Source organism: Oncorhynchus mykiss, chromosome 31 (assembly GCF_013265735.2).
Source record: "Oncorhynchus mykiss isolate Arlee chromosome 31, USDA_OmykA_1.1, whole genome shotgun sequence".
Classification (NCBI taxonomy): domain Eukaryota; kingdom Metazoa; phylum Chordata; class Actinopteri; order Salmoniformes; family Salmonidae; genus Oncorhynchus; species Oncorhynchus mykiss.
Window position 1 is genome coordinate 40,915,570 of NC_050571.1, and position 65,815 is coordinate 40,981,384.

Genomic DNA, 65,815 nt, shown 5'->3' on the forward strand with positions numbered 1-65,815 from the left:
GTGTATAGTATGTGAGTGAAACTGACTAGGCAGCTGAGCGTCATTTGCACAACATACGCTTCCATTTTGACAATGGGGATATGGTCTGGATACCTTTGGTTATGAAGCAGGGACATTGGGATAGAAAAACGGATACAAACCAACCAACAGACAGACCAACAAACAGATCGGCCAACCTACTTGGCTAGCCCTGAGCACCTGATTCTTTTAAGACAGAATGGGAGGCCCAGAGGCCTGATGATACAGTGACCAGATTTACAGAATTAGACAATTAGCCATTGTAAGAGGGATCAATGGAACACGTGATTATCAAGGAGAATTTGCACTGTTGAAATACATTAGATTAGAAATAGATTACAAAGGGCACATAATGTGCTCCAATCGGATTAAAAGAGGAATCAGTCGTCTTGCACACAATGCATAGCCTCAGTTTATACACTTTGGCATAAGCACAATCCAGGACAAGGAAAAAGCACCTTAAAGATGCACCTTGCTGTGCACACTACTCAGTCGACACAGAAAAATAACATGCTATCATTACAGGGTACAATCATGGGGGGGGAAATTGCCAGAGGTGTTCTTGGCCTCTCTTGGAATAATTTTCCAGAACAGGAACATCCGTCTTGAGTCTCTGTACTCTCCCTGCTCGCCATGTTCAAAGAGCGCTTGTCAACAGCGGGACGGCATTTTAATATAGGCCTGCAAGCCACTCTGTACCCCCCACCAGCACCCCTAATCTGGTCGGGGAGGAGGGGATTTGATCTCAGTAGAAAAGCAGGGGCATCTTTAAATCGAAAAGTTTGGGAACATAAAGGAAAAGCCCTGTCGGTTTGACTTTGAGTTGTTCTGATGTTGGAGGGACACTCTCCTGAGGCTGAGATGGTCACAGCATTCTGTCAGACACCTGGGTACCGAGGATCTCTTGTGGCAGCTAGCAAACCCTCTCATCTCCCCCTTCTGAGTGATGCCTATCAGTGGCCATAGAAATGGTCGCCCAACAGGGCCATTTCTCTTGGAATAAAATAAATACAGTAAATGGATCACAATGTTAAAGACAGAATGCGAGGGCTGTTAAAGTATGGAATGTAAGAGGATTTAGAATGGGACACATTGTATTTACAGTGACACCAATGCAACTTCTGTTCGGAGAAGGTGGCTCTCTTTTCAACAGCAAAATCTCTACGAGGTACAGTATATGTTACGTTCATTTGAGAGGAATGCTGTGTATATCCCAATTGTGATTCAAAGGGGATTACCAAACTGTGCTAAGAACGTGTCTCAACCTTGAACTTCCAGGGAGAAAGAGCATACTCAGTGTGTCATTGGGTTCAGCACAGGTGACTAATATGCATATCTGTCTGATTCCGTATTTAGAAGGTGTTCGACCCTTTCCATGCAGGTTCCTATTGCACTCTGTTCAATGTCAGGGCACCTCATGCGCTCCCATGTGTCTTTTCTCTCCCAGACCCTGACTGCGGTCCCTGCGGTGTTTCCGTCATCCGCTCTGATTGTATTTGAAGTGTCGCCCCCATGGGTGTAGCTGCACCTCGCGCTCACCACCAGGGTTGCCCTTGGATGCCGTCTCAGGTTCCACTGCTCCTGAGACTGGGGGACACAAGGATCATGTTCATTAGGGCACATAATAAACATTTACAATTTACACATAAAAAACATTTACAATTATAAATCCAGTTAGTCCCTCCTTGTTTTAGACTGATTTCTCTAGTTTGATGCCTAATGGACACAGGGCTCCTCTGGAAACCAGGAAACACGTTCTCTCTGCTCTCTGGCAGGTGGCCAGGGCCCCCTTTTTCCACAGGCAGGCAAGCTTCACATCTGGAGGCTCCGGCTGCAGCTGGGATGGCCTGGATGGAAAGGGCAGATGGAAAGGGGCTTTGTGGCCTGGTGGAAGTCCTCATTGTCCTCTGTCCAGCCATTACTCAAAGGTTCTTATTGGAGGTCAATAATCCTCTGGCCATCTCCAGGGTTTCGTGTCACTTCTGGTCAGACGTGCTCACATGCGTGCATGCACATATGAAAGCACGCACAAAAGGTTATTATAGTTTTGTGTTTTTATATTGGTTTTTATTTCTATCCGTTTTAAGATTTTATTTGAAATGAAGTTCAGTTTCAGTTAGTTTTCAGATCCACTTTAAGTTTAAGTTTTCTAAACACATTTCTATTTTGATTTCATATTATAGATATTGAACAAAAACACAAAATGTAAGATCCCAGAAGTGTTCCAAATGCACAAAAGGCTTATTTCTCAAAAATGCTGTGGACACATTTGTTGACATCCCTGTTAGTGAGCATTTCTCCTTTGCCAAGATAACCCATCCACCTGACAGGTGTGGCATATCAAGAAGCTGATTAAACAGCATGATCATTGCACTGGTGCACTGTGTGCTGGGGACAATAAAAGGCCACTCTAAAATGTGCAGTTTTGTCACACAACACAATGCCCCAGATGTCTCAAGTTTTGAGGGAGCGTACAATTGGAATGCTGACTGCAGGAATGTCCAACAGAGCTGTTTCAAGAGAATTGAATGTTCATTTCTCTTCCATAAGCCGCCTCCAACGTCGGTTTAGAGAATTTGTTAGTACGTCCAGCCGGCCTCACAACCGCAGACCACGTGCCCAGGACCTCCACATCCAGCTTTTTCACCTGCAGGATTGTCTGATGGAGGGTGTATTTCTGTCTGCAATAAAGACCTTTTGTGAGGAAAAAGTCATTCTGATTGGCTGGGCCTGGCTCCCCAGTGGGTGGACTTCACTACCAAGTGGGTGGGCCCATACCCTCTCGTGGCTGCTCCCCTGCCCTGTCATGTGAAATCCATAGATTAGGACCTAATGAATGCATTTCAATTGATTGATTTCCTTATGAACTGTAACTCAGTACAATATTGAAATTGTTGCATGTTGCATTTCTATTTTTGATCAGTATGATTTCAGTTTTAGTGTTAGTGTTTAAGGACAGAACGTTGCCTATGGGAAGATCTCAATTGAATACTCCTTGTGTCCTCATCTTCTTCTCAAAACCCATTAGATGAGAAAACCAGAGGTCCCTCCACTTTGACCTCCTCCTTTAAGTTTTGAGAAGGCTACGGAGAGAGGACTGGAGAAGTATGCAGTTGAGATTTTCCCTTAGGCTACTTTCTGGCCATAACACAAACAATAAAACTGATGTCTGGGATACTAGGAGACATTTAGGTTTAGTTTTGATGTTTTTGGGGATGTTACTTCTTGCCACTGTGGGACAGTAATGCATAAGGTGTTGGGTCAGGTTATAGGTTAGGTTGGGTTTAAAGGTAGACTAAGTGAGATGACGGGAAATGTCGTAGATGCAAGAAGTAAACCGTGGTAGTGGGTCCATTTCCGTAATAACCAGCCGCGTTGAAGCGCAAGGCTAAACTTCTCTGCTGTTTTGGTCCTGTAGCTACCACGCTGTGGCAGCATGAGGCGCACCTGTGCACATGCACAGAGGCTCTGTGTGACTGTGGGCGCAGTCGACATTGCAGCTGACATTTAAAGGAAGGTTGAGACTGACTGATCGACAAGTCACCTTGCACCATTAAAGACTACTCAAGGTTATTTGCAGATCAGTCAGTCAAAATTGTATCATGGTTTTGATGCTATCGAACATGGCCTGCGTGAGAGCAAAATCTTGCATCGTGCTCATCTCAATGGGCGTGTTCGAGTAGATCACTCTTGTCAAGACGGTGACCGTTGTTGGTCATCGCCTTTCAAAGTGTGCCGCATTCTGGGGATAAAAATATCCTGACATGTCAACTGCATGAACTTCATTCGGTCATTAAGGTCATTAAGTTTTGACTGCAAGTTTCTGCGGTTGCTTTTCGCCAACTTCATCATACAGCCATCGCCTGCATTGTGGGAGGGTCTATTGTCATCCAATCATTAGGGTGTTTTTGTTTGCGAATATGAACAAAGACATGACTGAATCAGCAACCAATTTGCAGAGATGTATGTGTTCAATGGACATATATAAATAAATGTGATATTTGTGGCTCTCTCGCTAATTGATAGTACAATGTACACGTCATGGTTCCACCTATCACTAGAGGGTGGCAGAGACCGTCCTAGACACATTAACGACACTCAGGTGTGTCCAATTTACTCATTATGATGTCCCCGTTAAAAGAGGCATGTTTTCTGTTGTGCTTTGCAGAAGCTTGAATTGTTTACCGGGTGTGGTTGTTTCCTGAGTGAGTTGTTGAGACGACGACGACGACAGTAGTAGTTTCAAGTGTACTGTGATCCTGCGGCTTCTGGTTCTCAGTAAAGTAAAAGTATTATGTTTATCCTTAATCACGGATTCCTCGTCTGGTCTCTTCTCTGCACCTGGGTCCAACCTTACCACATAACAACAACACACAAGATTATATTAAGATTTTAGTTTGTGAGTGTGTGTGGGATATGGGCTTCAGATACATGTTTATTTTGATATTATAAGGAAAACCATTTATAAACAATGGCAACACTAGTATGTTGATCTGAGCCTATGTTGATCAGAACTTCCGGCTGTCACAGATGCACATCCCCCGACTTCACTCCTCGACTTTCTGTTAGTCTGTCGCGTTAGCCTTACCACTCAAATTATCTTGCTGAGTCTCCCTTTAAATGATAAAGTCAATCTCAATGTGACCTGACAGAATCAGAAGATTGAAAACCCATTTAAATCTCCCCCAAGATAAATAGTTTCAGTATAGTTTTTCAAACAGTTTTGTTGATTTTATTTCAGTTTACTAAATCCTTTTTCATTATTATTTTTAGTTTTATTTTCAGTTTTAGTTTACTATAATAACCTTGGCACGCACGTACGCGCACACACACACAATCTTTCTATCTCTGCTGGTTCTGTGGAGACAGAGAGGTGTTGTGGTGGGACAGAGGCAGCCATGCATCAGTGGTCCACTGGATGTTTTCACTACTGGCACCAAGAGAGTCAGTGAGTCAGTGAGTAGTAACCGCACCAGCTCAATCACACTGAATGACTAACACTGTGTCCGTGTAATTCATCTGTTATGTCTTCATCATGTACATGGGATGTTCTGTAATTTCTGCAAAAACATTTTTAAAGATAAAAAAAAGGCAGGATAACGTGAGAAACAATTTTATTTATGAGTAGGAAAAAAACAGATCTAGTTAGCTAACAGTACACTTGAAATGAAACCACTTTCTGTCAAAATTAGAAACGTGTAATATCTGAAAATGTAGACTATCTAGCTATGACGTTACTACCCTGCATGAAGAGCATACACATAATGTTAGCTAGCGAGTGAGCCAGCCAGCTAACATTACCTAGCTAACAGTACACTTTAACTTGACATTAGGTGTATGCAATTTTACTACGTGATACATTAAAAAAAGCAGCGTTTAACACAATTACCTACACATCCTAGGTAAATCAAATAAATAAACTTGCATATCTTTTACTCCAGTGTTAATGCTAAATTGTAATAATTTCGCCTTCATGGCCTATTTATTGACTTACCTCCAAACTCTTCTACATTTACACACTGTACATAGATTTTTCTATTGTGTTATTGACTATGTTTATTTGTGTAACTCTGTGTTGTTTTTTTGTTGCACTGCTTTGCTTTATCTTGGCCAGGTCGCAGTTGTAAATGAGAACTTGTCCTCAACTGGCCCATCTGGTTAAATAAAGGTGAAATAAAATTAAAATAAAAAAACTGACCAGCTCCAATAGACAGACAGCATGCTATATGGCAGACCAATCCAAATTCATCTATCGGCATATCCAACCCAGTCATTATCTCAGCCAATCATGGATAGCGGGAAGGTTGCTCACTAAACAATAATCGTAATTTAACAATTTTATTCGTATTTACAAGGCACATGAAATTTCACATGTTCGAGAAGTCATTGCTGCCCAAAAAATGCATTTTGATTAAAAAAAAACTATTTTTACATTCAAACAGCTCTCCTGTGAATTCGTGACTTGCGATACATGCCTAGTTTCCTGAATCGGGTCACATATTTGTATTGGCTGATATCTATTGTACGGTATTTGTATTCCCTAACACCTCATAAAAATAAATGCTAAATAGGAACTTTCTGGGAATGCAGGTTATCATGGTTACCCAGAGGTAGACCCAACTCTATCTAATGTACTCCTTTCCACAGTAGACAAACCAAAAATCTGTTAAAAAAAATCTATGTAGCCCTTTCCTGTAGTCAAATGATCAAATGAATAAATATTATATTTTTTTTAACACCGAAAATGTGTTGTTTCTATGTCAAACGATTTTGTTATATGTCAGTTTTCTGCGATGTATAAAGTGTATATAAAGTGTAATATTGGGATGCAACCTCAAAATTGAATACATTTCAAATCTATACAGTATATAATATGCTACTGGTGTCTTCTTTTATTTAAGGCCATAACCATGTGTGTGAGGCGTATACTTTTGTTTCAAAGTAGATTTGTTTAAGATTACCAAGAAACACTCTGTGTGATCCTGATTTAGCCCGCTGCAGTAAAAGAGCATAGCATAATACAGTAAGATGATGAAAGATTCATCAAAATGTCACTGAAACTACTGTATAGCTCTGGGATAAATGTGGAACAAGCTAAAATGAGGTACAGTATTCCGAGAATCCAGTCTGAACAAGAGCAACTATGTCATGCTGCTTCCCACAAATAGGTCTCTCTGTGTTTTAGCGGAGATAGTATTAGCCTAAGTGCTCTACTAAATACCAGCAATAAGAGCCGATCAGGTGGAATGGAAATTTAAAATCTGGAACTTTTGGCTAATGGCATATTGAACACATTTGTGATAATCCAAGCACTTTTTAGGATGACGCAGTTAAATCATTTCATTTTGCAATTGCGAGGCCTAATCAATATCCAACAACACAGGTGCCTGAATGAACGAACTGGCTTTTTAAATAGCATTTTATTTTCCATATTTTTACAGTGCATCAGGCCGAACAAATGGATTCCTCTGTAGTCCTCTGGTTCTACAGGAGATGCAGATACTCTCAAGGGAGCTTGGTCCTAGCCGCCGAAAAGTGATGACTCCAACAGCTGTCCTTCGTATGCTTCTAAAAACTATTCTAAAAACCCTCGTCCTGTATGAGTGCACACACGCACGACAGCCTCTCATCCTGCCTTCCTGCTCCCCGCTTGTTTTAGGTCTGTCTGCTTCAGGAAGAACACTGTAATCTTGCCTCAATGTCAAATGTGGCACATCCACTCTCCCTTGTCCCCCAGAGAACATGCTCCTTGTCTTTGGGAATCATGTATCAAGTCAAAACAGCGGGGGAACTCAAAATAACATATGGGTTGAAAGTGCCTGGGACCCTTTGAAAAAGCAGATTGACACACACAAAAAAGATGACGGCCGCCCCCTCTGGTCTACAAAAAACCATAGCCGCTCTGTGGCCCATGAACCCTGAGATAATTGGTCTGGTTTGCAGGGGCTAGAATCCTACTTTAATACCAAATGTTCATCATCACATGTGCGGGTAATGCCTCACTACCTCCTCACGTGTCAGTATTCAGAAGGGAAAACCTTATCTTAAACTAGTCTCCTCAATTGGCTCGACACTACACCATGCACATGACTGCACGTACTGTGTATTACTGTATTGCGTCAAAGCTTTATGGCCTGCTGACTTTACTATTACTTCTAACCAGAACTGCTGGTAGTTGATGGAATCGTACAGGTGTGTTAGCTCCTGTAGGGCACATTGCAGGCTTACTTAATGTTGACTCATGTGTGCCCTCCAACAAAGTCAGTGACAGTATATTATTGTCAGTTGTTATTCTCCCCCCCCCCCCCCCCCCCCCCCCCCCCCCCCTCTCTTTGGTTTGGTTGTAGGAACAGATTATGTTCAGGAAGTTTAGTCAACACTTTAATGCCAGCCATAAATCAGCCACTCGGTGGATTATTGAACAGAATCCTATGGCGCGGGCTGTTGGTGCTGTTCCAACTCCCACGAACAAAGGTGTTCCTCTCTTCTAGCTTCTGCCAAACGCGTCGCACTTGTTGATCTTGGCTTGAGGGTGGTCTTCTTTGGGTTTTCTGTGTTTAGAGCTGCAACTACACGTTTGGCTCTCTGCATTTTAAAAAATGATTTTCCTTCCTCTCGTCTCGCCTCTTATCCTCTTTTCTAATTTGTTGGTCCCCGTTAGAAATCATCCACCTGAGACTTGTCAGTAACTGAAGTCTCTGCCGTGCCTCCGCTGCACTGCAGCGCACAGAGCAACACTTGTTGACAGCCGGCCTGAAATAGACCCTGAAAAACACCTCCTCGCTCCCAAGAACAGGGAAATAATGAGACGAGTGTCCTTAGCATGTTAGATTTCAGTCTTGCCAAGGACGAGGACGAGATGAGAAGAGAAACTGGGAATGGGCTACTCGCTATAGACAAATTGCATCAGGGTGAGGGTGAATAAACTCACAGTCAGTCAAGTTGCCGGCTGACACCAATTTAAGTCCGGAATGTGGCCATAATCCAATTTGGAGCCATCAACATACTTCTCTGACATCCTCTGCTGTACTGAAATATTGACTGAGCTGCACTTGAGTAATAAAGGGCATTAAATGGTGATGCTCCTTCCCCTTTGAGGATTATGTGCTTACTTGATAGCCTACTGGGCACCAGAGTGAGTGCAGGAAAAAAAAGTGTTAATTGCAAAAATGTATTCTCTGCCAACTCAGCAGTGCAGCAAGTCCCCCCACTTCTCCACTAAGGTCTCGCCCCTCGGCTAACAAAGAAGCGAGCAGTCGGCAAGGTTTCGTGGGGAAGAAAGGATAAATAATAATAATTTCCCTCAAACAGCTTTTCCAACATATATATTGTTCCGCCTCCTAAGATTTGTCCCAATCTCTGGAAAGTGTAATGCGCTGCGTCGACTAGGCAAACGAAAACCAGATCCCACTAGTGCAGTTCCGTCTCTCTGGAGTGTGAGTATACATTCTGACCTGAAGCCGAGCTTCTGGAGCCGAGAGCGTATACATTATGATATCCAGACCCACACTGCTAAAGTGGATCAGAGCCAGTTGCGATCATTTCCTGATCGGGAGCCAAAAAACGCTGGCCCCCCTCTCACACCTGGCAATGCACGCTGGGATCCTGACGGGCAGGCGCACGGTGACAGTGATGAATGACTGGGTGATGGAACACAGAGGCTGGGTGACCTCCCCCCCCATCCACTCCAAACAGTACCGCCGACCCCTAAGAGGAGAGAATATATTACATTCAGAGCCTATGGCCTTGGAAAAATGTCAATATGATGAAGCAAGATTTGAGAGGGAGATGTTGGGCCTCACTCAGTTTGCCACAGTGGACAGATTTCCTCTCATTATCAAGGGAGCCTGAATATGATACTGTATCCCCTCAGCAAGCCAAACAAAAACTATACTTCTCGCAAAATTCTAGGCATATTAGGTCCCAGTGTGGCCCAAGCTGCAATGAACTCACACAGTTCCTTGTCTGTAATCATTGGTGGGGAAGGAAGCTGATGACGTGATTGTCCTGTCGAAAGGGCCAGCTCTTCCTAATTAAAACAGGAAGAGTGACGACTCGGTTCATCCTTGGTGAGTTATCGCTCTCCAGGCCTCTCCGCTGCTCGGTGACTCAGCTCTCTACATCTTCCTCCAAGATAGCAGAGCCAGGGCAGCAGGCTTCGTGACAAGTAGCAGTTTCACGGTGTCACACCACCCTATACGAACCACTGTCGACTACAGCTTGTTATGAAACAACCATTATCCAATGTTCAAAACCAAGGCAAACATAGGGGCTGGAACAAAAAACTCCCCTGTAGATAATAGATTTAGTCTTCAATCAAGGACTCGAAGCAGGCTGAGGGAGTGAGTGACACTGATTTTTGAGGTGCTTTGGGGAACGTGCCTTAAGAGCCCAAATGGCCATAATTCAGGGCTATTTAAGGGTTCCCCTTGGCCTAATCTTTAATGAGTCTGTGTATATTTAAACAAGAGGTTCAGCCAAGTCACTCAAATGCAAGTCCACTGCTGCAGCACTGACATTAATCCTGAGGGTAATGTGGCCCTTCCTGTGGCTATTGAAATCTAAAGCCTAATGACACTCCCTAACAGATTTTGAATTTTAAGCAACCATAGCCATTGGGAGCATATTCATATTTCACCCAAAGCTGTCTCCATTCATTCACTTCATTCTTCACCTGATCCCTTCTCATCGCATGTTTGGGTCTGATCATTTAGATTGCTGCTGCCTCCTGTTAGCCTGCTACTATGATGAATCCATAGGTGAGGACGTTTGCTAGCAAGCTATCAATTTGCATCATGTCTAAGAAGCGACCTGAGAGTAGGAAAAGAAGAAGAAAGACTAATGTGCATTCTGACTGACTGACAGTCAACTTATTTGCCCGCTGCAAGTTTTTAGAACAGGACACAGACACAGTCACACACACCTCCGTGCATTGCTCCGAACCTGATCTATAAACCTGCAGGGAGATAGGTACATTTCCAACATCTACTTAGGCATAATGAAACTGTCAATTTACGGATACATATAGAAGAATAGCCAGATTTACCTAGGTTGTCACACTCCTGATAACAACACAGTAGATGAATCTGATACGTTGGCTAAAGGGGACACCCAACAGCGTGTACTTTAGCACTTAGAGGTTCTAGTGTTAGTTGCCTAAATCTTGCACTATCCCTTTAAGGCTTCTTGTAGTCACTGACCGATGTAATGTAATAGATACCCCTAATTTAACATGAAACCAGCAAAAATGGGATTTGACAAGTTATCAAACAATGCACCATTACCAGATCCCACATTGGCCTACACTGTCTCCCACATAGGCCTACACTGTCTCCCACATAGGCCTACACTGTCTCCCACATAGGCCTACACTGTCTCCCACATAGGTCTTGCAATATTTCCAGCCTTTTATTTGTAATGATACAGGACATGACTGATTTCTCTACACCTGAAATGCATTGTCGTTCAATTATTCCATCCAAATGAGATATACCCAGATGTATTTATTAATGTTACCAATTCTTTTTTTTTTTTAAATAAGCAAGTCACTTAAGAACAAATTGTTATTTACAATGACGGCCTACACCGGCCAAACCTGGGCCAATTGTGCGCCGCCCTTACATTGTGTAATTTATTGAAGGCCACTAACTATCCCCGGAGATAGGCTATCCAAAGTCAAATTAATTGAAAAAAAAATTGGATCTCACACCAGCTGGCTGAATCTAACTGCCAAAATTATTTGGCCAACTCTTCCCACCTGCAAACACACACACGAGACATCCACATCAAAACACACCCCGAAACCAACTCACGTTTGAATTCAGTCACGGCCGCTAGCATTTCTAAATTAACCAAATCTAAGCGAGGCAAAATCAGAAGGTGCAGTCGTCCTTTAATGTTACATTTCCTGGCCTCACGAGTGGCGCGGTGGTCTAAGGCACTGTATCGCAGTGCTAGCTCTGCCACTAGAGATTCTCGGTTTGAGTCCAGGCTCTATCACAACCGGCCGTGACCAGGAGACCCATGGGGCGGTGCACAATTGGCCCAGCGTCGTCCGGGTTAGGGGAGGGTTTGGCCGGCAGGCATGTCCTTGACCCATCGTGCACTAGCGACTCCTGTGGCGGGCCCGGCACAGTGCACATTGACACGGTCGCCAGGTGTACAGTGTTTCCTCTGACACATTTGTGCGGCTGGCTTCCAGGTTAAGTGGGCATTGTGTCAAGAAGCAGTGCGGCTTGGTTGGGTTGTGTTTCAGAGGACGCACGGCTCTCAACCTTTGCCTCTCCTGAGTCTGTATGGGAGTTGCAGCGATGAGACAAGACTGTAACTACCAATTGGATACCATGAAAAATGTATACAAAAAAGTTTAATAAAAATGACATTTCCTGTTTGCAATTTGGCACCTTTTCTTCATCAACAAGTAGATGAAGGTACTACAGAATATGGGAAAGCTATGGAATACAGTTAATTATGTGCAAAACATAACCTTCATCAAGTATAAATTATGGTATTTTCTTATCTGGTCCCAACTTCCATTTCACTTTACATATAACACTAAAAGGGTACAATATACTACCTAGTATAAAATGAATATAAAGAATATACCATTCTTTAAAAACATCTTACATAAATCGCCTTGAGCATGATACAGGGGGAGAATCATGCCGTTTTAGAAGTCATACTGACAGAGCTAACTTGATAAGAAACCATGGCAACAAATAATGACAGGACCAGTCGTTTATGCAAGGGAAGCAATCATTGTTCTCCCCACATTTAACATCATTTTGACGATAACGGCGCTCTAACAGAAAGGCATGTTGCTTTGAGATTCAGGATATAAATCAGGATATTAAGATCAATGTTTAGTTTACGTGTAATCCGTTATGTTACCAGCAAGAGTATTGAAATCCGATTACAGATACTTTTTAAAAACTAGATGATTACTTCTATGATTACCTTAAAATTCAGAAAGTATGTTTGAAAAAAAATCTTTCTGTTTCCTCAATGACATTCAAATCAGCATTGAAAAAAGGCACAGGTTTAAAGGAAAACTACACCCAAAAACGATCTCAAGATATATACAGTGCCTTGCGAAAGTATTCGGCCCCCTTGAACTTTGCGACCTTTTGCCACATTTCAGGCTTCAAACATAAAGATATAAAACTGTATTTTTTTGTGAAGAATCAACAACAAGTGGGACACAATCATGAAGTGGAACGACATTTATTGGATATTTCAAACTTTTTTAACATATCAAAAACTGAAAAATTGGGCGTGCAAAATTATTCAGCCCCTTTACTTTCAGTGCAGCAAACTCTCTCCAGAAGTTCAGTGAGGATCTCTGAATGATCCAATGTTGACCAAAATGACTAATGATGATAAATACAATCCACCTGTGTGTAATCAAGTCTCTGTATAAATGCACCTGCACTGTGATAGTCTCAGAGGTCCGTTAAAAGCGCAGAGAGCATCATGAAGAACAAGGAACACACCAGGCAGGTCCGAGATACTGTTGTGAAGAAGTTTAAAGCCGGATTTGGATACAAAAAGATTTCCCAAGCTTTAAACATCCCAAGGAGCACTGTGCAAGCGATAATATTGAAATGGAAGGAGTATCAGACCACTGCAAATCTACCAAGACCTGGCCGTCCCTCTAAACTTTCAGCTCATACAAAGAGAAGACTGATCAGAGATGTAGCCAAGAGGCCTATGATCACTCTGGATGAACTGCAGAGATCTACAGCTGAGGTGGGAGACTCTGTCCATAGGACAACAATCAGTCGTATATTGCACAAATCTGGCCTTTATGGAAGAGTGGCAAGAAGACAGCCATTTCTTAAAGATATCCATAAAAAGTGTCGTTTAAAGTTTGCCACAAGCCACCTGGGAGACACACCAAACATGTGGAAGAAGGTGCTCTGGTCAGATGAAACCAAAATTGAACTTTTTGGCAACAATGCAAAACGTTATGTTTGGCGTAAAAGCAACACAGCTGAACACACCATCCCCACTGTCAAACATGGTGGTGGCAGCATCATGGTTTGGGCCTGCTTTTCTTCAGCAGGGACAGGGAAGATGGTTAAAATTGATGGGAAGATGGATGGAGCCAAATACAGGACCATTCTGGAAGAAAACCTGATGGAGTCTGCAAAAGACCTGAGACTGGGACGGAGATTTGTCTTCCAACAAGACAATGATACAAAACATAAAGCAAAATCTACAATGGAATGGTTCAAAAATAAACATATCCAGGTGTTAGAATGGCCAAGTCAAAGTCCAGACCTGAATCCAATCGAGAAACTGTGGAAAGAACTGAAAACTGCTGTTCACAAATGCTCTCCATCCAACCTCACTGAGCTCGAGCTGTTTTGCAAGGAGGAATGAGAAAAAATGTCAGTCTCTCGATGTGCAAAACTGATAGAGACATACCCCAAGCGACTTACAGCTGTAATCACAGCAAAAGGTGGCGCTACAAAGTATTAACTTAAGGGGGCTGAATAATTTTGCATGCCCAATTTTTCAGTTTTTGATTTGTTAAAAAAGTTTGAAATATCCAATAAATGTCGTTCCACTTCATGATTGTGTCCCACTTGTTGTTGATTCTTCACAAAAAAATACAGTTTTATATCTTTATGTTTGAAGCCTGAAATGTGGCAAAAGGTCGCAAAGTTCAAGGGGGCCGAATACTTTCGCAAGGCACTGTAACTTTCCCAATACAGAAATACAGCTGGTATGATGCATTTTGCGTCATATGTGTAAATGAAACCTTTAAGACAGTTAAACTTCTATTTGATATGCATCTACAGACAAGACCACCACCCCCCCAATATTAGAGAAAGGGCCATTTGACCTCCTCAATAATATACCATGATGAATTTGATAGATTCGAAATTATTTTCCCACTGTATCTTCTGGCACTGTGGCTTTACTGTACACAATACTACTCAATTCCTTATTTTACGATTGGATCTCCCGGCCGCGAATTATGCTTTGGTTTGGCCAGATCCTCAAAGGCCTGCACAAGACTTGTAAAGGAGAACAATGTAATAGCTCCTAAAAAAGTACAGTCACATTTGACATGGTATATTCATAAGAAAGAATAAGAATTATATAGGGTATTTTTCAAATGGAGAAAGTTTCTCGTGATGAGATCTTGCATGTGAGCGCTCCCACTGGGCAAAAATTGGTTGAATCAGCATTGTTGACATGACATGGTATGTTGTTAGGCTAGGGGACATAGTATTTTAATGATGTCACCATCATTTTATTTTCATACATTTTGGAGTATAAAAGTCACCAGGGCTGCATTCAATATGAAAAAAAACATAATGCAACATTCAATTAAACGGAAACGGTGCTGTTCTGAACGACCAGTTGAAAAACGGGCAGGGGTTGGGTTGTGGGTTGAAAACGCACCGCTGCCCTTCAAATATGTCACTCATTGCTTCAAGCCACACCCACCAAATGGAGAAAAGGTAGACTACCTCAAAGTCTGTTCAAGAACATTGAAGAACGTTTTGGGGAAACGTGTCGTTCAGTACAAGCCATTACACAAACGTAGCAAACGTTCATTTGAACTGAACCTTCACCAGAACTGACTTTCTCACATTTGATCGACAAAACAATTGCCAAGCATTGTTACTTTCTGAACTGTTTGAAGTTAGACCAACAGTTTAAAGTAATACAGAAATGATTGGTAATTTCAGGTGTGGTTGGGATACATTGACCAAACTATCAGGAAAGTGTGGGATGTAATTTTACCTTCGGAATTCAACAGAAACAACCATTTCACAGCTATATATATTTTTTTTTTAATTGCCCACCTAGAAGGGTGTTGACCCCTCCAATATGCAATATTATGGTGCATCCATTTAGTTATATTTTGCTACCTTTGAAAAAAAATATTGGTTGCACTGTGGCGAGCTGCACATTCTACCCGGACACCTCAATCAAAACGTCCTATTTGTTAGGCGGATAAAATCATGAAACAGGAAAGTGCATTATCCTCATGATCGCCGCTGTGCCTGCCTGTTTCGCTGAGGCCAGCTGCTGTAATGATAAGAGCCTCAGACAATCTCTCTCCACCCTCAACATTTCAAAATGTAATTGTGCGTAACAAACACAACTAGTTGTCCGTATTAAAAGAGAAGATGTTCTCAGCATTCTGCAGGTATAATTTTTGTTTCCCTCAACTGTCATTATTGCGCTTAGAGCACACGGTTTTACAATCAAGATATCTGATATGGCTTTAAAATACGAAGTGAGCAAAATACGCATCGGCCAATCTCGAGTGCACTAGGCTTCATTGCAAAGTTATTGGACTGGATATTACGTTCACTGTTAGATTAATACATGGCTACTAGCAGTTGTGGGTATATTTAGAGTTAGCAAACTAGCTAATGTGTTTTGAGTTTCCACTTCCTCAGGTGGTGAATGAGCACCAACTGAATTAGGCCTTTATATGTTATTAATGCACATAGAGATGAAGGCAAATTCATCTCTGTTGACCTAAAAAAAACTTCTGGAACTTCTGAAATTCTGGAGCTCTGTTTTCAAGGTAAAACTGAACAAAAATATCCCAAGTGTCAACCCAAAATTCATAACAATCACATTTTGAATCATGCATTCCCGCTTGGACTTGTTGGATGTAACAACATTGTAACAACGTATTGAATGCCATCTCAGTAGCCTATTACACTTCTTAGTTAAGCATTGTGAAAGACTTTATAAAGGACTTTATGAGATGATTACTCAAAATGCTTCTATTGCGTGACACTGCAAAGGTTTTTTGGGGGAGGTGCCGTGCCACCAAATCATGGGCTGGTGCCATCAACTGAAAAAGTTAGTGGCTCACCAGTGCTACCAGGGCAATGTGTTAGTCTGAAGCCCTGATCTGCAGTATGAATCTGTAGGCCTATATTTGTATATCTGTATCCTACATCACTGTAGTGTTGTACAGTACATCTGTAGGCCTATACCTGTAACCTACATCACTGTAGTGTTGTACAGTACATCTGTAGGCCTATACCTGTATCCTACATCACTGTAGTGTTGTACAGTGCATCTGTAGACCTAAATCTGTATCCTACATCACTGTAGTGTTGCACAGTACATCTGTAGGCCTATATCTGTATCCTACATCACTGTAGTGTTGTACAGTACATCTGTAGGCCTATACCTGTATCCTACATCACTGTAGTGTTGTACAGTACATCTGTAGGCCTATACCTGTATCCTACATCACTGTAGTGTTGTACAGTACATCTGTAGGCCTATATCTGTATCCTACATCACTGTAGTGTTGTACAGTACAGGCATTGGATTCAACGAATACGATCACAGTACAGTGGCTAAAAGTGTTACAGTGCCTAGTAAAAGTCTACACACTCCTTGCACAGTTGTCCAATTCGGCTGCCTTAACTCGGGTTTGAAGACATACACAATGAAGACATTGTGTTTTTATTTTTTACTTTATATTAATTTAGAAAATGGTCAATTGCTTTTCTTTCACTTTGAAAGTCTGGAGCAGGTTGCCTCGATCAGTAGGAAAAACATGTAACGGAATCCCTTTTTTAGGCACTGTAAATAGTCATACAACACAATGGCTGTTCCAAGTTTGGACTTGTGTAATATCTAACTATAGGCAAATTCTAGAAATTCTACACCAACAAGAAAGACATTCTCTGTCACAGTTAGGTTGTCTGAGCTCGGCATTATCAGCGGCAAATGTAGCATTGCTAATTTGTCATGCTACTACAAATGCCCGGGATTCAGAGAGCTAATAGTGACAGAGAATTTTGACTTGCGCACCTGATGGTTAGGATGTCTGACAGCCCCCTCTTTGCTGTGTTAACTATCGCGGTAATAAAGAGACGTTGACTCATCAATTCTCAAACGATAATAAGGACATATGGCAAAGGATACATGTGGGGAGATTGATCTTATTGTAATGTAAACATACAGTACATGCCTGTAATTCAATACATACCAAATTACAACTCCAGCTATGTTGTTGACATATTCTACATTGACGCCTCCTTGTTCTTCCCATGTGTATACATTCTTTCCTCTAGTTAGAGGCCTCCAGAAAAAGGGGTAAAACATATTTTCTCCTCAAATTGCCAAAGATGTCATATTTCACACCAAGAGAAATTATGATGAGAATACCAGAGACCAATAAATGAGCAGCCTGCTGAAATATACACCCAAAAGCGTCACCAAATGCATACAGAAGCACATTCATAGCAGATTTTTGGTTTTCTTTACAGTATAATTATCTTGTATTGTCTTGCCTGTTTTCGAGTTGTCAAGCATACAGCTATTTACAACTGTGGTGCAACCAGCCAAACTTCTCCTGAAGATAGTCAAGCTTGTCATAGCTGGGTATAAACATGAAATTTGAACCCACATCATTGCAGATACGCAGTAGTTTATCCAAGTATGTAATGTTGTGTGCAATCTTCCACGGCCAAGTAAATCAGTCCATTTACCAACAGCAAAACCACAGAAGGAGGTTTCTCTCTGAGATTTCCTACGCTGTGCCATGGTGAATAAACATCTGTTGAGGAGCACTCAAGCCTATTTCTTTCATCTACAACAAACAAACCATTCCAGCAAACCACCGAGGCACAGGCTGCAGCTGTCAGCCGAGGGAGATTAAGTGTGAAAATGGACAAGACAAGCAAAGCAACAGCATCAGAAAAAAAAGAGAAAGAAGATAATACAGTTTTTTCACATACACTCCGGGAAAGAATATCTGAAGGGAGCGCTTTCGAGAAAACTGTGAGTGATGGTCGAGGAAGAGAGCCTCCCTTTTTGATGGGAAAGGGTACTTCTCAATACGAACAAAATCTGTGCGTATTTTAAAGTAACACTTATGGAAAGCATTCAAGGCTTATCTGAACTACACCCTCCCACAGTACGAAGTAGTGTCCTGACAGTGAACAAGCCTTGCAGGGCCAGATACTTCACTACCTAAACCTGCTCACTCAACTATGTTGACAGTAGTCAGAGTGATGACCCACTACCTAAACCTGCTCACTCAACTATGTCGGCAGTAGCTAGACTGATGACCCACTACCTATACCTGCTCACTCAACTACTGTATGTTGGAGATAGCCAGAGTGAGGGATAAGGAATGTGCTACCATGCTGGAGCCCTTGCCAGGCACACACAGGGCTGCATTCCCAGCAAATACAGCTGTTTCCGTGGATAGACTTCAACACAGTTTGCATCCTGGGGGATAACGTCATCCTCCCACCCTCTTCGACACCCTTCTGGAACAGGCAAGGGCTGTCAGGAGGCTGGGGTGGTGAGACAGATCTGGAACACTCTTCTCAGTGAGAGACCCCAGGGCCAAGGGATCCACACCCAATGACACAGAATACAGTATGAGCCACATGACCATGGGGGAACACGTCCACCCATGGGGCTGCCGTCTCACCCAATCATGCGCCGTTCTGCAGCCCCAGCCCTTGAGTTACAGTCAAGAGTCAGTTACATTTTTCTTGACCTAGGCTACATAATGACTGTCCATGTATTTTCTCAATTCATCAGTTGTAAACTGTAATTCAAGGTATAGTGAATTTGGGGGACACACCCTACACACTCCAGCCATGTTCCTCTTCAATGGTTTGTAACCAGCGGCTTATGCCACATGGGCAGGGTAAGGTTCTGAGCCACAGAACATCCCGAATGCCACTGCCTCATGTTACAGCTATCGGGTTCATGTTTCATTTCAGTTTTGGGTGGTGAGAGGTTGTGCGTTGTGTTGGCACGAGTGAAATTAAACATGAAACCGATAGCTGTAACATGAGGCAGTGGCATTCGGGATGCGCTGTGAGCCCAGATCCAAAACACCCTGGGCTTTAAGTGACAGCCTTGTCATTAGTTTCACTCTCACAACAACTGAGTGGTCCTCTAACGTCAGTGGTTAAGGAGATAGGCTGCCGTCTCATGTGTGTCAACATGGTCTTGGATTGTAAGTGTCTCGGAATGTCGCCCTCTCAAGGAATTGACTTATCAACATTAGTTTTCAGTTCCCCATAGTTTTCCGGATCGGCCTCATACTCTGATGAAATTGCTGAAATTGAAATTGCTAGCCTCCAGTTTGTGCTCATTCGATTTTAGATCCTTGTACTTTTTCTCCTCCAAGGATGAGTTTTTGGCTTTCTGTCAAAAAAACGTAGGACATTTAGCGAGCAGGCATTTCCGCATACCTCACAGCAAAACGACTCCACACAGAGTCTCTCAAGCTGGAAGTCGGTGATTGCATAATCTATTGGGAGGCTGGAATTCCCAGTACAGTAACCATAAATGTTTTTCTCATAATTGCTTTGGATGGTGGCCTGGAGCCTTTGAATTGAAGTATATTTTATAATAACATTTATGCACTTCAAATCAGATTTTGGGTGGTTGATTTCACTAAACATCAACAAATATCTGAATAATTGACCACTGTTCAATGTCCCAAATGTGTTAATATTGTCCACTTTTATCATGAGATCAGAACAGTCAAGTCTGAGGGGTCGGTGGGAAACGTTGTGTTATTAGATATTGCTACTAGTGCTGACATGGGGTTCAAGAAACTGTGAACACATGCCCACTTAGATTTATGATATGTGTTCGCTAATAGACAAAAATGATGTGAAACACAATTCCTGCCGAAAGTCTAGTTGCCACGTAACTGAGAAGGGTCATACACGCTGTTCTTTCACCAGAGAAGTCCATTTATCAAGTGCCACCGACGTGCCGAGCACACAAAGGACAACACATCCTTCGCTGGCTACGTTTCCCTGTTTCTGTCTCCTTCTCTGCTATTTAAAACTCTTTTGAACTCCACCGCAAAGGTTTCTATAAAACCTTAACAACTACTCACAAAAACAAAGAAACAACCCTATTCCTTCTTTGTGAGAAGGACGTGGACTTTATTAGAGAACTGATATGCGTCTTTAACTCTGAGGGAATAAGTCATTTAGGTCTAGTGTTTTCCTTTCTCTAGGGGCCCTTATCCTCCCTTTTCGACCAAACCCGAACACGCTTTTTCAACTGCTAGACTACAGTTCTTCAACAAATGCAGCTGCTTTATTTTTTATATTGAATTTAACTGCCATGCGGAAAATGCTCAGGTTTTTCCATCTGTGTTTCGTTGAGGTACAAAGTCAACTTTTCTTAATGGGTCCATGAGCCCGTGTTGAGAAATGCCTTGAAACTATGCTGCCCGGAGGCAGGTGAAGACCAGAGTGGCACAACGGCAAAAAATAAATGATTCATGATTGGGATATCTGAAGTCCCATGTTGGCCATGAAACATAGGTCATCAATGGAGTTGCCTTTATCATGCCCGTTTCTCTTTCAGTTGATAACAATACACAGCTGGGGGGGGGGGGGGGGGAGTGTCACAAGACCTCTTGGCTTTGACTTTATATGTGACAGAATATAAATGACTTTTATTGCACGCCATTATAGCAGAGAAAATGGTTCATTATGAATTGTGACTTGGGATATTATTCTTCCCAAATGTGAGCAAAGATCCTTATTTGAAGAAAAAGTGATAGCACATCAAGGACACATTTCACAAAGGCAATGAGAGGCAGAAAACGTTGGGTTCAAAACACTGCCCGGTCTGCTGTGGCAGAGACTTTTTTTATGTAGAGCCTGTTTATTTTCCACTGACTCAAGTCGAAGAGGAAAAGTTTCCCATTTCATCCTACTGCTCCTTCTACCTCACGCCAAACTCAGACGAGAATCTCTGACCATGACACAGGGGGCACTCAAAGAAGCACAATGGCAAACCATCAACAAGCGTCCAAGAGGAGGGCGGTTTCAGCAGAAAGGAGGTAGGAGGAAAAAAAGGGGACCTCTTTTTAAGTCGGCATGCCCCGTAAACAGCAGTCGCTAAACCCTTCTCTTTATTGACATTTCTCCCTCTCTCGGCTTTTGTTCACCTTGGCCTGATTGCATCAGCACCAGAATAACCTCTGAGGGAATGGCTGCAGTTTTCCCATGAAAGTCTCTCTGCATTTGCAAAGCATAGAAAAGAGAACTAATGATGAAATTTACAACACGACTCATTACAGCGGTAATGAGGACAGGAAAAGGATCATTTAAAAAAAAAGGGCCAAATCAGCTCACAATAACATGCTGGTTTTTAGAATTACTTTTTGAGTGATTTTAAGGCTGCCCACTGAGCGTAAACTGGTTGAATCCACGTTGTTTCCATGCCATTTCAACAACAATAATGTACTGTGATGACGAATCAACATGGAAATGGATTGGATTTACAAAAAGTCATAAAGCCATTCGGGAATTGTTGTCTTTTTTTCACTCAACTTTTAATCTAAATTTACATTTACATCTAATTTTTTTTGCTGATTTCCCCTTCGAATTGACGTTAGTTGACAACTCAGGGTTGAACTGAAATCTGTGCCCAGTGGGTGCTGTTCAACAGGTAATTCTGCCAGCCTTAGATTACCATCTTCTGGGACATGCTAGCCGAGTTTTATGCTCAGAACTGCGTTTATCCTTGAACTTCTCCGAACTTGTATCAGAAAGGAAGAAAAAAATGTAAACAGGAAAAACTTCCAATGAAAGGTTGAGTGTGTCGAGAGCGTAGAGAGACAGCAATCTTCAAGCTCTTATTAACTGATGGAGGCTTTGTGCACTTTCAAAAACCCATTCAGCAACACCTTACGCCTGTCTGCCTAGTCTTTCCTCCCCCATTCCTCTTATCTCTCATCTGTCAAGTCGCATCTCTCTGTCTCTCAATGTGTCAGAGAGACCAAGCCAGAGCACGCTCGGTCCCCCTCCCTCCAAACCCCCAGCACTTTAAATCCCGGGATCCATAAGAAACAAGCAGTCCGTTTCCAAACTGCGTGCCACTGCGCTCAACTGATAGAAATCCCGATAAGCACAACAATATTGGAGGGGGAAGAGAGCACTATCCGCTTTGGCTACTTCACACCAACCGTTTAATTTGTTTTGACTCCATTTGATCTCCTGCTACAATAAAGGAACTGTGGATGATCAACATATCTTCTCTCCAGAAAGAGACAGAAAATCCTCTAAGCATGAAGTGCACTTGAAGTGCATGGAGGCAGGTGAAAAGCTGGCAGCCTTTCACACTCCACGAGGACATACACCCATACCCACAAGTACAGCAAAGTCAGGAGTGAGGATCAAACTCTAAGCTTCCTGGCACCCTGATTTCTCTGGCACCCTGATCACTTCCACAGGGCATTGAACACTGCCACTGAGACACACAGTGCCGTAGGTGACGTCAGGAGCAGTGCTCCTCTTACCTGTAACCTGCAGAGAGAAGAAAACTCAGAAGATCTAAGGTTTGATTAGAGGCAATGCGAAATCATTCAAAAGCCAGCCTTTGTTTGTTCTTTTAAGATATCTACAGAGAATCTCCATCTGACAGGCTCATGAGGGCGTGGAGCAGTTCATATACATTCCCTTAGGGTTTGATCATGCCCCAGCTGCAGGATAGAGCAACACACGCACAGTACACGCATGCTCGTCGTCCAATGCTTACAGTATGCTTCTATGGTGTAAGTGCATAGGTAAAAGAGACTATTCCTGCAGGTGCAACATCACAGGAGACGAACTCTGGTCCCTTTACCAGAAATCAGCAGAGGCGGAAGTCACCGAGCATAAATATTATGATTTATTAAACTACCTGAACGGCTCATAGCGGTGCATTGCGGTGCACAGTTTCCCAGTGATCATTTCCGTTCCCTCTGTCGACGCGGCCCTAAACTGTCAATTCCCATATCGGACACTCAATTACTGCTCTGGGACTGGATAGCCTAGATTATGGAGACAGCAGCTGTGGAGTCACGCAACACTGGAGCAAATGGTCATAGGGGATAATTGTCCCAGGGCGGCTGAAAGTGTGTGTTCGAAATTGGGTAGTGAGGGGATATGTGAAACAAGCCCCATGTTACACCTCATGCGTGATGGGATGATTGGCAAATATTCCCATCTGTCAGTAGAAAAGCAAGAGTGTCCATTCATTATTTGGATGTTGGAAAAGAAGGCCATTATCTTGTGACATTTGCACCCGTCTGCTTCCTACGTCAACACTACTGAGGATGTTGTATGAATTTGTTACAATGGGAAGGGGAAGAGGAGGAAAAGGAAGACGAAAAAGATACGGATGGAGAGATGATATGTATTGTTGGGATTGCGGAATTGGTGGGAATACAGAAACGTTTGGGGACACGTTGAGTAACTGTGTGCGTGAAGTGTCTGTGATTACTCTTAAGGGCTTTGTATGTATTTGTTCATGACCCCCCCAGACTTACAAGATAAAACCCAGACATCTTGCCATATAGAGACAAAAACAGAGCATCTCACCCATTTTTCATTCAGTTCGCACAGCAGACTTAACCATTTCAAGACACCTCTGCCTGTTGCCTGTTGTTCCAAGAAACCCTTCATACTACTGCAGCAGTGCTACTGTATACTGAGGGTGACCTTATGGAAGAAATGGTACTGGGATTGTTCAGAGGCGAGGTGACTGAGTGAGAATCAAAGACAGGGCAGCAATTTTCTGCCAATCTTCCATCCAGGGCCTCGGGGAGCAGAGCACATTTCTCAGTTGAATTTCAGAGCCACCGATAATGTTACGATTAAAGGCAGAGAAGTTAATCCACCGGCCCTGTGATTCTTGACATTTGCGATATGAAGCACTGGGCCTGCCTGAGGGGAGTATCGCGCTTGTTTAAAGCATCTGTGAAGAAGTGGAGAGCGCTGGCTCGTCTCCCTCAGATCCCTTTCGTACGACACAGACTTAAACAAGTCTTAATGAAGATGTCACAGTTCCCCCTTCTCATTACTGATCACAAGAGAACCACATCTTACTTACTGTCTTACTAACAACTTTCATACAGTAGCAGGCTTTGTGCCTATGGTTGGTGAATGAGGCTCCACCTTACTCCGTCTCGATCTGTTCTCCATTTTACAGTAGGCTGATTATGACAGAGGCCTGGGGAGTAGTGCCGGATGGTCAGGTATTCTCACCTCTGCACAACAACAATACCAAAAACAACAACAATCCTCCGCTTCTGCTCATTCAATCATCGGGACAATTAAAACAAACATCCGCCCACTTAAGGTCAGACATCGTTTCGAGACAGGAGGTCTGCCATGGGCATATTCAGACTTTCAGATTCTTAATTTAGAGTCAGATCGTAAACAGGAAACACAATCTTGAATCAAGAAAATAATGCCGGAATTATTCCACATGGATCCGGGACCTAGTTGTAGCTGTACAATAAAGGGAACCTGTTGATTTTTCCACAGTAATGATGGATAGGAATGGGAAAACATGCTTTGGAGAGAAGCACCTATTTCCTCCACTCCTTCCGATTACACACGTCACTGGAATTATGGAATACAAGTTTAACTATTAATAATACAAGTTAACAATCAGGAAAGCCTTGTCATTTACAGACCACAAGGGCATCACCAGTGTCGTCATTGCTGACCAAATCCAGGCATAGATGGAATTCTTTTTATCAGACGGGTTTCCTGTTAACTTCCAAGTGCTTCCTGTGTCAGGGCAGATGTGGTTGTGTTGCGGTTCTGTGACTCCACTGATCCCCACTGGTCCATCAGGAAGACCTCCACTGGCCCATTAGGAAGACCGTTACTCACGTCGCCACAACAGACCGCGTCCTAAGACTGCATGTTCGACATTATAAGCTTTTCTTTAACGCAAACATAATTAGAGATAATACGATGCAAATGTTTTTGATCTTTATTGGCAAGTTTGTGTCGACTCATACATTCCTATCTTAATAACTCGGGGCGTTTTTAACGGTTTGTAAATCCACAAGCAGTCAATTTCCGCAGCCAGATGCACCTGGAACCCCGCAAGTATACACCAGCTCACTCAATATAAACAGACAAATTCCTACTGATATTCGATAGTAAATTTTTTTTTTTTAAAAGCCTCTTAATACAGTCATCCCAAAAGGCATAGAAATGAGTCCTAAAACACGGAACATGTAAAAAAAAATTGGAGTATGATGGAATGTGGGAATTATACGCCCAACCCCAGACTGAGCAGGGACTATGCTATTTCCCAAAATGTCAGTCATTGTGCAACTTCTGGGACACAGGGGCTTCAAGAGACAAAGGCTGGGCTATGTGAGGTTTAGGGTGGGGCCTTGGGGGGCCGTTCTCAGGTCTCTACAGCAGTAAAGTCCCTTTTTTTGTGACAGCACATATAAAAGGTATCGGGGTTGTGACCAAGGGAACACCATCCATCATGTGTCACTGTTCCCCTTTAGTGACTCTCTAGCGCTGTAGGCCAGCCTCAGTTAGCTTACGAGAACCACCATATATCAACTTACATATTATGGCAAACACGGTTTGTGTTTGAAGGATTAAAAGGTAAAATAATGAGCTACGGTTTCCAATTTATGAAATATTTTCTGTGTAGTGTGAACCATTTCCCTGTTCGAACGCTAACATTTATTGTTCAGTCATATTTTGACTGCAGCGTCTGTATTCTGGGTGGACCTAAGCAAACCTGCAAAACCAATGTGAAGGGTTGGGTAAGGGTGAAATTCTGTAGATATTTCTGATCAGAACAAATACGTTTTTACCCCAAAAAAACATCCATATCCTTTTTGGAAATAAACCAGCTGTATTTGTATTTATTATGGATCCTCATTAGCTGGTGCCAAGGAGGCAGGTACTGTTCCTGGGTTCCAGCAAAATGAAGGCAATTATACAATTTAAAAAACATTACAAGAAAATCACAACAGATTTCACAACACATTACGTGAGTGACCTCAGGCCCCTAATCTACTACCACATATTGTATCTATAACACAAATCCACGTGTACGTGTGTGTATAGTGCGTATGTTATCGTGTGTGTATGTCAAGGGTGGCAGGCAAGCCTGGAGGAGTCGGCCGATTCCAGGACCGAGGAGTGGACAGTGTCAGGAACAAACATCCAGTTATCTGGGCCCCCCCGTGGGGGTGGGAAGGATGGTCTCGGGGCCCGAGGGTGTAGCCGCGGGGCTATAGCGGTGTGACAGCGCATCCGGCTTGATATTCTTGGATCCCGGTCGGTAGGGAGGGAGAAGTTAAACTGGGTGAAAAGCAGGGCCCACCTAGGTTTCCTGGAATTGAGACACTTGTCAGGTGCGCAGATATTCCAGGTTCTTGTGATCCGTCCACACAATGAACGAATGTTCCGCCCCCTCCAACCAGTGTCTCCACTCCTCCAACTCCGTTCTTCACCGCGAGAAGATCACGATTTCCCACATCGGAATTCCTCTCCGTGGCGTTCAGGCGATGAGAGAAGAAGGCGCAGGGATGTAACTTGAAGTCCAGGGCAAAACAGGATGGGACAGCCGCCACTCTGAGGGCTGGCAGTCTTCCACACGTACCTCTTCCGTATCTGCACCAGGTGGTAAGCGTTCCACAGGTCCAACTTGGAGAAAACGGTGGCCCCCTGGAGCGGCTCGAAGGCCGAGGCGATGAGTGGTAGCGGGTAGCGGTTCTTCACTGTAATGTCATTGAGGTCCGGTAATCGATGCACAGGCACAGAGTTTTGTCCTTCTTCTCCACAAAGAAGAACCCTGTGCCGGCAGGGGAGGCAGAAGGACAGATACACCCTGCAGTCAAGGCTCAGGAGAAGACCCAGATGCAGGCCGTTTCGAAGTAACAAAAGTTTATTTCCAAAACAGTGGAGCAGGCAAAGAACAGGTAAAGGGCAGGCAGAGGTCAGTAGTCCAGAGCAGAGTCCGAAAGGTACAGAACGTCAGGCAGGCTCAGGGTCAGGCAGAGTTCAGTAGTCCAGAGCAGAGTCTGAAAGGTACAGAACGTCAGGCAGGCTCAGGGTCAGGCAGAGGTCAGTAGTCCAGAGCAGAGTCTGAAAGGTACAGAACGGCAGGCAGGCTCAGGGTCAGGCAAAGGTCAGTAGCCCAGAGCAGAGTCCGAAAGGTACAGAACGGCAGGCAGGCTCAGGGTCAAGGCAGGCAGAGGTCAGTAATCCAGGGTGGTGTGACAAGGGACAGAACGACAGGCAGGGTCATGGCAGGCAGAATGGTCAAAAACCAGGTAAGCTCGAAAACAGGAACTAGAGACAGAAAGGAGCACGGGGGGAAAAAACGCTGTTAGGCTACAAAACAAAATGAACTGGCAACAAACAAACAGAGAACACAGGTATAAATACACTTGGTATAATGAGGAAGATGGGTGACCCCTGGAGGGGGGGTGGAGACAAGCACAAAGGCAGGTGAATACAGATCATGGTGTGACAGTGTATGCATGTGTCTGTGCCTATGTTTGTGTTGCTTCACAGTCCCCATAGTTCCTTAAGGTGCATTGTTATTATTTTTTGTAATTTTTTTTAATCTAATTTTACTGCTTGCATGAGTTACTTGATGTGGGAAAAGAAGTTCCATGTAGTCATGGCTCCATGTAGTACTGTGTGCCTCCCATAGTCTGTCCTGGACTTGGGGACTGTGAAGAGACCTCTGGTGGCATGTCTTGTGGGGTACTTATTGCTCCAATGGCGATAGTGAAACAGGTTGCATTCAACATGATGTGACAAACTATTCCTCTTATCTATGGACAAAGCTGATAAGACTACTTGTTACAGTTGTCGTGGTCGCCCGGATAGTTCTCACAATTCGGTACCAGAAATGCAACCTTTCCTCTTTACACGTCTAATAAACAAATGGGGGAGAAAAAAACAAGTGCATTTATTTCAGAGCCTTTACAGGGAGGGTAGCTTTCTGACTGCTTTGTTCACCAAAGAATGAAGCATTGGAAACGAAACCAGACAAATTACTCAGAGTCAGTGAAACAAACAACTCGGGAGATTGGATCAAGCCAATGAGTCTGCTAAGTTTTTCCTAAGGGTACTCCTCCCAATGTTGCGGACACTGACTTGAAATAACGCAAAACATTTCAATGCCATGCCCTTAGTCTCTAAGGACTGGAGTTTTAGACAGAGAATAGTAGAAGGGAGCTACATTCAAAGACTACTTTATCATCAAGAGCATGTGGTTGGTTATTATGATAAACCTTGACACCCCCCACCACTCCTCCTTCCCTACCCCCGCCTGCCTTTCCTTCCCTCTATGTCTTTAGTGGGAGGGTCGATGTGTGTGTGTGTGGGGGGCACCATTGTGGGTGGGGTGGCCCCCTTCTCCAGGACCCACAGAGTCAATGATACATAAGCCACATGACCGACTGGGCTCCTGTTATCCAAGGCAAACAGAGGACTTGCACACACATACAGCCAGACAGACCTGCTTCAAACTGCAAGCTGACTCCCAGCACATTCACAGCTCCACTGAACTTGGCACAGGCTGCCGTGTTCCCTGAGAAGGAGAAAAAAAAAGCTGCACACCTCCGTGGGAGAGCTCAGATAAAGACGTGCCTTCAGTCTTGGAGTGGCGTTGTCACACACTGATATACAAATACGCATTTAGACACACACACATACAGAAATACACACGCACCAGGCAGGCAGGCAGCCAGACACACACACACACACTCCCAGGCACACAAACACACGCACACACCAGGGTGCATGCAGAGGCACGCGCACACTCACTCTTACACACACACAGAGAGAGAAGCAAACAGTCTTGCTCTCTCCCTCTCTCTCTCTCTCTCTCTCTCTCTCTCTCCCTCTCCCTCTCTCTCCCTTGCTCGCTCAGTCGCTCTCTCTGCCTCTCTCCCTCCCTCCCATCCACACACACACACCACTACAGTATATCAGCTAGCGACTACCGGAGAGCCAGAGGGGAGTGCAGAAATGAATGTGAAGATCCTGACGCTGGTGATTGTGCTCTTGGTGTCTCTGCTGTGTTCTGCCAGTGCTGGTGAGTACAGGGCTCGCTCGGGCTTCTGCCTGTAGCCTCCCTATGCTTTCTATTTTCTCCCTCTATATCGGCCCTGAGGCTCGGATAAGGCAGCTGTAGTTGATCAGTTACCCAGTGTGATTAGCCTTGTGTGCCACTGAAAGGGAAGGAATATCAGTTCAGCACCTGACTGTGTACAGTACTGCAGTGCAGTGGTTTCCATGTTATTGTTGCCGGGCTGTATTTTGTATGGAAGTTTATAAGGTCATATGCTTTCACTTGATTCAGCTTGAGGGACAGCAGAGATTGTGGCTTATATGAAATATTTAGGAGCTTTTATTGATGGCCATTGCTGTCTATGCTGAGTGCTGTGGCTGAGTGTTGTCAAGGCTGTATTGCCAAATGACTGTTGTGACTGTTATGAAACGGACAGTGGACATGGCATGGCACATGTACTGCAAAGGTAGTGTGGGGAAATAAATCAACCATAGCTGGTAGAGGCATAACTGGTTGTACAAATGTAATTTCACCTGATCTAATGCATTTATAATGTATCAGTGTATTGCTATAACTACATTGTAGCTCATGCCTGTTCTCATGGTAATCCAATGCTCTGATTCATTTGGTGTGCTGCTGATGAGGATTGTATTTAGAATGTCTATGGGGGAGGCACATAATCCTAGATGCATGGTTGGATGGACTCTTGAGGAGCTCAATTTGTGCTCCTTTGTCACAGTACATTTCCGTAAGGTGCTGCCGCAGCTCTATGAGCCATTGTGTTGGACTCGAGTGTGAAATGAGAATCTCTGTGCGTGCAAATTACGACAAGCCACAACGAACGTGGAGAATAGTATCTGGAGGTATTTATCAGTGGTGGGTCATGGGAGTAGGAGCCTTGAGTGATGTGGGAGGTGTGAGGGGGGGGCTGACCATTGGCCAACCTGCAGATGTGGTGCAGGTAACTGTGGAGTGTGAAAACACAACAGTGGGTCTTGTGTCAATGCTTCTAGCTACCTCTCTGAGGATTGACATCTATCTATGAACCACTGCTGGTCGGCATGTGCGTGTACATAATTGTGCATCTGTGTATATCTACTTGTATTATGTGCCTGACTGTACATGCATCTGCGAGGTATACTGGCCACACTTGGCGTATAAAACGGCAAGGTGCAGCAGTGAGAGCTCATGTCTCCCATGCTTCCGAGCGTTGCATTCATGACGGTGTGACGTGCTATTTTTGGTCTCGGCCACACGAGTAAATGGGAAGCAATTATCCTGCATTACGGTCAGTGTCGTCTTTCACAGCCCCTGCGTGTGCCTGACCATGTTCCACGCCCGAGAGCTCACCACCGCGCTACATGTCCCCTTCCCTGTGCTCTGATGACGGAGGAAAAGAAGCTGTGCGAGCTCAAAAATGCTTTTTCAAATGATTCTACGTCTTTCAGGACATGCTGCCTATATCTGCTCTTTCTCCTTGCCTGTTTCCCTGGCTGGTACTGTAGAATTGTCTACATTGAGAGGGAGAAAGGGAGGCTACTGTATAGCAGCGTTAGTGGGTGTGGGGAGAGATGGATGCTGCTAGTTGGAGCTGGAGTCTGTGTCTGTGCCTGTGCAGCACCAGCCTCAGCTACATGCGCTGTGCTGTCGCGGGAAGGTGTCGGCAGAAGGCTCTGTGTGTAGGAAGTGGGTGTGAAGCCTTTCATCTTGAGACAAATGCTTTTCCAGTTCACCAGGAGTTTTCCCGGGTTATCTGTTTTCAGGCGTGTGCGTGTGTAGGCTGAAACAATGGCATGGTCAGGCAGAGAAAGGGTGTGTGTGTGTGTGTGTGTGTGTGTGTGTGTGTGTGTGTGTGTGTGTGTGTGTGTGTGTGTGTGTGTGTGTGTATGTGCCTGCTTGTGTGTCTGTGTGTGTGTGTTTGGCAGTCAGAGCTCATGGTGCAACAGGCGACAGAACCTCAATCTAACACTCCCCTCCAGCAGTTCTTCAGTGTCACCGAGTAGATTCAGTAGCACTACAGTGGCCTTGCTGGTTCTATATCACCATCCCTGAACAGCATACCGTACCTCAATTACCCATCTTCAAAAAGGCACACTCTACCTTGAGAGCAAGAGAGAGCAGGCAAAGCCTCAGATGTGGTATTCATAATTCATTCTGAAGGCGATCACTTGTCTTCCTCCCCCTCTAACTCTTAAGGGCTGGTATGTAAACAATCCGTATTGTGGAAACAGTCTGGCCTCTCAGGCCTGTCAGCCGAGATATCAAAACCCCATCTTTCACAGGCACGGAAACACCTCCGCCCAAATCCCTAAATGCAGAGAGTTGCACAGGAGGAAAACAACAGATGCTGACACACACACACCACACACACCACACACACACACACACACACACACACACACACATTACACACACACACACACACACACACACACACACACACACACACACACACACACACACACACACACACAAAAGGCACAATGCTTCTGAGGTGTGTGATGTTAGAGGCCTGATTGACTCCCGGTTGACACCCAGGCACATTTGAACAGGTGAGGTGGTTGTTGGTTTTGTGAGGTGGGCATGATAGGAGGGCTCTTCTTACTGGAATTATATATAGGAGACATCATCTGCATTCGAGTAGGGAGGCAATTTCACATGAGCTTTTATTCCGTGTTAAACGTTGATGTATTGTCGGTTCTCCGGATTCGGCACCAGCATAGTCCCGACTCAGCTGTACCTGTGGTGCTTTCTAAGGTCAGAGAGAGCCACAGAGAGGCCCGGAGAAAATAAATACAGGCCCTCATTAAGGCACCTACATCCACACAATGTTTCTTTTCAACAATAAAAAATAAAAAAGGGGAAAAGGGAGGCGGCGAGGAAAAGCCAGGATATTTGGCGAAACAACATCAATGGGACCTATGCTAACAGTACCCAGGAAGCCTTAAATCATAATCCCAGCTCCTTCACACTGGCTCTGGTAATGTAAAGAGTTTTTTGTGTGTCCGCTGTTGCTGCAGTGATTATATGGGCCGTAGAGAGAACAAAAACAGGCAAACTTTTCCAGATGTCCTGCAATAACATAATAATGGTGGGCAAAACATTTGCCACAGAGTAGGCGCAGTAGTTAGGTTATTAGGGGATTATGGGGAGTCATTCAGAGGGTCTATCTTAGTTGGGCGAGTGAGTGGCAGCTGGGTTTGTCTTGTTCTCTCCCACACACACACACAGATACACATGCAGAATAACACATTGTGAATAACCTGGATTTCCTCTCTACGCAACGCTGGCAGAGAATCAGAGCCAAGCCATCAGTTTCAAGATAGGACAACTAGTCTGAGAGACACGACACAGACACTCACGGCTCTGTCTCTTTACAGAGGCAACCAGACATGCGCAATAGACAGCGAGAATGTTTTGACCACTGGCTACAGTATGGTGCATGGTGACAATCCTGAATGGACACATCATGTAGGCCTAGTTTCATTCTTTCACCCCCAAATCAGGAAGAGCAAATTATTTTATCAGCAACCTCTACTAACTACTAACTACTTGTTGCCCTCGCCACTTGCCTGCCATGTAAATGAATGACAAACATGGAGAAACCAAAATAAAGTCCTAAATCCCTAGTAAATCCCTACTGTATTGAAAAAACAGTCGGGTCTTGTTGACTTCAATAATAAAGTCTTGGGATTTTATTCATGTTTTTGCGATAAGCCACTTCATACTGTACATTGGTATAACTCCCACTCGCCGTGGACTTCATATAAACCGTCCACAATTGCGTTAGAGGAGAGGGAAGAGATTTGTGGGGGGGGGGGGGGGGGGGGGGGGGGGGGGGGGGAATCATAAGTCAATTGGTAGGCTCCAAGAAGTTAGCATATGCGACTGCTGAGGCGCTGTATTGTAATTCAGAAATCCTTTGAATGAATAAATCAACTCACTTAGAACTTCGGTCAGAGGTGTAGGCCTATGCATAAGGAGAAAGACACAGGGAGCGAAAAAAAAAGAAGAAAAAAAGAAAGGGAAGACAGAGAGAGAGAGCGGCCATCTTGGAGCACAAGGGTCGTTTAAGCTTTCAGTGGCGAGGGGAGCGCCATGCACGACACTGAAATATTAAAAAGCCTCTAAAAACTTCACAGCTGGTGGTCTCACTTGCCTTCCCAAATTGTTGCAGGTGGACGAGCAAGAGCAATAAAAGGTGGCATGCAACGGTAGTAAAACAATTAGTCTCGAAACGGCTCTCTGCCTCTGCCTGACCCTGAATCCATTATGTGGCCCTAGCTGTTCCGGAGTCGGGCCTTAGTCTGTCTCCCTCATATGAGAGCTATGAGAATGCTGCCCTGGGGCAGATGGTTGGGGTTACCCACCATGCTAGCCAGGCCTCTTCTAAGCACCACCAGATCCCTATCCCCAGGCCCAGGTTACTCCCATTCTCGCACCCAATAGCTTAATCAAAGCCAGATATTTTTCAAAAGCTGCGCTAGTTCCACCAGGGGCTCAATATTAACGTGATTTATGACTCCCTGTTCAAACATTAAGTGTTACATTTAAAGTGGGTGTCAATTGGGATACGATCGGAGTGGACATTTTTATTAACAGCACACCAAAAACCACTGAATAAATATTCTGGAGACGTTGGAATGAATGAATGGAGCCTTAATTACCTACGCGGTCAATTTACACAAAACATGGAATGGGAAAATATTACACTTGAACAGTGGTGGTCACAGGTATCATTTCCCATCATTTCTTGTGGCCAAACACTGTTTTGTTTCATCTCGTTCTTTCATGACAGATATCCATAATTCAATGCTTGGAAAACACAGGAGCAGCTAGACATCACTTTAGAATGAGGTGAAACAGAAAGAGAGTGGAATGAAAATATAACGAAAGGCAACTTTGTTTCCCTATTAATGCTAAAACCACGTACAGCACACTCAATATGGACACAGTCCGTTTACCTGGTCCAAGGCAAGACACAGCTGGCACTTGTTAGGGACTGTTATTGATAAGGAGGACTGGGGAGATTCATGCAAACTCCGAAGTCGTGGATCATGCATTGGGGACGATGGGCCGTGCAAAGCGGGCTTCGCAGAGCTTGGGAACACTTACCAGTGTTCTTAGTCTTACCTCCCAGGCCCTAGGCCACAGGATATCCTTATTTCGGCTATGCCTCTTTATTCTCTCAAAGACACGCATACTAAGTCAAGGTGGTGGAGGTGTACCTCCTTTCTCTCCCCACCCCTCCCGATTTAAATGAAACGCATGGAACTAGAAACCATCAGATCACTTTTCCTTCCTATACCCAAGTGGGCTACGCGGGGAATCATTCATTTATGAAACAATACATTATTCACGGCGGGAGGAAGTTGCCATTGTGCGTAGTTTGTTTATCTAATGGTATTTGACTATTTCACGCATGCAGAAGAGAGAGAGAGAGAGAGAGAGAGAGAGAGAGCTCCATCGTGAGTCAACCAGCCTGTGACTGATAGGTGGAATCTCTCAATATGTTTCCTAATGGCCATATTTGGAGTAGGGCTGGACCTCCCAAAGTGCCTCTTTCTCGATCTCATTTACTGATGAGGAGAGAGAACGGTTCCCTCCTTTCTTTGCTGGCCCCTGACCATGAACAGATGTTTGTGAAAGAGGAAAACAAGAAGTGGGATACATAACCGTATGTCTCGATCAGGCAGAACGTTTAGTCAAGTAGCGGCGGAACATCTCAACATCTCAACGGGGCGGCAGGGTAGCCTAGTGGTTAGAGCGTTGGACTAGTAACTGGAAGGTTGCAAGTTCAAACCCCTGAGCTGACAAGGTATAAATCTGTAGTTCCGCCCCTGAACAGGTAGTTAGTTAACCCACTGTTCCTAGGCTGTCATTGAAAATAAGAATGTGTTCTTAACTGGATAAATAAAGAAAAAAGAAAAAATGCTTCAGGACAAACACGCACAGGTTAGCATGTGCAGTGTATTTGTCAACGAAATGCTGTAAGAAGCTTATATATTCAAGTTTTAATTGACCCAAGGGACAGGGACTGCTATACCACAGTTTGTATATAAAACCCTTTTAGAAAAGCCTTACCCCTTGACTCGAACGTTCACAGTAATATTGCTATAAATGCAGGTGGCATAAATCCTGCTACTACTAGGATGTCTGCCAGTCGGGTAAGAGTAGCTGACTAGGCTGTTCACCTATGTGTGCGTTTGCTGTTTTACCTAACCATGTCTGACGTCAAAATGCCCTCATTAGCTGAGAAACAGCCTCATGCAATGTTGATGCTATGTTCCTTTAAATCCTACCCTATGGGAGAGGCACTGATCCCTAAAGTAGCAGAACTGCAGTGAACTGCAGTCTCACATACACACACACACACACACCTCCTCTATAACATGGGAGAGGGCACGTCAGTTCACAGCAGGGGGGCAGTGATGACACAAGAGAGGGGAGGGGCGAGAGCTGGTGCTTCACATTTGATTAGCGTGCCCATGGAAACGGGCGGTTGGAGGATCTCTCTGCCCTTGCCTTGCTGTTTCTGGAGATTAAAGCTACACCCACCTCACCTCCTCGCTGATTAGTCTACATACCGACCGATGTGCTGGGCCTCGGCCCGCTACTGCTTACTGGAATATCCAGGTCTAAATCGCCATTCGCCTACTGCTACCTCCAGTTCCTACTCGGGGTGTTAAATCCTCTCTCAGACAGCAGGCTGCTACCGAGTTCAGGGAGAAATCTCTCTTCAAATGCTATGCGTGATCGGCTCTCCGATTTTGCCTTGTATTTAAAAGGCCCTAAAATGCCGTAAACTCCTCGCCATAGATTCACACCAATCCACAGAGTTGGATGGTGGATGAATGAAAGCAGCCAGGAGATCCAGTGGTGGACTCCATTGCTTCAGTAGTTGGTGCCTTCAGCATCGCTGGTGCCGCCCGAGGCCCTTTGAACACGCAGAGCTCTGACCATAGCTACCAGAGCAGGCTGCCCCGTCTCGCACCTCATCACGAAGCACTCTCACTAATTTGGGAGCATGTGCAGTTCACTCAGAGGGCTGCAACCTCACAGCCGACCTAGGGGGTAAGGTGGGGCACAAAGGGACATCTGCTGAAACAGAGCGGTCTGCGAAATTTGTTTAAAAAAAAATCTGAGCCCTCAACTTCAGTGAGTGACAGTTAGCAGAGTTTATAACGGGGGTTAAGTTAGAGCTGGGAACGTGCAGCGGGCGCTACGTTTAATGCACTTTCGTTTCCTCTGGGGAGTGGTTAGGGACAAAGCCAGCCTTCATTTCACCCCCACAAACCCATTATTATCACAGACGAGCACCACAATGCTACATATCAAACAGGGAACAGTGGAACACACTGCTTGGAACCCTCTGCTCGCCATGAAAGCAAAAGGCTGACACACACACATACAGGGCCCAAGCCCCTCTCGCCCAGGGGAAAGGGTTGAACAAAATAAGCTGCCCAGTCAGGTTAATTATGCGCTGAAATTTGCAAACTGGGAAACCTGATCCATTTCAACTGACAATGTCATTCTTTTTGCTCCCCGAGTGCCTTTCACAGTGGCTGCCATGGTAACGTGGGTCTGAAAGTCCGCTAGGGAATGGCACCAGTTTCTGCCAAGGCCCAGAGTTACTGGTAGGCATGCGATTAGCAGCACACTGACAGACTCCGGCTTCAACGGGCAGAACATTTCCAAATGGGGGTTCTGAATGCTGAACAGGGCAGGGGTGTCTGCTCCTTCCACTGCGTTTCCACATCTGAGGTAGTGGTAGATGTAAAGGCGAAAGCAAATCCACCACCATACTTCAGCAGCATCAGCAGAAGCTCTGCTCATGCTAGGGCCAAAAGAGCGAAGCTAGGAAAATGGGTTGGCTTGTACTGCATGCAATTGCCTGATTAACGTGTCTCATTTGTGCCTAAACATTCTTGATCCCCCTCATATACCCCTGGAGGGTGTGGGGTGTGTCTGTGTGTGTCTGGGTCTGTGGGAGTTCTAAACACACAGGGTATCACTGTCCGTGCCTTATTTTAGTGAATGAAGGAAGCATGTGATGGAGACAGTGTGGGCTCGCTCCTCTTACCGTACGTCACACTAATAACCATAGCTACACTCACTAGGGTATCTATTCTTACTCTCACGTAAACACATCCCTAGCAGTGTTCCCCATAAGGATCCCCCAGGCAAATGCACGGAATTAGGTGCAAAGCAAACTGTCTCAGTGTTCTGTATGTCTAAAATGCTGCAGATGGTGTTAATGGTATGACATACGCATAATAAAGTGCCATCGTACCATTCACCGAAGATGGCTCTTCCCTCGGCTAAGTGGACTACCATGAAGCAGTGTCTTTTCTGCAGGGGTTATTACTTCCACGGAAAAGGGACATGCTGTACTGTAGGCTGCACTGATCCATGGTCCTCTGGCTCAGTGGGTTTTGAACAGAAAATGCATCTCTGTCTGAATCAATGGAGCTCATTATCACGTCCCCGTCACCTGTGACATGAGGCACTTTAGCCGTTGCCAGCATCAAACATGAGCCAGACGACGCCCCATGGTAGATGTGGCATCAAACGGCGGGGCACTGGGCTAGGCACTGGAGCCAGTGTTTTACCAAGCGAGGCTGCTGGTTCTCTGCTTTTCTGTTCTTTCCTGTTCTCTCCTCCACCTTCTGGTCCCTCCCCTTCTCATCTCTTCTGTTCTCCTCTCCTCTTTCTTCCACTCTCTTCTCGCCTGTTCTCTCATGTCCTCCACCCTCATCTCTCGCCATGGTTACTGCAGAGCAGAGCCCGGTTCCAGTCCGATGCTCTCGTTTCCACTCTATGGCAGCTGCTTGTTTACACATCAAGGGCCTCTCAGGCTGCCTCATCCTCTGCTTCCATGGAAGGATGGAACGGAGAGAGCAAGATGTAGGGTGTGGAGGAGCAGGAGGAAGGCGGGATGGAGGGACAGATGAAGAAAGAGAGAAAACAGAGCAAGAGGGATTGTTTTCCAATTGCTCTGTGACCCGTGAAAGATAATCGATGAGACGGTGCACTGATTCATAATCAGTTTAGCTGAGCAATGAGCAAAGGCTAGTCCAGTTAAGAAACAGATGAGATTAGTTGAAACGATGTATTCATTCGCTTTTACGCACAGAAAATGAAACACTGCAAGGATTCAATTTCAGTGCGACATGCTTGAGGAGCCTTGTTGATTCTGTATCCCATCCATAAATAACCAGTTCTGCCTTCTCACCTGTTGCTGGTTTACTCATGGACCTGGAAAGAGAACAAATCTCATATTTCCTGGCGACAGAGTTAAGTCTAAAGCCATTGGTAAATGTACAAGTCCAGAGATATGTTATGTGGGCCGCTTGGCATCCTACACAATCAGCTTTTCTCTACAAAAGAAACAGTGCTCCTCATTCTCCATCCCCTGTGCGCTTCCTCCATCGGCGTGCCACGTCTCAGCAATGTGATATCCAATTTGCCCATGCGGCTATCGATCGTTAGACTTGGCACCAGACAGCAGGCATCCATTTCTCCCTACTACTCCCCTCTCTCTCTGACAGAACGACAAGCGCTGGGAGACGTACAACTCGGCCCGGTTGACAGGGATGCAAGGGCATTGACAGGGAAGGGCTGTCAGAAACGCTGTGTATCGGCCGGTTCTGAAATGAGATCGAGAAAGTGAAAAAGGCAACGTAATGGATGGCACCTGAGGAGTGTGGTGAAACAAAGGAAGGGGAATTAGATAGCAGCCGACTGGTGATGTATCATTAAAGCCTGGACGCAGGCCAGCTTGTGACACAGCTCTGCTTCTCTCAGTCTTCCTCTCGCTCTCTTTCTCCCTCTCTCTCTCACCACTTCGCTCTCAGATAGGTCTGGAGAGGCAGCAGCAGTAGCTGCAATATTTCCGGCATTCCAGAAATTCCCTATCAATTCGAGTTTACTTAGGGAATCACCAGTAGGGGAAGAAATGCCTGAGTTTGGTTGTGATGAGGGCCTGGGCTCTGGGGTCAGATGTTGAGATAAGGAGGGGTGGTATCGCGAGAAATATCTAACCTCTGCCATATTGCTTCCTTACCCGCTGATCATGTTTATGGGAATCCCACAGTGGGAAAATATCAAATGGGATGCTACATGTGCTGGATCCATTTTCACAGCAATACGATAGTATAGTGGTTTTTGTTTATGGAGATGAAATGTGCATTAACAAATAATTGCTTTGAGTTGGGCCTCATTTACAAGGTATTATGTCATTTGGATGGCTGCCTTCTCATCCCATCTATCCAGATATGGCTAAAGATACATGCCTGGAACTGGAAGTTGCTATATCATGTCTGGCCCAGCTTGATACCTTCTCTCCTGGTGGGAAGAGTCAATCCATAACTGCCAGTCTTATCACTGGGCCCTGGCTTATTTTTAGCAGCTTTCATTACACCTTTCTTTCCTGTGGCCAGACGGGCGGTAGGGCTGAGATCTGTCAGGAGATGTGCTCCCGTCAGAGCCCAGAGTTGAGCAGTGGCTGACAGCTCGCCGTGGCAGGAAACATCTAAATTGTCTCATTACAGATCCGGGTTATGACAGACTGAGCGACCCAGAGAGGAGAGGGAAGCGGGTGATGAGTTGTGTTCAGCACAGCCGGCCCGGGTGTAATTACTGTGTGTGTGTGTGTGTGTGTGTGTGTGTGTGTGTGTGTGTGTGTGTGCATATGTCAAAGTGCCAGTTCCAACAGCACAGCCTTCATACATCAGCCGTAGTGGGGGGGATGCTGCTTTAGATGCTGTGAAATATGCAACAGAGCCTTTTCCCCGGTGCAAATGAATTAGCCCACCGTTTCCTGCAAATACGTTATATGTGCCCAGAAGACGATTAGCCCAGGAAATGAAACTTGAGATGTCTGGCATTTCATGGGGATATACATCGAAAACATTTTTAAAAATGACATTTGCCTTCTGGTACAATAACGGTTGTTCACCATTGTGTAAAACCCTTCAAATCGTGGCGCTGTCTCTATTTCCTGATTCTAAATTGTTTAGAACATGATCAATGAATATCAAGTGTCAAAATATGTTGGGGGTTCAACCACTGTACATGATATGTGTGCTGATACGTCTGCTTTCACTGTAATGGCAGGTGGATAATGAATTTAATTCAGGCAAAAGCTGTTCCCCATTCAAATGTGTTTACCTTGTCAGCTGGAGAAGGGGTCTGCATGTGTGCAGCGCAGAGATGTTAATTCAACCTTAGCCTGAAAGCTCCTTAACAGAAGATGAGGCTCCACCATCCACCACCCCACTGACAGCCCTTGCTAGTTCATTCGTCAGCCTCCGTTTCTCCAGGTGTGTTTTGATGTGCTGGATACAGGAAGCAGACATGGGGAGACAGTAATGGTCTCCAGACACTTTCCATAAACCTAGTCAATGGGGAGAATCACTAGAGGCTAAACGTAATCATGGCTTTGACAACTTCTCTATTGCGGCCCTTAAGAATCTCTGCTCCTTTTCCCACCTGTATGGGAGGATGTGGATGATTGTCCAGTCTAGGAGAAGACATAACACCTAAGGAAGGTTCTTCCCAGGAGAATTCTAAAAATGGTGCCAGTCTCTCCTATGGGAGGAGCCTGGAATGTCATGACACCATGTGAGTGATGTCACTTTGGTTTTTGACAGGAAAAGCCTAATGGGAATTGTTGTTTATTTTCTCAGGAAAGGTATTTATGTGTCTCTCAGCAAAAGATGCCTCTTTTAGGAACGCACACGCATCTTTGGTTTCGGATGGACGTGAGGTTGAGAACGGAAATGTGTGACGAATTCTGATTCGCCGAAGTATAGCTTAGATTTCAAGATGTTTCTTGACCGGGTCAAACAGAAAGATTTGAAAAAGTTCTGAAAACAGAAGTGAACATTTTGAACTGTTCTGGGGTTACGTTCATTAGGTTGCAGAGGAGGTCCTAAAAAGGTTTTACTCCTTGAAGGTTTTTCCCTGGGAGGTTTTATTACCGCTCTGAGAACGTAAATGATAGGTTATTTGGAGGTGTTTGAATAAGTTCCTTAAAACTTTCACTGAAAGTTTCAATAAGGCTTTTCATAACAACTGTTAGGTTATTTTGGGTTGACTTTTTTGAACTCCAAGCACAGATGGGGCAGATGGAAATGAATTTCCTTATGCGTTAATCATGCAAACACGTGCATTTTTTTTATTGTGACACGGCATCATTGACATTGTTCTCTATCGACTGTGCCATCCGAAGCTGTTCCTTTTTGTATATTCAAACAGACCACGTTTCAAAGGAAACAAGCACTCATTAACCCTTTACACTCGTACCTGTATACGGGTTGAAAATGGCAGGTTTGAACACTGACAAGTGCCTGAAACTGAAACGCAATGGCTGTACGGTAACATGCTATACATGGCGTCAGAGCTCAGGTTCTCCGCTTCACAGCTCTGTGTGGGTTTTGACTGACAGCCATTCTGAACACGCCCCCATCCCTCCCACTAATTTGGCAACTAATGCTGTAAATTAAGAGGACTGAATGTATTTTGAAAGCAAGCCAAACACAAGCCAAAATGAGCACTTCAAACTTCCATATCTCAAAGTCAATGTGATATACCGTGTCAACGTTTATGATCACTAGGTTTGATGTACAGTTACAAGATGACATGGCATTATACCCTGGGTTATTCTAAACAGAATGAGCCTATGTTTGTTCTATTGTGGAGAAAATCTGCTGTGGACCACGCATCTGAATGCACTCATGACTCCATTCTTTGCCCACCGAAATGACCATCTGCTTCTCTGAATTGCCTTGTGAAAGCCTAACACTGTAAGATCATATTTTATAACTTAGCTAGTCATGTTGGCAATAGAACAAGCTGTCAAATGAGCCCCACCTGACCCAGATTGCAATTCATAATGGACCGTTTTTGGATTGCGTAAACAACAACAGTAAGTGTGTGATGGTGGGGATGCAGTGATTGCTCTAGTTCCTCAACGGCACAGCTAGGAGAGCTCAAAAACACACTTTATAGTCGAAGACTCTTCTTTGAGTCATAAAAGTGCATTGAAATTACACTTGGAGACACCAGTTTGGCCTCTAACTCAAACCTTTGTCATTTTGTTGTGTCTCATGTTGCACCTACCCCACATTTTTAAGAATATTTGTATGTTACTGAATGTATCCAGAGTATTTTCACACAGGAAATGTAAAATGCACATGTAATGTTTGGATTCAGTCTTTTCTCCATATAGACCTATTCCTACAAGTTGTTATTATTTTTTATTTATTTTTTATTTAACCTTTATTTAACCAGATGGGCCAGTTGAGAGCAAGTTCTCATTTACAACTGCGACCTGGCCAAGATAAAGCAAAGCAGTGCAACACAAACAACAACACAGAGTTACACATGGAATAAACAAGCGTACAGTCAATAACACAATAGAAAGATCTATATACAGTGTATGCAAATGAAGTAAGGAGGTAAGGCAATAAATAGGCCAATAGTGGGGAAGTAATTACAATTTAGCAATTAACACTGGAGTGATATATGTGCAGATGAGGATGTGCAAGTAGAAACACTGGTGTGCAAAAGAGAAGAAAAACTAAAACAAATATGGGGATGAGGTAGGTAGTTGGATGGGCTGTGTACAGCTGTAGCAATCGGTAAGCCGCTCTGACAGCTGACGCTTAAAGTTAGTGAGGGAGATACAGTATGTCTCCAACTTCAGTGTTGAGTTAAGATCAGTTGTGGCCAATCAGTGGGTGTGGCCAACACAGTTGAACACACTTAACAAGATAGAGGACAGACAGTTTTGTTAATGCTAAGAACGGAACGTATATGTTTTCAAATAGCAGTGTTAGAACGTTCTCTGAATGTTACTAAAGTTTTCTTGTGGTTTTTATAGAACGTTTTTTTCACATTCTGAGAACGGAATGTAGGTTTTAAAATAACATTCTTAGAACGTTACAAAAGTTTTCTTGTGTTTTTTTTATGGAAAGGTTTCTTAACGTTCTCTGAACAATTTGTGAACATGCCTTTAAATAGAACCATGAGGAAACCCGTGTAGGCAATGTTATCCTCAAGTACTGACAATTCCCACAGAAGAATGTTGTTTCTGAACATTCTCTGAACTATTTGAGAAAATTCCCAATGTCCAACCAGTTGGAGAACGTTCCTAGAACATTACCACAGTTGTGATTAAATGTAACCATGTTTGAACTTTTAGGAAAAGTTCTGTTAAAGTCATGAAATACTAAGAAAATCATATTTACTTGTCAAGTTCCTTAAATGTGCTGAGAATGTTCCAAAGTCAAGCAACTATCCTACACCATTTCCAATTGTGGGAAGGTTGTGTGCAATATAACACATAGGACAACCACGCTTTCACCATGCTCTAAGAACATCATATGCTAGCTAGGAAGGGTTGTGATTGATGGATGACATCATGTTTTACGAGGTTGTCAACTTGTTCAGTTAATTAGGTTAGCAAATTGTAAATTAATTCCATACAAGAGTTGATTTCATCCATCTTTTAGTTACTATAATTGAAAAAAAAATTTTTTAACAAAGCCTTACTATAATTTTCCATTGTGAGACATTCAATCTTTTTGACAGGCTCAGACAAAAATTCCAACTAAACTAAGTACTGACATTTTATGTGACTAAAGCAATGAATGGGGGTTGTGTGAAAGATCACCCATATTAAATATCATATAATGGTATCAAGATACTCAACAAACAAAAAAACTTGGAAGTCTGTACTCTCTCAAGAACGTCTTTGAGTTTGCAAAAAGGTCGAAGAGGTTACGGAGACACTGAAGTGGATCAAACCATTTGGAGAAGAGGCTTAAAAGATCAAGCCACACTTATTGAGAAATGACTAGAAACATCTGTGTTCACTCTCTGACACACACACACACACACACACACACACACACACACACACACACACACACACACACACACACACACACACACACACACACACACACACACACACTCTGTGGGACACATACTACTATTTAGCCTGTCCCTAATCTTGGGTCAAACACAGGGTGCTGTGGTATGTACCTTCACCAAACCTGGTGTGTGAGACATCTATAATCTTGAAGTGAGTCACAAGGGACATGAGACACTACGGTTTGACTTTCTCACCGAGGTCGAGCTACATCTGCTGTGTTTTGGTTCCACCACATTGACTTGATGAACTTCAATGCATGGGTGGGCTAAGAGAGGCCCACACACATGCTATCTTTGCATATCTTCGATTGGCTCATCCGCCATAGCTCTTATCCATATTTGTGTCTTATGTACACATGACTGAGAGTGAGATCACGGAATTCACAATCAAAATGAGGATCAATCAAGCTGAGGATAGAAGTAGGGAAACTCATTGATAGGCACACATACAGTACATGTGCACAGGGAGGCCATTTTAGGGTGCTTAACATGCATCACCTCTGGTCCTACAGAAGTAGAAAAACTAATTGATAAAGTACATGTGTGTAGTGGTGGCCATTTTGGGGTGCTCACAAGAGTTTATTGTCATTCTACAGGTCCCATTATGGCCTCCACTGAGCATGGCACAGCACTAGAAGAGGCGGGCGCCGTGAGAAGGCTGGTCCAGCAGAACCCCGGCAGGGGTGGCCAGAGCCACAGACCGGCCAGCTGGAAGAGGAGACGCCCACGACCCCGTCTCTCCCACAAGGGGCCCATGCCATTCTAGAGCAAGGTGAGTTCCATACCGCACCACACATCTCAATGCATAGGCCCCTGTTGCCAAAGTTCATTCCCTTTCAAGAGAGTATCTCACCCTTTATCTGGTCATCAGGGCTGATGATGAAAACGGAGGTCTAGTGTGAGGTCCAGGCCTTTGTGACTGATCCCTCTCTTGGACGTATCACTCAGCATGTTTAGTCAGTGTGTGGAAAAGTCAAACTGTAACAGGAAGAAAAGGACATCTGTAAATGGCTATCACGTCCTCCCCTCTCAACTCAATCACAACACAGGGACGTTATTGTTGGCACAGGCAAAGCCTACTGGTTTAATGTATTCATCTTACTCCAGAAGTGTTGTTTACACAGTGAAAGCTAATATACTGCTTTTTGAGGGAGGTCGATTATACTCAGAAACAGAATCTGGGTGAGTCAACTCTAGAGGAACAAACGTTTTCCTTCAATCTGATAATGTCAATTAAAATATTTCACCAAAGATAATACTTAGCGGGGTTGAGTTCGTAGCAGTGCCACCGTAGTGTATATTTTACTTTGTGTGAAACGTCTTTCGTCCCAAAATGTGTGAAAATATTGTATTTTCACCTTCTACCGGCACTGTCTGCACACACTTTTCAACGCTGTTACAAAAACATACCCTGTGTCATTCAATTGACTCCAAGCAGCTTTTACGGGGAAAAATAGCACTCACGAAAATCACACAGCACCACAGCTAGCATCTGAGCAGACAATCAGAGCCCTTGGTTAATAATATACGTAATCAGAGCTGTGATTCTAAAGCCTCAGTGTGCTCTTGTTGACCGATAGTACTGGTGAAGGTACACTACCGTTCAAAAGTTTGGGGTCACTTAGAAAAGTCCTTGTTTTTGAAAGAAAAGCACATTTTATGTCCATTAAAATAACATAACATGTATCAGAAATACAGTGTAGAAATTGTTAATGTTGTAAATGACTATTGTAGCTGGAAATGGCTGATTTTGAAGGGAATATCTACATAGGTGTGCAATGCGCCATTATCAGCAACCATCACTCCTGTGGTCCAATGGCAAGTTGTGTTAGCTAATCGAAGTTTATCATTTTAAAAGGCTAATTGATCATTAGAAAACCCTTTTGCAATTATGTTAGCACAGCTGAAAACTGTTGTGCTGATTAAATAATCAATAAAACTGGCCTTATTTAGACTAGTTGAGTTTCTGGAGCATCAGCATTTGTGGGTTCAATTACAGGCTCAAAATGGCCAGAAACAAAGAACTTTCTTCTCAAACTCGTCAGTCTATTCCTGTTCTGAGAAGTGAAGGCTATTCCATGCGAGAAATTGCCAAACCCACAAATGCTGATGCTCCAGATATTCAACTATTATAAAGAAGGCCAGTTTTATTGATTATTTAATCAGAACAACAGTTTTCAGCTCTGCTAACATAATTGCAAAAGGGCTTTCTAATGATCAATTAGCATTTTAAAATGATAAACTTGAATTAGCTAACACAACTTGCCATTGGAACACAGGAGTGATGGTTACTGATATAGGGCCACTGTACACCTATGTACAGTGCCTTGCGAAAGTATTCGGCCCCCTTGAACTTTGCGACCTTTTGCCACATTTCAGGCTTCAAACATAAAGATATAAAACTGTATTTTTTTGTGAAGAATCAACAACAAGTGGGACACAATCATGAAGTGGAACGACATTTATTGGTTATTTCAAACTTTTTTAACAAATCAAAAACTGAAAAATTGGGCGTGCAAAATTATTCAGCCCCTTTACTTTCAGTGCAGCAAACTCTCTCCAGAAGTTCAGTGAGGATCTCTGAATGATCCAATGTTGACCTAAATGACTAATGATGATAAATACAATCCACCTGTGTGTAATCAAGTCTCCGTATAAATGCACCTGCACTGTGATAGTCTCAGGGGTCCGTTAAAAGCGCAGAGAGCGTCATGAAGAACAAGGAACACACCAGGCAGGTCCGAGATACTGTTGTGAAGAAGTTTAAAGCCGGATTTGGATACAAAAAGATTTCCCAAGCTTTAAACTTCCCAAGGAGCACTGTGCAAGCGATAATATTGAAATGGAAGGAGTATCAGACCACTGCAAATCTACCAAGACCTGGCCGTCCCTCTAAACTTTCAGCTCATACAAGGAGAAGACTGATCAGAGATGCAGCCAAGAGGCCCATGATCACTCTGGATGAACTGCAGAGATCTACAGCTGAGGTGGGAGACTCTGTCCATAGGACAACAATCAGTCGTATATTGCACAAATCTGGCCTTTATGGAAGAGTGGCAAGAAGAAAGCCATTTCTTAAAGATATCCATAAAAAGTGTCGTTTAAAGTTTGCCACAGGCCACCTGGGAGACACACCAAACATGTGGAAGAAGGTGCTCTGGTCAGATGAAACCAAAATTGAACTTTTTGGCAACAATGCAAAACGTTATGTTTGGCGTAAAAGCAACACAGCTGAACACACCATCCCCACTGTCAAACATGGTGGTGGCAGCATCATGGTTTGAGCCTGCTTTTCTTCAGCAGGGACAGGGAAGATGGTTAAAATTGATGGGAAGATGGATGGAGCCAAATACAGGACCATTCTGGAAGAAAACCTGATGGAGTCTGCAAAAGACCTGAGACTGGGACGGAGATTTGTCTTCCAACAAGACAATGATACAAAACATAAAGCAAAATCTACAAAGGAATGGTTCAAAAATGAACATATCCAGGTGTTAGAATGGCCAAGTCAAAGTCCAGACCTGAATCCAATCGAGAATCTGTGGAAAGAACTGAAAACTGCTGTTCACAAAATGCTCTCCATCCAACCTCACTGAGCTCGAGCTGTTTTGCAAGGAGGAATGGGGAAAAATGTCAGTCTCTCGATGTGCAAAACTGATAGAGACATACCCCAAGCGACTTACAGCTGTAATCGCAGCAAAAGGTGGCGCTACAAAGTATTACCTTAAGGGGGCTGAATAATTTTGCACGCCCAATTTTTCAGTTTTTGATTTGTTAAAAAAGTTTGAAATATCCAATAAATGTCGTTCCACTTCATGATTGTGTCCCACTTGTTGTTGATTCTTCACAAAAAAATACAGTTTTATATCTTTATGTTTGAAGCCTGAAATGTGGCAAAAGGTCGCAAAGTTCAAGGGGGCCGAATACTTTCGCAAGGCACTGTAGATATTCCATTCAAAATCAGCCATTTCCAGCTACAATAGTCATTTACAACATTGACAATTTCTACACTGTATTTCCTATCAATTTGATGTTCTTTTAATGGACAAAAAAATTGTTTTTCTTTTAAAAACAAGGACTTTTCTAAGTGACCCCAAACTTCTGAACAGTAGTGTATGTTCTATCATGATGGTCTTGAATGGAGGGCCATTCGCCCAGGCATGTGCAAGAACTGCCATGAATTGAGGAACCCAAGACCCATTCACATGTCTCTCCCAGATCACATGAGATACAGGGGGAGCTTGGCAGGATACAACATCCCTGCAGGAGGTGCCAGCCACACAACGCCAGCCTGCCATAAATTAATCCCAGTAATAAACGAGGCTGCTTGGGATGAGGAAGATGTGTCATTCCCCTTAAGGCATGCTTAATCAGTTTAAAAGGGAAGTGGATAAAAGCCCTAGAATGTGAGAAGCTCCACTTTCTTTTGTCCCCACATGGGTTTTACAATCTATGGAAAATTAAGGATTGTTATTGTTTTTTGTTGCATTTTTGGAGAGAGAATTATTTAGACTTTCTTCTCCAACCCCAGGGGAACTTGGCACAAAGGTGCAAGCAAGGAACAAGTCCCAAGCTAGGAGATACGTGCTCGTGGGACAACACAGGACCTCAAAGGTTCAATGTAATGCTCAGCCCAAAAAAATTTAGCGTTGCGAGGTCAATGGCTTATTTTCAGTGTCAGAATGGCGGCCGCACAATGAGGGAAACTTCAGGAAGTTGGTGGAGCTCTATAAAAGACTCACAATGCTTTCACCGCTAACAGCACTTCAATCGCAATAAGACGAAGATTTCTATGTTCTCTGGCTCCTCTTGCCTTGCTATGTTCATAGTTCACCTCATTTAGAGCTTTTTCCCTGCAAATCAATCAAATGTATTTATAAAGCCCTTCTTACATCAGCTGATGTCACAAAGTGCTGTACAGAAACCCAGCCTAAAACCCCAAACAGCAAGCAATGCAGGTGTAGAAACATGGTGGCTAGGAAAAACTCCCTAGAAAGGCCAGAACCTAGGAGGAAACCTAGAGAGGAACCAGGCTATTAGGGATGGCCATTCTTCTTCTGGCTGTGCCGGGTGGAGATGATAACAGAACATGGCCAAGATGTTCAAATGTTTATAGATGACCAGCAGGGTCAAATAATAATAATCACAGCGGTTTTCGAGGGTGCAACAGGTCAGCACCTCAGGAGTAAATGTCAGTTGGCTTTTCATAGCCGATCATTCAGAGTATCTCTACTGTTCCTGGTGTCTCTAGAGAGTTGAAAACAGCAGGTCTGGGACAGGAAGCACGTCCGGTGAACAGGTCAGGGTTCCATAGCCGCAGGCGGAACAGTTGAAACTGGAGCAGCAGCACGGCCAGGTGGACTGGGGACAGCAAGGAGTCATCAGGCCAGGTAGTCCTGAGGCATGGTCCTAGGGCTCAGGTCCTCCGAGAGAGAGAAAGAAAAAAATAAAGATAGAAAGAGCGAAAAAGAGAGAAAGAGAGAGAGAGAATTAGAGAGCGCATACTTAAATTCACACAGGACACCGGATAAGACAGGAGAAATACTGCAGATATAACAAACTGACCCTAGCCCCCCGACACATAAACTACTGCAGCATAAATACTGGAGGCTGAGACCGGAGGGGTCGGGAGACACCGTGGCCCCATTCGAAGATACCCCCGGACAGGGCCAAACAGGAAGGATATAACCCCACCCACTTTGCCAAAGCACAGCCACCACACCACTAGAGGGATATTTTCAACCACTAACTTACCATTCTGAGACAAGGCCGAGTATAGCCCACAAAGATCTCCGCCACGGCACAACCCAAGGGGGGCGCCAACCCGGACAGGAAGATCACGTCAGTGACTCAACCCACTCAAGTGACGCACCACTCCTAGGGACGGCATGGAAGAGCACCAGTAAGCCTGTGACTCAGCCCCTTTAATAGGGTTAGAGGTAGAGAATCCCAGTAGAGAGAGGGGAACTGGCCAGGCAGAGACAGCAAGAGTGGTTTGTTGCTCCAGTGCCTTTCCGTTCACCTTCACTCCTGGGCCAGACTACACTCAATCATAGGACCTACTGAAGAGATGAGTCTTCAATAAAGACTTAAAGGTTGAGACCGAGTCTGCGTCTCTCACATGGGTAGGCAGACCATTCTATAAAAATGGAGCTCTATAGGAGAAAGCCCTGCCTCCAGCTGTTTGCTTAGAAATAGTAGGGACAGTAAGGAGGTCTGCGTCTTGTGGCCGTAGCTTACGTGTAGGTTAGTACGGCAGGACCAAATCGGAAAGATAGGTAGGAGCAAGCCCATGTAATGCTTTGTAGGTTAGCAGTAAAACCTTGAAATCAGCCCTTGCCTTAACAGGAAACCAGTGTAGAGAGGCTAGCACTGGAGTAATATGATCAAATGTTTTGGTTCTAGTCAAGATTCTAGCAGCCTTGTTTAGCACTAACTGAAGTTTATTGAGTGCTTTATCCGGGTAGCCGGAAAGTAGAGCATTGCAGTAGTTTAACCTAGAAGTGACAAAAGCATGGATACATTTTTCTGCATCATTTTTGGACAGAAAGTTTCTGATTTTTGCAATGTTACGTAGATGGAAAAAAGCTGTCCTTAAAACAGTCTTGATATGTTCTTCAAAAGAGAGTTTAGGGACCAGATTAACACCGAGGTCCTTTACAGTTTTATTTGAGATGACTGTACAACCATCAAGATTAATTGTCAGATTCAACAGAAGATCTCTTTGTTTCTTGGGACCTAGAACAAGCATCTCTGTTTTGACCGAGTTTAAAAGTTGAACATTTGCAGCCATCCACTTCCTTAAGTCTGGAACACAGGCTTCCAGGGAGGGCAATTTTGGGGCTTCACCGTGTTTCATCGAAATGTACAGCTGTGTGTCATCTGCATAGCAGTGAAAGTTAACATTATGTTTCCGAATGCAAAGACCTGCATCCTCATAACAAGTCATTACAGTTAGCTCAACCTGACCAGCATGCCAATCAAGCCATTAGTTTGCATTGGTTGGAATGTGTGAGAAAGTTAGGAGACCCTATAGGAGGATGCCATTGTCTACTGTGCTCCATTGACTCCATGATAAAACCATCAAAACCCTTCATAAAGAAGAATCTTCTTTTATCAACATGTTCAACTGAACCAGATAATATATAAAACATTCTCCCCCAGCTGAGTGCAGTCTGGGAATTATCTCTTCACGAGGCCTGATAACCAGCAGGGATATAGCCGGCAGGCATCATTGAAACCACTCTGTCTTTGTTCATGCCTCCTCCTTTCTTTTCTTTTTCTGATGGAAGGATGCATGTCTTGAGAAAAAGCTGTTGCAGCACATTGTTTCACCCCGGAGGAAAGATCTAAGCTCGACCGAGTTCAACAGAGGCACGAGTTGGAGAAAAAAATAGATTTCTTAATATGCCAGAATAATTATCCAAGTCATAATTGTCCCTAATTAGTGTATGTTATGAGTAGGGAATGTGCTTCACTTGACAATATCCATCACTCTACATAAACCACACCAGAACCACAACCTCCACCTCCCTCCGTTTCATTTTTAAAGGCAGCTCATCCATTATATTCCGACACCTCAGGCCAGAGGGAGGTGAACTTGACTTTTAGCACGTTACACAAACGAGATGTGCGCAAATATTCGAGAAGAGACTGAGACTCGGGTCATCCCTTTGAGATGCTGTTGAGTCGCCGAGCTGAGGAGGTGCTACAGGATTACAAAAATGTTGGACGACGGTATTGCAACAGAAGCACGTTTTCAACGGTTCCTTAGGGAGTCTCCATAAATCGGGCAAACGAGTCCTACGGTTAGCTCTCTATCACAACAATATAGAGACTGTCTGCAGACTTTTTTGTCCAAAAATGATTTGTTAAATATGCTTATTCAGAGTAAATATTGCTAGTTAGCAATCAAGATGAAATGTTTTGATTTATTTACTGAAAAGTTCTCATTCAACTTACCTCTTGGATATGGCTAGCACAAAATAACTTTTCTAGCTAGCACGCTAACAGGCACCTGCCGTGGTGGATTGTGATTGACGGTCAGACTTAGTGAAAAATATTGCCGTTGCCTCACATAAAACCACACCTCTTGAACTTTTGGCAACAAGAAATGATAACTCTTCTGCCCAAAGAATAGAGTTCGCTACACTTCGTCAGTCTGCACTTTGCACCCCTGACACGGACTCTCTAATACATTCAGAAAATCTGACCATACTGAGATCATACCACAGAGAAAATAAACAATAGAGTACAGACACAAACAACAACCCAGAGGGTGAGTAAGATTCACATCAGAACACTGGCATTAAACAACCACAGAAATATGCCATCTGGAAAAAAAAGTTGGGCTCTCGTCAATCAATGAACCCGGTTGTTGAGCAACAAAGATCACCGGGAGCACTAGCCATCTAAAAACATAAAAGGCCAGGGAAAGATAAAATATTGTCCCATTGACAGGAACTCATCAAATCAAATCCATTTTTATTTGTCACATACACATGGTTAGCAGATGTTAATGCAGTGTAGCGAAATGCTTGTGCTTCTAGTTCCGACCATACAGTAATACCTAACAAGTAATCTAACAATTTCACAACAACTACCTTATACACACAAGTGTAAAGGAATGAATAAGAATATGTACATAAAAATATATATGGATGAGCGATGACCGAGCGGCATAGGCAAGATGCAGTAGAAGGTATAGAGTACAGTATAGATTATGAGATGAGTAGTGTAGGGTATGTAAACATTATATAAAGTGGCATAGTTTAAAGTGACTAGTGATAAATTTATTACATCCAATTTTTAATTATTAAAGTGGCTAGAGATTGAGTCAGTATGTTGGCAGCAGCCACTCAGTTAGTGATGGCTGTTTAACAGTCTGATGGCCTTGAGATGGAAGCTGTTTTTCAGTCTCTCGGTTCCAGCTTTGATGCACCTGTACTGACCTTGCCTTCTGGATGATAGCGGGGTGAACAGGCAGTGGCTCGGGTGGTTGTTGTCCTTCATGATCTTTTTGGCCTTCCTGTGACATCGGGTGGTGTAGGTGTCCTGGATAGCAGGTAGTTTGCCCCCGGTGATGCTTTGTGCAGACCTCATTACCCTCTGGAGAGCCTTACGGTTGTGGGCGGAACAATTGCCGTACCTGGCGGTGATACAGCCCGACAGGATGCTCTCAATTTTACATCTGTAAAAGTTTGTGAGGGTTTTTGGTGACAAGCCGAATTTCTTCAGCCTCCTTCTTCACCACGCTGTCTGTGTGGGTGGACCATTTCAGTTTGTCGGATCGGATCCCAGCCGGCGACCCAAAACAACGGCGCCGGAGGAGGGGCAGAAGATGCGGTCTTCTGGTCAGGCTCCGTAAACGTGCACATTGCGCACCGCTCCCAAGTTTACTACTCGCCAACATCCAGTCTCTTGACAACAAGGTAGACGAAATCCGAGCAAGGGTTGCCTTCCAGAAAGACATCAGAGATTGTAACGTTCTTTGTTTCATGGAAACGTGGCTCACTCGAGACACGCTATCGGAGTCGGTATAGCCACCTGGTTTCTTCACGCATCTCACCGACAGAAACAAACATCTCTCTGGTAAGAAGAAGGGTGGTTGGGTATGCCTTATGATTAACGAGACGTGGTGTTATCATAACAACATACAGGAACTCAAGTCCTTTTGCTCACCTAACCTAGAATTCCTTACAATCATGTGTCGACAACATTATCTACCAAGAGAATTCTCTTCGATTATAATCACAGCCGTATATATCTCCCCCCAAGCAGACACATCAGCCCTGAACGAACTTCATTGGACTCTATGTAAACTGGAAACCACATATCCTGAGGCTGCATTCATTGTAGCATGGGATTTTAACAAGGTTAATCTGAAAACAAAACTCCCTAAATTTGATCAGCATATCGAATGCGTGACCTGGGCGGAAAAAATCCTGGACCATTGTTGCTCTAACTTCCGCGACGCATACAAAGCCCTGCCCTGCCCTCCTTTCGGAAAATCTGACCACGACTCCATTTTGTTGCTCGCAGCCTATAGACAGAAACTAAAACAGGATACGCCCGTGCTCAGGTCTGTTCAACGCTGGTCCGACCAATCTGATTCCAAGCTTTGAGATTTCTTTGATCACGTGGACTGGGAAATGTTCCGCATAGCGTCGGACAATAACATTGATGTATACACTGATTCGGTGAGCGAGTTTATTAGCAAGTGCATCGGTGATGTTGTACCCACAGCAACTATTAAAATCTTCCCCAACCAGAAACCGTAGATTGAATGCAGCATTCATGCAAAACTGAAAGCGCGAACCACTGATTTCAATCAGGGCAAGGCGACCGGAAACATGACCGAATACAAACAGTGTAGCTATTCCCTCCACAAGGCAATCAAACAAACTAAGTGTCAGTATAGAGACCAAGTAGAGTAGCAATTCAACAGCTCGGACACGAGAGGTATGTGGCAGAGTCTACAGTCAATCACGGACTACAAAGAGAAAACCAGCCCTGTCGCGGACCAAGATGTCTTGCTCCCAGACAAACTAAACAACTTCTTTGCTCGCTTTGAGGACAATACAGTGCCAACAACATGGTCCGCTACCAAAACCTGCAGGCTCTCCTTCACCGCAGCCAACATGAGTAACTAAAAACGTGTTAACCCTCACAAGGCTAGCCGTAAGCATAGTACAATAGAAACAACTAGTGTTCTTTTCCACAATGGTTTATTAATTTGATTTTTTTTATCCCTTCAGACAGTAAACTGCAATTTCTGTTTTAATCAGCTAGTTATATCTTTGTGTTTGAGGGCGATTTGATTCAACATTACTATTTCCAATCAAACATTGCATTATTTAACTCAAGAACTAATGTTGTGAAAATTACACCAACCAACACTGAATCCTAGAGGGCTTTCTATTGTAAGGGGGAAATAAAATGGCTGCCTGACTCACATAAATGCTCATGAAAATTTCACTGGACTTACGGCGCTTTTGTCGTCTCTGTTTTTGTTTTGCAGGCACTGCTTCGAGCGCCCACCCCCAAGTTCTGATTTCTATGCTCTTCCTTTGCCTTGGGGGGCCTTGCAACGATGGGCCTACGCTTGCCCAGCCTGAAGAGTGATGTCCCATAGCACCTGCTGGTTCTTCAAGCAACTCTTCTCTGTCCACAAAACAATCAGGACAAGCCACTCACCCTCAGCTCTAAGAAGAATTGGGGGCAGGGAAAGGGGGGGGGGGGTGGGGGGTACTGAGCCCAAGCTATCAGATTCTATTTCGCTCTCTCTCTCTCTCACTCCCTTGCTCCCTATCTCTGTCTCCTCCCCCAAGTGTTTTCTATAATTTGCTTTCTAGAGCCCTGTCATAGCTGGTCTCGTCGGTGTTGCACACTTTGCATGATGTGTGGTTGACAGGGAGCCTGGTTCCAAGCAGTCTTAGTCTTAAAGAGTCAGTCACTTCTCCATGGTGTGGTATTCCCGTCCTCTCAGATCCAAGGTGACCACAGCCATTAGTTCCATTGCCGTGTAACTACTTCTGGCTTTACTAGTAAAACGGGTGGTGATAGTGAGGAAAGGCAGTGGCAGAGTTCCACAAGTTGACTGCATTTATTCTACAACATGTTTCGCAGATCCATTAAATCCAGGTTAGCAAATTCACTCAAGACATTCTCACCTGTCTGCAGCAAAACTCAATCCGAGGTTTTCCTTTCAGAAAGTAGAGAAAGGGTAAAGGATAATGATTCCTTTTTTATTTCATGATCATTTCAGCAAAAGATGTGAAGTAAACAAAAATTGGACCCGAGTGAGGATTCCATTTTACCATTTGAAACAGCATATGTAGTCAAAACAATCATGATAATTACTTCACCTGAAAGATTCTTTAATCCAAAGCTCTTTACATGTTACTAACCCCATTAACACCTCGGGGAGGTTAAGCAATTTTCCCAACGTTACAGACACGTTGTCCCACCTGAGATAAGAGTCCTCTGATCCCAATTCCCAATCCTCAGCCTCCTTGCCACTCTGAAGCCCCCAGTAGCTTCTCCACACGACTGTTAACTGGCAGGGGGGGTCTGGTCTGCTCTCTGAACGACAGACTCCCTTGCCTTTTAATGAAGTGCCAAATAATAAACTACTCCACAATGCTGCCAGGAACGAAGGAACGAAAGGAAGAGAGAAATGGTAAACACATTACCTCTTGTTTGAAGTCTCGATAACACTGACACATGTGCATTACGATACATTTCTAGACAACAAGAAAAATCCCATTTACAGGCAGTGGTAGCAAGGAGTCCAGTTAAATTAGACCAAAAACACGTTTCAAGCAGACATGCTGTCAGCTCAGTAAATATACCACCATGTTCAGCCTACCAATAGTGCTACTCTTCTCTGACTGTTTAGTGTGAGGCTGTTTCGACCCTTTGACCGAGATCTTTGATTGATGGAATGTGCTACGCCTTTCCATCATACTGGAATATATTCAGATTTTTTGTTTCTGGTTTCATTTCTTTTTTCTCAGGGTGCTGTGATAGAAGCTTGTGCCAGAGCAGTCTCTATTTTGCACATTTATTTAAGAAACACAAACATTTATATATGATAAGCATATTGACGTATTCTGTATCTTTACCCTCCCTGCCTATGTATAACACCACTATAGCCATGTATCCAGATTCAGTCCTTGCCTATGTCATTATGGTCCTTTACGCCTCTGTTGGGTACAGTTGCCTTTTTAGCTTGCGCTTCCACAGCACAGGTGGTCATGGCTTTGATCATGATGTTCATCAAATCCCATGGCTCATTTCTCTCAGATGGGCCTCCCCATAGGCTGGCAGGGGCCACTCACAGGCTGAGCTTATTGTCAAATTGGCTTAGATTGGAACCACACCCTTCCCCCCCCCTCTACAACCTTAAACCCCCTGATGATTTATGTAACATGCTACAATTGGGACATTTAGAGCAGATGCCATCCAATCAGCATACAGTTTGCTATTAGATATGGAGGGATGGGGGGAAATCTGTTTTCGGGTTGGTCTCTTAATCCAAATCTGGTTTCAACTACAGTAAGAATGGCTTTCACTACTAGACTGTTACCAATCACCACACAATTCTTTTTACATGTGGCCAAGAGAGGAAATTGTAAGGTTGTTTTTTTAACCTGCTTGGTTTCAACCAAGATTTCCAATGTGTTATCTTTCCCCCATTACTGTTTCTCACCCAGAGATTAGAATTGAAAAGCAGTTTCCCGGCACCTCTGCCTCCCAGCATGAGACGCTCTTAATAAGAGAGCATCTCAAATCACAGTGGAAACTCACCCAGCCAAGCTCACCTTGATTAAAAATGTATTCAATCTTAAGGGCACTGTGAAATCATAATTTCAGTCACACCATGATTATTTCATACCCTCTCAGACAGAGCATTTATTAATGCTCCTTCTAAATAAGACAGCTTTTTCTCAGTGTCTTTACTCACATGTTATTATGAGGGGAGGTAGCTAGTAGGGAGTTAGGAGCTGGGGATGGGCATTAACCACAAGAGTTGGGCTGGATTGGCTCAAAATAATAGGTTTAAAATCACTATTTTCCGGGCTGAGAAGCTAGTGTTAAGGAAGCAGAGCAATGTCTGTATCCGCACTGTTCTTCATGAATGTATCCCCAACCATCTGCACCAGCCGAGCCGCCCCTCCATATGCAGACCAAATGTTTATGTATAGAGTACAATTTGAGTCTTGGTCTCCCCAAATCACTGCTAGTCCACCCTGGTTGGTTATCAGTTGGATCCAAACTTCCAAAGCCAAATATCAATCACCTGGCTTTGCTCCAAGACTTATTTGTACGGGCAAGCCAGGCTGCACTTTTGCAATTCCATTATGCTGCTGGTAAAAGAAAAACTGAAAACCCTTGGTATAAAATGGCTCTCCGGTGTTTTGTGACAATTTTTGGTCGTCTGATTCTTGTCTAGCTGGTTGTCCAAAGCGTTCTTTTTTTTTTATAACAGTGTGGAATACAGCTGTATGTTTTGTGGCCGTAAACAATAATAGAGCATTTTGTCTGTAGTGCAATATGTCGTAGACAGCTGAGAGCTTCACGTATTCTTCTCCCATAAAACATGCCCCACGGGCCTCCATTTTAGGTTCATGGAGCTTGTGGTGTAGAAGGACAAGCGCATCCAGGCTCAAACTGAAATGGGAAACCAATACTTTTTCCTTAATGGTCTTTTCCAGCAAAGCTCACGCAAGAGAAACGATTCCCATCCTCTCATCTTGTTTCCTCTCAATCCTCTTATTTGTGACATCACAAGGCCCGAGTAATGTTCCTATGCACATGTTAGCATGTTTTCACTGGTTTGTTTGTTTGTTCCGAGAAGAACGTACCATGTTTGTGCTCAGCTCATTTTCCACTTTTAGAAATGTTCACTTGGCTGGGAGTGTGTATGGAGTAGGAAGCAGTGGAGGGACGCATGTGTATGACTGGTGGAGAAAGGAGTCTAGCAGCTAGCAAGCTAGTGATGAAAACTGCAGCTTAGCCATGGGTCACTGTCTCGCTCTAGCTGTAGGCAGTCCCCACAAAGAGTCAATCAAAACCACTAGGTTTTTAAACTTTGATGTCGCTGTCACTTTCTCTCAGCTCTTGACAAGCTACAGTAAAACCCCTTTTCCAAACGTAACACGGTCCACCAAGAAAAACGACTTAGCTAGCATGCAATACATTCCATGGTTTTACCTTATGCATCTAAACCCGTCATACATCACACGCACAGAGTGGGGGTATCTGCAGGATCAAGTGGCTAAGATTCAATCCCGATGCAGTCGTACAATTCCACAGGCGGGACAATCCAAAGGATAACTAGATTTGATCTCCCGCGGGAGATGAAAATAATCTGTCATTATCTCGCTGCCTCAAATGAGACCTTCATACCCCAGGATAGAGAAGGCCCCTCCTCCCATTGATTATGACAATGTTCTCCATCTACATGGCAAACTGGGTCCACCATCAATACCATTCAGAGTAGTTGAGGGAGCTCCAGTGTTTAGGCTGAAATGCCATTGCAACAGTGTTACTTACTAGGTCACAAGCAAACTGCAGTTAAAAAGACAATGTATTACACCTGAACTTCTTTACTACTGTCGAAGGTATGTGCTCATATTACTCACCAGGCCAACTGTACAGTCCCTGTCTCTGTTTTGATGTTGAACTGGGCAAAAATTAAATAAATAAATGAAGAAAACAAGTGTATCAGAAATGGTTGAAATACTGTGTACATATTTGAACTTTTGGTTTCTAATTTATAAAATATAAGCTTTAGCTCTTGGAGTACTTATTTTATTTTTTTCCTTTCACGCGTAGCTTTGTGTTTTTATTTTCTATTTCTGTAAAGTGTGTAAATATATCTTTATGATAATAAGTCATATTAAAAAATCTTATTTTAAGAATCTATTGTGTTTTGTCCTCTTTGCGATGGTCCCTCTGAAACTAAGCATGTTAATGGGTGTTACTACTGAAAGCAATTGATAAAATTGCAGCATTATTTGCAGAGGAAATAATACAAGTATGATCATGATAATTAAAGTATGTACACTACCGGTCAAAAGTTTTAGAACACCTACTCATTTCAAGGTTTTTCTTTATTTTATACTATTTTCTACATTTTAGAATAATAGTGAAGACGTCAAAACTATGAAATAACACATGTGGAATGTAGTAACCGAAAAAGTGTTAAATAAATCAAAATATATTTTATATTTGAGATTCTTCAAATAGCCACCCTTTGCCTTGATGACAGCATTGCACACTCTTGTCATTCTCTCAACCAGCTTCATGAGGTAGTCACCTGGAATGCATTTAAATTAACAGGTGTGCCTTCTTAAAAGTTAATTTGTGGAATGTAATTTCCTTCTTAATGCGTTTGAGACAATTAGTTGTATTGTGACAAGATAGGGGTGGTATACAGAAGATAGCCCTATTTGGTAAAAGACCAAGTTCATATTATGGCAAGAACAGCTCAAATAAGCAGAGAAACGACAGTCCATCATTACTTGAAGGAAGACATGAAGTTCAGTCAATACGGACATTTTCAAGAACATTGAAAGTTTCTTCAAGTCAATGCACAAAAACAAGCTCTATGATGAAACAGTCTCTCATGAGGACCGCCACAAGAATGGAAGACTCTGCTGCAGAGGATAAGTTCATTAGAGTTACCAGCCTCAGAAATTGCAGCCCAAATAAATGCTTTACAGAGATCAAGTAACAGACACATCTCAACATCAACTGTTCAGAGGAGACTGTGTGAATCAGGCCTTCATGGTTGAATTGCTGCAAAGAAACCACTACTACAGGACACCTGTAGACTTGATTGGGCCAAGAAACACGAGCAATGGACATTAGACATGGAGGAAATTTGACCAAATTTGAGATTTCTTGTTCCAACCGCCGTGTCTTTGTGAGACGCGGTGGGGGTGAACGGATGATCTCCGCATTTTTATTTCCCACCATAAAGCATGGAGTAGGAAGTGTTATGGTGTGGGAGTGCTTTACTGGTGACACTGTCTGTGATTTATTTAGAATTCAAGGCACACTTAAACAGCATGGCTACCACAGCATTCTGCAGCGATATGCCATCCATCTGGTTTGGGCTTAGTGGGACTATCGTTTGTTTGCCCAACACACCTCCAGGCTGAGTAAGGGCTATTTTACCAAGAAGGAGAGTGATGGAGTGCTGCATCAGATGACCTGGCATCCACAATCTCCCGACCTCAACCAAATTGAGATGGTTTGGGATGAGTCGGACTGCAGAGTGAAGGAAAAGCAGCCAACAAATGCTCAGCATATGTGGGAACTCCTTCAAGACTGTTGGAATAGCATTCCAAAGCTGTCATCAAGGCAAAGGATGGCTATTTGAAGAATCTCAAATGTCATATGTGTTATTTCATAGTTTTGATGTCTTCACTACTATTCTACAATGTAGAAAATAGTACAAATAAAGAAAAAACCTTGAATGCGTAGGTATTCTAAAACTTTTGACCAGTAGTGTACATTAAATTATAATATGTATATTTGCATTTTACATTCAACAGCTATCCAAGTCAGCCCTGTCATCAGCTCTTGTGCCAGTGTTTACCAGTCTTGTAACTCTGCTATATAATAGAACTAACTTTGGTCCCTAGAGAACGCTGTCAGAAGCCCCGTTTATACCTGCCACTAACATGCGTCCTTATCTTGTCCCGATCTTGCCCGTTTACACTTATAAGATCTGATCAAAATCAGTTCACAATGATTTTAATCATCTACATCTGTCTAAAAATGTGAGCACAATCAAAATGAGGACAAGCTCATGACAAAGGGCGCATGTTGGAACCAGGTATAAAACGTGGCTATAGCCAATGCCAGGTAATAGGACACATGCAAAGAACTCCACCCACATCTCTGTTAGAATGCTATATCAAACCCATGACCATCAAGTAACACCTTGCCTGTGACAGGTTCCTAAAGCTTGAACTCCTTATTAAGCATAATGCACATTAATACAGCATAATTGCTGAGTATGAATATCGCGGAGAAGTCCAGCTGTATTAGCGTTTAGTGATCATGCAACGTATTGCTACACAGGAATCCCTGATTCTATGATTACACTCAGCTGCGGGATAATCTTAAAGGAATCCAGCTAAAGCAATTACAGTTGACATATTGAGTCATAACATTTCTCTTCCTCCGTGAAATATCCGCGTATTACTCAACCGTCGCCTCAGGCTTCAAGCTGCTCTCTTCTAGCTTCTAAAAACAATAACGTCTTGAGATTGGTTTATATCACCACCTGCATCGCTAACACCTACTTTTGCGCTGTCCTTTAATTGACCCCCATGAACACATAGACCTATTAATATTGCCTATTATCACAAAGAGTAAAGGGTTTACTTCTAGTATTTTCTTTGGTCTTAAAAAAATGTCTAAACTCAAGTGTCGTCACTGACTCCAGTGAAGTTCTATCAACTGACTTGGAATGTAGGTGACTTACTTTAACCCTCAAAGTGAAGTGTCCTACCAAAAGAGGAACATAATGTCAATTTTAATTTACGAAGTACCCTCTTTAAGTGTCTATTATGGTCTCACCTATCATGTAAGGAATCTTTGAAAAGACCTCTGACGGGAGTGTGCGGGCTAATAAGTTAAGGTAGATGTCTAAAGTCCTGCGTGGGAGCCACTCTCCTTCCACTAAGTCCAGTGGGACCACTCTGGGAAGTGCCTTGTTAGCATGCAGAGTTGACACGGCATGACAGACAGGAGGTACCCCCTCTGTGCTGCGGCACCCCCAAAAGCCGCCCAAGGCTATGTCATCAACCCCGGGTCAGCTGTATAATTGGGCTGGGGGTCACTGGGGCGATATGGAGCGTGACAATGAGGCTACAGAGTTACAGTGCAGTGCGAGGCAGAGAGCGTCGCCAGTGGGGCGTTACAGCCACCAGACGGACCCTTTCAATGGTTAAAAGGCTCAGTACAAAGAGCGGCTCCAGTCTGTTCACTGTCATTGCTGGAATGCGTGTCACTGCCACTGCTTTCCAATCACAGAGATTGTCAACGGGCTGGGAGAAGAGGGGGAGGAAAAGGTGCGTCCGCTTCAGTTGGGAGAGAAAAAGGTTTGAGGCGTAGAATATGATGAGCAAGGCACCATGGGAAATAAGTGTCAGAGTCCCTTGTGGCTCTCTTAATTATTGACAATATCCCCACGGCAAGCGAGGGAGAGCAGGGGAATCGACTGTGGAGGAGGCACACAGTGTGCTGTGCCTAGCTAGCTATGGAACACAGAGACAGGCTGCAGGAGGCAGAACATCTGTACTGCTGTTGGCACTGAGTCCCAGGATCACTTCTTCTGCCACATTATAAAAAAACCTTTACTGCGGTTGGCTGGCCCATTATACAACCAACAAAGCCCTCAGAACCACTGACAAATCAAATACTGGCGGATTCTATCCAGTCCAAGGCTCTATTTTGCTCGCAAGGACTGGATCGAAGATCTCACTAAATTGTGATCAAGTGGATCTGGCCACACTGCTCACTGCTGGATAGGCACCGGTTCAAAGGTAGAACATTCAGGAAGAACTAAAGAGAACACAACACCATGGGCAATCAACTACACAACAGCCTGTGAGAGATGCCACTTGGTTGTGGTGAGGGGTGGTGTTGTGTCTGCAACTGCTCTGAGATGAAAGGAAAACAATACGGATGGCAAGCAGAGAGCCTGGAGCCAGGTAAGAGGCAGGAACAACAGTCTGTCTAATTCACCTCAGCTGTGGTAACACCAGCAGCCTCTGCAGTGGGCCACGGATCACTGGAGTGGTCATAAAAACAAGGCCAGTGCAAACACAGGACAGCCAGGGGAGTGGGGAGGGGAGATGAAACTGGGAGACTGGGAGAGAGAGTGACTTCTGGCACCTTCTGTTGTTAAAGGTGGACAACAATATGACATCATAATAAAAAGGGTTGATTTCCTAATTACAGACATGAACCGAAATCAAACATGCCAAGACTGCCACAGCTTTTCCTAATTTGAATCTTTCCTTTGGTGAATGTCCACATTGGGAATAACCAATGGGGTGGCAGGTAGCTTAGTGGTTAAAGAGATAAGCCAGCAACCAGAGGGTTGCCAGTTTGAATCCCGGGTCCAACGGGTTATTTCTGTCAGGAAGTGAGCTGGCAGCTGGAGGGTTACTGGTATCAAATCCTAAACGCATTGTCTGCTGTTATGCCCTTGAGCAAGGCACTTTACCCACCACAACAACAGCTCCCCACTACTCTCAAAACCTGCATGTGTGTCTTTCAGGGGGGTTGAGTTAAAAACTGAAGCAACGTTTTGGTTGGACCTTGTGTGCAATATACCAATAAAGTGATCTTAATTTCTTAGTGGCAGTCTTTGAAGATTAGAATTTTGTTGTTGTTGATTTCTTAAGGAGGAAGTCGCCCTGCGGTACATAATACTGCTGAGTCTAACTTTAAGGTGGAAATTCTCTCCAATGGGGAATGTACTGTAGAGAGAGTGTCTTATGATATCATCCCAAATTCCTTTGAAGTTAGAGAGCACTTCTAAAAAGGTATGGTGAGAATGCGGTGGGGGATGTTGGGTAATGTTGCACCTTTCATTGAACTAATTTCCCTCGTCACTGAGCCTAAACTGTCCTCCAGGATTAAACCTCACACTGTACAGCTCAGCCACATTAGCCCTACATCGCAGGATGGGAACAAAGCAAGTGCACTGGCCCATAGGCTAATGTATTCAGGGTCATACTGCACCTTTCCCATCATTCTATTGTTACACATTTGTGATGCGAAGATACAGAGAAAGTCACCTTCCCCAGGCCTAGTCTAAAAGCACATTTTGGGGGCATTTGGAAAAATGACAATTCCTTCCCAAGACATAGGCCGCTGTTAGTGACGGTCTCTTTCTGTGTGTCCGTCGGCTGTGGTCAGAGGAGTGTGGAGGAGAGGTGTGGTCAGAATAGTGTGGAGGAGCGGTGTGGTCAGAATAGTGTGGAGGAGCGGTGTGGTCAGAATAGTGTGGAGGAGCGGTGTGGTCAGAATAGTGTGGAGGAGCGGTGTGGTCAGAATAGTGTGGAGGAGAGGTGTGGTCAGAATAGTGTGGAGGAGAGGTGTGGTCAGAATAGTGTAGAGGAGTGGTGTGGTCAGAATAGTGTGGAGGAGAGGTGTGGTCAGAATAGTGTAGAGGAGCGGAGTGCAGAGAGGCCTGAGGTCATAGGCTGTTGTCAGAATAGCGTGGAGGAGCGGTGGGCAGAGAAGCCTGAGGTTGTTGGAGGCCGATGCACACAATGCTGCAATCTTTACATGTACATTTCTGTCAGTAAACACAATCCCATAAGGGGTTCCGGTGATATTGCAAAATGGAGCAAGACCTTCTGCTGTGCTGTCATGTTTAAAATAATCAAATAACCTTTTATAGGTGTGTTTTCTGTTGTTATTGGGAGTCTTATATGATTAACACTTGCTGGTTTTCAATGGTTTGTTTGTCAGCAGGATGACACGTCAATAGGCAAGAACAACATTTGAGGTGTCCGTTTGTCCTTGAGTTCCATGAAACAGGCCTGTCTCTACACCCCAGAGGCAACACATGGAAGAGCCAACATAGGGCAGGAAGGAAGTCAGATCGCAAAAAGCGAAATGTATCAGTTGTGTGCATGGTAGAGATTGCCGGATGACAATAGCACATCCTGGGCCCTGGAAAGACCATTGATGAATACCTTTGAAGCTCACACCAGTAAGCCTTTCTCCCTCACCCACACAGCAGCCCACCCAATCCCAAAACAACATTTAAATAAGCATTTTGCTGCTGTTCAGGGGGTGCATTGCCGTGCCGTTGTCTTGTTAGGGCCAATTAAGAGGCCATGTCTTTAAGGGGCCGAAGCAAGGCTTGTCAGCAATATTTAGGGTGATTTCCTTGACCAAACTGTTGTGTTTTTTCGTCCTTTTTTTCTGCCCACAGTGAGAATTGACTGGGAGGGCAGATATAATGAAG

General features: G+C 43.9%; 1 protein-coding gene across 1 annotated transcript; it reads left to right on the forward strand.

The window, feature by feature from the left end:
- Positions 1–28,747: 28,747 nt before the first annotated feature.
- Positions 28,748–59,731, forward strand: apln (apelin). Its single transcript, XM_021584187.2, has 3 exons — positions 28,748–29,382; positions 44,898–45,073; positions 55,322–59,731. Exons 1-2 carry the CDS (start codon positions 29,088–29,090, stop codon positions 45,065–45,067), a joined length of 465 nt encoding a protein of 154 aa, XP_021439862.2. The 5' UTR covers positions 28,748–29,087; the 3' UTR covers positions 45,068–45,073; positions 55,322–59,731.
- The last annotated feature ends 6,084 nt before the right edge of the window (positions 59,732–65,815 follow it).

Excerpts from the sequence above, each read along its gene's own strand:
- apln (XM_021584187.2), top strand. The coding sequence starts at position 29,088 with ATGCAGAGGCACGCGCACACTCACTCTTACACACACACAGAGAGAGAA. Across the intron at positions 29,383-44,897 it reads GCTGTGTTCTGCCAGTGCTG|GTCCCATTATGGCCTCCACT; the intron begins GTGAGTACAGGG and ends GTCATTCTACAG.